Source organism: Sminthopsis crassicaudata, chromosome 6 (assembly GCF_048593235.1).
Source record: "Sminthopsis crassicaudata isolate SCR6 chromosome 6, ASM4859323v1, whole genome shotgun sequence".
Classification (NCBI taxonomy): domain Eukaryota; kingdom Metazoa; phylum Chordata; class Mammalia; order Dasyuromorphia; family Dasyuridae; genus Sminthopsis; species Sminthopsis crassicaudata.
The window spans coordinates 241,819,747-241,891,835 of NC_133622.1; the positions used below are offsets into that span (position 1 = coordinate 241,819,747).

General features: G+C 31.9%; 4 protein-coding genes across 4 annotated transcripts; all 4 read left to right on the top strand.

The window, feature by feature from the left end:
• The first annotated feature begins 6,955 nt into the window (after positions 1-6,955).
• On the top strand, positions 6,956-7,891 carry LOC141547505 (olfactory receptor 10AG1-like). Its single transcript, XM_074275901.1, has one exon. It carries the CDS (start codon positions 6,956-6,958, stop codon positions 7,889-7,891), a length of 936 nt encoding a protein of 311 aa, XP_074132002.1.
• Positions 7,892-23,811: 15,920 nt separating this feature from the next.
• LOC141547506 (olfactory receptor 10AG1-like) lies at positions 23,812-24,788 on the top strand. The gene has a single exon (XM_074275902.1). The coding sequence runs from the start codon at positions 23,853-23,855 to the stop codon at positions 24,786-24,788; it is 936 nt and encodes a 311-aa protein (XP_074132003.1). The 5' UTR covers positions 23,812-23,852.
• Positions 24,789-38,201: 13,413 nt separating this feature from the next.
• Positions 38,202-39,167, top strand: LOC141547057 (olfactory receptor 10AG1-like). The gene has a single exon (XM_074275386.1). It carries the CDS (start codon positions 38,244-38,246, stop codon positions 39,165-39,167), a length of 924 nt encoding a protein of 307 aa, XP_074131487.1. The 5' UTR covers positions 38,202-38,243.
• A 21,387-nt stretch (positions 39,168-60,554) lies between these two features.
• On the top strand, positions 60,555-61,520 carry LOC141547029 (olfactory receptor 10AG1-like). The gene has a single exon (XM_074275323.1). The coding sequence runs from the start codon at positions 60,597-60,599 to the stop codon at positions 61,518-61,520; it is 924 nt and encodes a 307-aa protein (XP_074131424.1). The 5' UTR covers positions 60,555-60,596.
• Positions 61,521-72,089: the final 10,569 nt, after the last annotated feature.

The window sequence follows — 72,089 nt, forward strand, 5'->3', positions numbered from 1 at the left end:
TAGTGACCTTTCAATTATTAGAGAGTTAGGAATTAATAATGACTAGCTTGCCTTATGTCCCCATGGCTCAAGTCCCCAGACTTTTTCACTATGTAACTTTCTCTCGTTTAGTGATGTTCCAAAGATGCTTGGAAGCCCGGACTTTCAGCCAGAGGACAACTCTCATTAAAATTTGGTATTTCATGGGAAAACTCTCCCTAGAGAAGAGAGAAGGTCAGGAATCATTTCCACTTAAACAGAGTGGTGACTTGATCAAATGATTTCAATAGTTTGAAGCAACTTCTCTTAAGATGTCTGATGGAAATCTTTTAATTCCTTTATTAGAGAGCCAGGGTGCGGGTAACATGTGATAATATAGATAAAGATTTTCCTAAATATTTAAGTACCTTATTTTGGTTAGTGATACTTTTCTTATATTATTCGCTATAAATGAATAAAAGGAAGCACCAAAATAACAGAAATAATAATTGTGAATTCACCTAAGAAAGGTAAGTGTGAAACATTTTGCTTGCTCACCTCCAAATTTTCAGATTATGAAGAAGCTAGTAGAAATACTTATCTAGCAAGCTCCTGAAAGTATTAAATATATATAATAATATTCAGGGCTCACCTATTCAGAGAAAAATGCACAAAGAATGAATCCCTGCCCCTACAACTAGAATCTGACCTAGCTATGTATCCAGAGGGAAAAAAAATCAAAACAAAACAAACAAACAAAAAACCAACTAACTAACAAACAAATAAAAAAAGAAAAATTAGAACCTGCACTTCAAAGCTATTTTTAAAAAATCATAGTTCTTTTTCTGTATTGTTTTTTTCTTTTTTTATGAATAACCACAATTTGTTTTTGCCATATCACAGTTATTTTCTTTCATAGTATCATTTATACATTCCTTGACAAAAGAAAACAGTTTAAGAGAAAATTCATTAAATAAATCATATTTAATATTTAATAATTTCTTTTAAATTTAGGATTAATGATTTAATTTAAAATATTTTATTATTCTTCATTATTTTTTAATTAAAAAACTAAGCAGTCATATAGAGAGTATCCATGTGCTGTTGATGCCTTTTTCAATTTTCCACAACCTTTGTTCTCCAGACCTACAATACTAAGAGGGAGAAAATATTTCTCACCTCGTTTCAAGTTGTAAATGTGCTATGGAAATTAATGTAAAATTAACCTGTGTCTTAGTTTTCCTTGCATTCATAGTACTATTATTGTGGCTGTTGTTATACTGCCTGTACCTATTTTCCTTGATGTCATTTAAACTTGTTTTACCCTCCTTTAATTCATCACATTCATTTTCTTTCTTAGACAACATTTCATTAGATCTTAAAGAAAAACATGTGCAATCATTTCTTTGATTGAAATGTCGGGCCTTTTCTAAAGGTTTTATTTTTCCTCTTTCACAAAACAAAAATAGTATTAGTATATCCTCTTTGTGCAACCTTTCTGTCACTGACTTCCATAATGCCATATTATGAGATTGCTGAATCAAAGATTGTGAATAAGTAATTGGCTATATTCTTTAACAATTCCAAGGAGTTTCACAGAATATTTAGATGACAACAACTTCATGAACATTATGGTGATGAGTTTATGTTTTCTAATAAGTTCAAAAGTGATTATGTCTACTTTTAATAAAATTGATCTGTTTTATTTAGCTCTAATTTGTGGTGAAAGATGATCTGACATAATTGTGTGTGTGTGTGCATGTGTGTGTGTGTGAAGGGAGATTTAGGATAGAGGGGGCAAGCAGGCAAAGAAAGATAAGTGACATCAAGGTAAAGAAAATAGAAACAGGAGAACAATATTTTTTAAAGCATGCTTGCTATTCTTCTGGAGAAGAGTAAGGGATGTGATTTATTGAAAAAATAGAAATTTAAAGTATACTCAAGGAAGAATTCTTAGTAGTTTCATATAGTATTTAAGGGAGGTCACTATTAGAATGGCCCACATCTTTCTGTTAAGCTTTGAACTTTGCTAGGTTGTTTCTTTTGTTTGTTTTGTTGTTTTTCCCATGTGATGATTTTATCACAGTCACATAGCTAGAATGGAATGTCTTTTCCCAGTATACAGATTAATGAGGATTTATTCCAAATCGTAATTTAATATATGTTCATTTAATTTTAATATATGTTCATTTAATTAATTTAATTAATCTCTATTTCTCTAAAAGTGGACAGATAATTTGACATTACATAATCACCAGTAGATTTTGTACCAGTAGATTTTACCAATCAATGTCATTCAGCCTAATGAACAAAGATAGTTAACAAACAATACAATCTCTGCTTGCAACAATTTGAAAGTAAATGAATATTTGGCTAGCTATGTGGTACGATGCTGGGACTTCTTCCTGAGTTTAAATGTGTGTCTGAATTTAGAGAAGTCACGAAATTGTCAGTCACCATTTTCTCATCTGTAAAAAAGAATTGGGATAGGGACTGTCAAACTATTCCAATGCCTTTGCCAAGAAACCCTCCTAATGGGTCACAGAAAGTCAGACATGACTAATGACTAACAACAATGAATGTTTGTCAAATTGCTGGATATAATTTTACATCACAGTCTCCTTCCTAGTTGTTAACCAATAGTTGATAAATCTAAGTACTGAAAATATAGAAAGAAAATATTTTGGAACTTTAACAAACAAATTAATTGAAATGGGTGCACTGACACACAGACTATTGGCCACAATTTTCTGTATATGTTTTGTTTCACATAAAATAACTAAAGAAGTTTTAAAAGTTCTACTTAACTATTAAAATTTATGAACAATTTGATTTTTCCACAGCAATTATTTTTTTTTCTCTCAAATCTATGTAAAATTTAAAAAAATTCAAAACATGGAAAGAAATCAAAAGAAATCAAAGCAATTTCTGTATGCGATTATTTTTGTATCATCATATTGTCCCAAAGATATTTATGTGAGGTGTTAGACAGTAAATTGTCATCATTATACTTTGGAAATCATTTTTTCAACTATAAAAATCAGAGAACATTAATGAATTTATTAATATAATTCTTACTTTGGAACTTTGGACAGAATTGCATGTAAAATTATAATGAATAAATGATAGTGATGACAATGATGTGTTTAATTGGTGTAGCAACTTGTACAATTTTTAAATTATTTTGGAAGCACCATTTCCAATAATCTTCATATCAAAGGACAGATGTAAGTGGGAATGCTTTCCCTTTTATAGATGAAAAGATAATTGCATGAAAATTATAATGACAACGCGTTTTACTTATGTAGTTCATGATAGAGTCAGCACTCTAAATGAAATCCAAACATATCTGCCTTTTAGCATAAAATAAGTATTAATTCATGTTTTCCAATATTCAGAAATACAGGCTAAAAGTGAATGATACTAAAAGCTTATGTGATATCACCGTATCTTATGATAAAAGTATCAGCCACATTGATCTGATAGGGATCTCAGAAGTTAACTATATGAATCATTTTATAGCATAGATGAGGAAGCCAAGGAACAATAACATATTATTTGTTCAAGATAATAAATAATAAGCACCAAAGAGAGACTTGAATACTTGCTTTATGAGTATTGATTGAATGTGTGTTATACTATCATGAAAAGACTAAGATGATATATTTGGGGTTCAGAATTGGTCTTTCTTAAATTAAAAGAAATTATATATTTTTGTTTTTTTCTTATTGTTCTTCTTTCAGAAATATGAGTCCTTTGCACCTGCTCATTCCTCCTAGTACTATTACTTCATGATTTGACTTATTTTCTACATGGAATAGATTTACCAGTCATGTCTTAGCTCAAACTAAAACACAATAAATTGTGTGATATAGTAATGTGTATATGTATTTGTATGTATATATGTGTTTGTTCAAATGTAGGTGTATGTATAAATATATACATATTACATAGATAAATATATTAATTTATTTCTGTGCATAATTTAATGTTAAATTCTCATTTTAATAGTTATCACATAAGTAATTAATAGACCAAAAGTTCCAAGAAAATATCAAATGAGAAATTCTTAATAATGTAATGCTATTCATCTATTACCACAGATGTTGAATTTCTAAATATGGTATTTTACATATTAGTCAATAAAATAAATATTTGGGAGTAGGAAATATCCGTGAACTCATATCACAAAGTGATCCACACCTTAAAATACACATTCATTAATCACCTGGTATGCTCAAAGCATCTAGAGATATACAGGGCAAGATGATTGTCTCCTTGAGTGACCTTTCTGCCACTGACTTCCATAATGCCACAGTAGGGAGATTGCTGAATCAAAGATTGTGTGAAGTTAATTGACTACATGCTTGAACAACTCGAAAGAATTTCTCAGAATATTTAAATGATTTAACAATTCCAGAAACATTATGGTGATGGGTTTATATTTTCTTACAAGTTCAAAATTGATTATGTTCAATTTTTTATCATATTAGTTACTCTTTGAAAAAGAAACTAAAGAATATTTATTTGCATTCCTCTTATTTATACCATGTTTTATAATGATTACTGATAATTGACAATTCTACTAAATATGCACACTCTGGTAATAATATTGGATTTTTTATTCATACAAGAATAAAAGTTCTTAATATTATCTATTTTAAATATGAATGTATTTCAGGTATACATGAAAATTTTTGTTTAGTTAATTGTCATTGCACCAACATTTTTGCCAGAGAGATGTTTTGTTTCATACAACTATTATGATCTCTTTCATTTTTATTCTCTTTTATTCCTTATTTATTCTTCATTGAAATTGTTTCTTATTAAGCTCAGCCTATGAGCCTTGAATACAATCTTTGCTAGCACTAATTTGAATGTAAATAATATTTGGGTAATTATGTGGTACAGCATCAGGGCTTCTTTTTAAATATGTGTCTGAACTTAGAGGAGTCACTTAACCCTGTGTGTCAATATTTCTTCATCTGTAAAAAGAATTGGGGCAAGGACTATCAAACCACCACCCCAATATTTTTGCCAAGGAAGAGACCCTAATGGGTCACATAAAGTCAGACATAATTAATGATTAAGCAATAACAATTAATTTTTGGCAAATTGCTAGACATAATTTTACATCTCACCATCATTTGTTAACCAATAGTTGATAAACCTATTTACTGAAAATACAGAAAGAAATTATTCTTGTGACTTCAACAAATAAAGTAAAATTGGTGTATTGACACAGAGAAGATTTCTGGACACAATTTCCTTTATATGTTTTGTTTCATATAAAATAACTAAAGAAGTCTTAAAAGTTCTACTTAACTATTAAAATTTAAGAACAAATTGATTTTTCCATAACAAATATTTTCTCTCAAATCTATATGAAATAAAAGGTTTCAAAATATGGAAATCAATCAAAAGAAATCAGAACAATTTCTGAATGAGATGGATTCTATATCATCACATTGTCCCAAACATGTTTTCTATAAGCTTGCAGAAAATAAGTTGTAATAATAATTCTTTAAAAACCATTTTTATCTATCTATACGTGAAAAATACAAATTAATTAATCACCTGTTATGTTCAAGGAATCTGGAGGTATGCAAGGGAAGACACTTTTTGGCAAAAAAATAAAACCCTTTAATTTCTATTTGAAAATGTTGAGGGTATTCTACTTTTCAAAATACATGTAAAGATAGTTTTCAACATTCACTTTTGCAAAATCTGTGTTTCAGATTTTTCTCCCTATCCCACCTCATTCTTCTTCCCCAAGACAGGAAACAATCTGATATAGTTTTAATGTGGACACTTTTCTAAATATATTTCAATTTTTGCATGCTAGCAAAAAAAAAAAAAGCATCAAAAGGGAGAAAAATAAGAAAGAAGTAAAAAACAAGCAAACAAACTACAGCAATTATAACAAAATGTGAAAATCTATGCTTTGCTCCCTATTTACTCTTCATTGTTCTCTCTCTGGATGTAGATGGTACTTTCATCACAAGTCATCACAGGACTTTTCCTGAATCACCTCATTACTGAAAAGAGCCAAGTCCATCACAGATATTCATCACATTGTCTTGTTGTTACTGTGCACAATGTTCTTTTGGTTCTGATAATTTCACTTAGCAATAGTTCATGTGGATATAGAATGTTACAATCAACCAACATGGGATACATATAAAAAGTAGTAGAAAGCATGTACATTATAGTTAGAAATTCATGGTATAATGCTCACAATGTAGTAATTCAAGGGTGGGATAAACGTCTGTTAGCTAAGGTGATCAGGGAATGGCACACAGAAAAAAAAAAAAAAGTAAAGCTGAAGTAGGCCTTTAGAGAATGAGAAAATTCTGATAATGAGAAATGAATAAAAAACATTTTTTTTTCCAGAAGAAATATAGACATTGCTTAAAAGGGCTAAGAAAACAAAGCACTTAAGCCTAGTACTAGCTGGGGAAATTAATAATGTATTGAAATTCTTATATTTCATGTCTTATATAAAACTATGCCTTTTGTTAGCTGGAGAGAACTGATTTTAAAAATGAAAAAGTTAATTGTAGAATAAGGTGATTGATAACACATATGAAATTTAAGGTGATTTTTAATTTTTTCACTGAATGACATTTTTACATCTATATTTTCAACCAAATATCCAAGAAAGATAGTGAAAGAAGCTTAGCATACTCTCTGATATCACAGGATATATATATATATATATATATATATATATATATATATATATATATATATATATATATATAGTATAGAATGTTAACTAACACTTAGAAGTGACTTTGAAGAAAAGAAGATTAAATTCTAGCTGTAGATTGGGAGACAACAAAAATTATAAAAATTAAAGGTCATATAGGATATCATTAAAACAAGACTGTACGCCCCCTTTCTATATTTCTAAGTTAGAAACTAAGGACTATAAAAAGTAACTTATTTTGCTCAATCTGAATTCATTATTTTCACAGACAGAAGAAAGTGAAACATGGAAAGAAGCAACATTACATTCGTGGTGGAATTCATTCTCCTGGGATTTTCTGACCTTCCCAACCTCCGAAGTTTTCTTTTTGGAATTATCTTACTTATCTATATCAGTATAGTTATAGGAAATGGCCTGCTCATTGTCATAACTAATACTAATCCTGCTCTTCAAACCCCTATGTACTATTTCCTTGGTAACTTTTCCTTCTTGGAAATCTGTTATACATCAGTTACTCTTCCTAGATTGCTAAGAGATATTTGGACTCAGAAAGGAAATATTCCATTCTCATTCTGTGCTTTGCAAATTTTCACCTTTTATAGTATAGGAATTGCAGAGTGCTTACTCCTTGTTGCAATGGCTTATGACAGATATGTAGCCATCTGTAAGCCTCTTTACTATCCTCTCATCATGAATCACAAGAAGTGTGTGCAATTGGTGATCATCTCCTGGATCACTCCAATACCAGCCCAGATAGGACTCACATACCAGATTTTCTCTCTGAACTTTTGTGGTCCTAACAAACTCAATCATATTTTCTGTGATGCTTCACCACTGCTGGAGGCTGCCTGTGAGGACACATATCAGAAAGAAGTCTTGGTTCACCTTAGTGCTCTCTGTTTTATCATGATTCCCTTTCTGTTGATATCCATATCCTATGTCAAAATCATTACCACCATCCTGAAGCTACCATCAACTTCAGGGAAATCCAAAGCCTTTTCTACCTGTTCTTCTCACCTTATAGTTATATTTGTATTCTTTGGGACTACTAGTATTGTGTATTTGCGTCCAAAATCCAGTCAATCCGCTAAATCTGACAAACTCTTTGCTATTTTCTATGCTATTGTGACTCCAGTGTTAAACCCCATAATATATAGCTTGAGGAATAAGGATGTAATTATTGCACTGAGAAAACTCCTTTTAAAACCATGTCATTCATGAACCAAATGGTTATTTATATATACATATATCTACCCATATAATATATATATATATATATATATTTAGTTTTGTTCTCCATTTCTTATACAAACAGAAACACACGCAAATATGTGTAGTATATATATATATATATATATATATATATATATATATATATATATATATATATATATATATATATATATATATAGACACACACACATACATACACACACAACAATAACTGAAAAAGCACTTTTGCTATTTTATAGAAGAGGAAGATATGTGATTTAGGGAAGAGAAATGGAACTTAATGTATATACTCCAGGAAGAATCAAGAGTATTTCCAAATTCAGTGGCCCAAATATTTATGCTGTCTTGAAATTTATTTGTATTCTTACTTGTTTTGTTTGTCTGTGTGTTTTACTATTGTTTTGATTGGTTTTTGTCTTTCCTGTAAAATAATTTTAATCAGTCACATAATTTGAATTCAGTAGCTTTTCCCAATATATACATTGAGACTTAGTTCAAATTTGAACTTTGTTCAAATTGTAATTATAATAAATGTTATAATGTTATTTTAACTTTTGTGAATCAATCAATATTTAACTCTGAGTAGGAAAAGAAGAATTTGGCACCAGATAGCCACCAACAGATATCGTACAAACATTAAGGAGGAAGACCTTTTCCATCTATAGGGTAAAAACAGTATAATCTATGACAGGAAGTGAATATTTGGGTAGCTACAATGTACACTGTCAGGCCTTCTTCCTGAGTTTAAATGTGATCTCAAGCACTTATTATTGTATGATAATGTAGAAATCTCTTAACTCTGTAAGTCTCCATTTGTGCAATTGTAAAATGAATTGGAGAAAGAAATGTCAAACCATTACAATATCTGCAATGAAAGCCCCAAATTACATCACAAAATATAAAGCAAACTATTTTAAGTTTTGAATGAATTGCTTACTTCATCCCCCCCCCCCCCAGGCTGGGGTTAAGTGACTTGCCCAGGGTCACACAGCTAGGAAGTATTAAGTGTCTGAGACCAGATTTGAACTTGGGTCCTCTTAATTCAAGGCTAGTGCTCTATCCATTGTGCCACCTGGCTGCCCCTGCTGATTTCATTTTTAAAACACCCTTTCCACAGCAGATTTCATTGAAACTGATGTTTTCTTGTAGCAACTGACACTTCTTAGATTCACAATTTCATCCAAATTTCCAAGAAATATCATAATTGAATTGTAATATATTCTGTGACACATAGTCAATACATAACCAAAATTCATTGGTTGATTTTTGGCCTTTTGGCCTTAGGACACAGAATATAGAATTTTAATACTTAGAATTGATCTTGAAGTTAGGACATTCAATGCTAACTATAAAAGGGAAGATTCAACACACACACACACACACACACACACACACACATATATATATATATATAAAACTTAAATAAACTAAGATTGATTTAGTAGATCATTTCATAAATGCCCCTTGCCTCGCCTCACTCCTCCATATTTTTTTTGAGGTAGAAACTGATATCTAGGGCAAGAAAGTTATTTTCTGACCTTCACAAAAAACAAAGACTTTTATTTGGAGTTTTTTTAGTCATCCATATGAGTAAATTTATAGGAAATGACCTCCTCATTGTCATAACTGTGCAAATGATGCTCTTCAAGTCCCCAGTACTTTTTTCTTGTAAACTTTTCCTTACTGGAAATCTGTTACCCCTCAGTCACTCTCCCTAAATTGATAAGAGATATTTGGACTCATAACAGAAATATTATATTACTGTCCTGTGCTATACAAGCTTGTTCTTTTTATATTCTAGGAATTGCAGAATGCTTACTTCTGGCTGTGATGGCTTATGATAGATATGTAGCCATCTTTAAGACTCTTAACTGTACTCTCATAATGAATCATAAGATGTGTGTCCAACAAGTGATTGCCTCCAGTAGCACTGGGACACCATCTCAGATAAGACTCACATATCAGATTTTCCCACTCAACTTCTGAGGTTCTACAAAACTCAATGATGTTTTCTCTAATGCTCCAACATACTGGAGATTGTTTGAAAAGAGACATAGCAGAAAGAACTTTCTGTCCATGTAAATATTCTGTTTTTTCATGATTCCCATTCTTTTGATACACATATCTTATGTTAAAATCGTCACCACCATCCTTAAACTACCTGTTGAATTCAGTGAAATGCAAAGCCATTTCTATTTGTTCCTCTGACCTCCTATTTGTATATTTATTCTAGGGATCTATGCAACCCAAATCCCGTCATTCAGCTAGCCTGACAAACTCTTCTCTCCTACCTCTACTACTGTGACTACACTGTTAAATCCAATGAAATATATTGTTTCACTGAAAAACGTCCTTCCAAAATGATGTGACTCATGAATCAAATCTAAAAAGCTTTTCTGTTCATTATTTTCATTAAAGTTTAAAAATAGATTTCTCTTCTTTCATAAGACATCTAGAACATATTTAAGGTTATGCAGAGAAGATGAGAAGATTATATTTTAAAATATGCAACTACTACTTACAATGTCCAATTTATTTTAATAGATCTTGAAAGGGTTGATAAATTGTACCTTATATTCAGGGGTAACTACTAGCAGCAGATATATCTAATGATAACTTATTATATTTTGTCTTCTTGTCCTTAATATATTCAAACTTAATTATTTTACTCACAATTTACTTGTTTAAATATTGACCACTTTAACTGTGTAGGTATGTGTGCATATTCAATTGAAGTAACATTTTTAAGTGCTTACTATATGCCAAGGGTTGTGCTATATGCTGTATACAGTTATTGCCCTTAAAGAGGTTAAAAATAGAGGAAGAAAATATAAAAAGAACCTGAAGTTGGGCTGAGAAGGTGGTATGGGCACCAAGTAATTTTTAGTATTGGGAACATGTTCCAAGGATTCAAAACCAGGCTACTTTTAAGGAAATAAAGGGAAAAAAACCAAGAAAGACAAAGAAAGAGAGAGATAGAGAGAAACAGACAGACAAAGATCAAGAGACAAAGAGACAGGAAGAGGAGTGACAGATTGAGATATATACACAGAGAAAGAGACAAACAGACAGAAAGAGATTATCAGGCAGTGACATAGACAGTGACAGAACAACAGAGACAGAATGCCAGAGACAGAGAGAAAATAATACTCTTTTTGATAAGACACCAAGATTAAGTGCTTATTATTCCAAACTATTTCCAACAATTTCACAAAGGAATAATTAATTTTCTGATAGAAATAGCTAGTCAATCAATAGTCTGTATGGGAACATCATGGCCACATTCTGAAACCCCTACACCAAGAAAAAATATGACAAGTAAAAAAACAAAACAAAGCAAAAACAAACAAACAACAACAACAACAACAACAAAAATTCAAATAGGTGGATCCACAATTGAAATCATACAAGATCTAGCAGCTGCTACATTAAAAGACCTCACCTCTTTGAAAACCATAAATGAAATAGCAAATGAACTAGGTTTTTGGGCAAAAATATCATAAACAAAGAAATTAAGCCTACTCTTAAGGGGAAAAATGGTAATTAAATGAATTTTCAAAGAATTCTACTCTTCTTCATGGATCCGAAAGGTAAATTATTCCTTGATCTTCTAATTTGCTGAGGATGTCACTCTTCATGGCTAAATAGGTTACTCATATTGTTTTTTTTTTCTTGTTTGTGATACCTTTTAGCAAGATGTAATTTCCTTCCTTATCTATTTTAACTGTTTATTTGTCTTGTGCTTTATCTGAGAACATTATTGCTACCTCTGTTAAGTATGTGTGTTTATGTGTGTATAATGAAATTCATGGTGATTCTTTTGTATTTTCGTTATTAGGTGAAGTCATTGTGATTATGCTAAAGCATATTAGATTCTGTTCTAGCCCCCTGAGTGTACTTTTATTAATTCAGGGAAATGTTTTAAAATAATTTATTGAATTGCTCTCCAGCTCCCCCTTTGGATAGTCGATTCCAGGAAGTCCAGAGAGATTGACATTGTTTTTCCTCAATCTATTTTCCCAGTCAGTTGTTTTTCTATTGTGGAGTGCTCCAATTTCTTCCATTTGTTCATTTTTAAAATGTGTTTGATTGATTCTGTCTCATAGAATTCTCAGTTTCTACCTGCCCCATTATAATTTTTAAGGAGATGTTTTCCTTAGTTTTGTATTTCCTTTTCAATTTGGTCAAATTTACTTTTTAAGTAGCTGATTTCTGTTTCCAAACTGTTGCCTCTTTTCTTTTGGAATACCTTTTTTGTCTGGGGCTTCTCCAATGGGAGGTTTTTTGTTTGTTTGTTTGTTTGTTTTTGTTTGTTGTGTGTGTGTGTGTGTGTGTGTGTGTGTTTTGTTTTTTCCATTGTGGTTCTCTTTTGAGTTTGTGTCTTTATCTCTCCTGTTGCCATGATAATGGTTTATGGTAAGATTCTTTGTTGTTGTTGTTGTTGTTTTTAAACCAATACTTTGTCTTTTTTCTTACTTTTAAACACTACTCTGAGCTATGAAGTTGAATTGCCTCAGTGTCCTTGTTTTTGGGGCTACAGACACTGGCTGTTTACATAGTTCTGTATTGATACTGCTCTGAGATCCCAGACTGTCTTATCTGATGTTGCACTTAGGGGAAAGGGTAGGGCAGTGACTGGTTAGTCACTGGCAGTGCTGAAAGCCATAGGGGTCTGACAGTTTAACAGATGCTAAATTGTGGGGCTTATAGTAGTGTCTGGTAAGAGAAGAGGGAAGTGGAATATTTCTCTATTTCCCTGGGGTCATGATGAAAAGTGCCCTTTTTTTTCTACCAAGCAGAAGTTGTTTGCTTGCTAATGATTCTGCTAAAGCATATGGTAATTCTGGGAGCTTGAATCTACCCCTTCCTCTCACTGGGCTGAGGCATGTGGGGAGTTATGAAGGGACTGGGCTCAGATCTTCCAATGGTTTGCTGAGATGGTGTCTCTTAATGATTTCAAAAAGATTTTCATGAACTTTTTTTTATCATTTTCTTTTCTTTTCTTGTTGATTTTTCATCTCAGTTGACCATTTCTTTTATGTGAGGAATGATTTGTTATATTATATTATGTTGTATTTTTGTTTTTATTTTGGTTATATTCCTAATAAACATTTTATAATATGACATTTATCTTCAAATGCTTTTTTGGTAGTGCTTGGTGCTTGTTCTCTCTCTCTCTCTCTCTCTCTTTCTGTGTGTGTGTGTGTGTGTGTGTGTGTGTGTGTGTGTTCTTTTATTTTTACAATTTGGGCTTGCTGAATGCTATTCTCTGCTCCATCCACTACACCATTATATCTTTATGTCAATATTTATCTTTATATTAAAGAACATTTTAATATACTCAATGATGAAAATATGTGTGTTTTATACACACACACACACACACACACACACACACACACACACATAAACAAACAATGCAGAAAAAGACAGGCATAACCATAAAAGACCGTTCAAATACAGAACAGTTGGAAAAATCCATAAGTGTTAAGAATTAATCAGGAATGATAGCAATGGCCCAGAGTTCTTATTTATATCAGAAGAAGCAGATATATGGTATATCAGTTATGCAAATAAAAGAACTGGAAAAGGAAAGAACTAAGGACTCAGTTTTAGGGCAGGGATCTGGCCCAGAGTCCTTTAATCTTACCTTAATTATTTTGCTTGGTGGTTCTGTGCTCATTTAGGACAGACAAGTATGAGAAACATCTACTGCAGTCTGCTGCATTGAGATAGGGTCAAATAAACTGAGGCACATAATTTACTCAAGGTTATGAAATTTTTAAAAAAGTGATAGAACAAGGATTCAAACTCAGAAGTAATGATTGAAAAATGCATGATTTCCCCATGATTATACTCTCTGCCTCAATATAATATGAAGTTACTGATATATTTTCCCAAGATGGGAAGAGTGAGTTCTGGGCAGTCAAACACCAAAAGTTTTCTTTTATAGGTAGATATTAAGGAAAATATTGTGTTTGTTCCATGCTATAAGAGACTGTTTGATTTTAAAATAATTTAATAATTCAAATTTTATAATAATAAATTTGTTTCAAACATTCTATATTTGGTTATTTTATTTTTTCACAATAACAGTGTGATTCAAAATTTCAAAATAATATCATCCAAATTATATGGAATCAAGTTAAGAAAAGAGTAGTGAAGTATCAATTATTAGATAGGAGACAAAAAATGCAAGGTTTCCATAAATTCCCATGCTCAGATCTCTACATTTTTACATTATAAAGCACTAGCTCATTAAATTAAGTTTAGAAGATAGTTAGAAGACTGAACTTTGAGCCAGAAGACCACTTTCATTAAGAGTAAGGTAAGAATCATGGGAAAATTATCCCCAGATGACAGAGAAGAGTGGGAATCATTTCTACTTAAATAATGTGGTGATTTCATCTAAATGATGATTTTTAGAAGCAGTCTATCTTCTCTTTCAAAGTTAAAGGGAATATGGTAGTGGATGATAAAGCTTAAGGGAGCTAAACAATAGTTTAGGGGAAAAGTCTTCAGAGTTTCTGACAGCCAAATTATTCAGATACTTTGTCAATGAAAATACCTGTAATACCTGTATTAGAGAAGTGGTGCGAAGATAAGATGTAATAGAATGTATAATGAGTTTCCCAAACATTAAAGCAACATATTTTTGCTAATCATTAATTTCTAAAATTATTTTCAATAAATGAAGGAAGCACCTGAATATGGTTTAATCTTATCTAACAAAGGTAATTGTGAACTCTTCTGTTGCTTACCTCCAAATTTTCTTTATCATGATGAAACTTACAGATCTACTCATCTAGAAGAGCCCTGAAAGGTTTCAAACTCACAATAATATTCAGGGCTCCCACATATTAAGGGGAAAATGCACAAAGAATGCTTTTACCTCCCCAAAATAAACTCTAACCTATCTTTGCACCAAGACAAAAAAATAAAACAAAAACAAAAGGAAAATAGCCCAATGTATTTCATGGCCCATTCAGATAACTTCAGACAGCTTTTTGTAGTTTTGTGGGTTTTTTTGTTTGTTTTGTTTTGTTTTGTTTTGTTTTGTTTTTAATTTGTGGATAGTCCAAGTATTTTTTTTTTTTGTTAAGCCACAATTGTCTGGTGTATTACCAACACCATATACCTTGTAACAAATAAAACAGTTAAGGAAAAAACAGAATTGCAGTGACCATATTTAATAGCTTCCTTTAAATGTATTTTTAATATTTTATATTAATTTTAAATATTTTATTTTTTACATTACATTACATTACATGTAACAATTGTCATCTTGATTTCAAACATAACAAATCCAATATAGATTATACATGTGCAATTCATAATTTTTCAATTCTCCAAAAAGTTCTCCTGTTAGCATTCTAAGAGGGAGGAAATATGTTTCAGCACTATTCCTGAAGTATATTTGTGACTAAACTTAATCCAAACTCATTTGGGTCTTAGATTTCCTTTCATTCACATTACAGTAGTAATATAAGAATATATGTGAGAATATATATTGTTAATTATTTAAATAGTCCCATTATTTAGATAGTCCCATTTTAGAAAAAAAGAAATAGAACAAGCTATTAATCAACTCCTTAAAAAAATCTCCAGGGCCAGATGGATTTACATCTGAATTTTTTCAAACATTCAGAGAACAATTGATTGCAATACTATATAAACTATTTGAAAAAATGTGGAAAGAAGGGGTTCTATCAAATTATTTTTTGACACAGATATGGTGCTGATACCTAAACCAGGTAGGGTGAAAAAAGAGAAAGAAAATCTTTAACCTTTAATGTAGCTGTGTCTCTACTGAGCTTGTATTCCAAATAAAAGGGAAAAGAATCCACATGTGCAAGCATGTTTGTAGCAGCCTTTTTTGTTGTGGCAAGGAACTGGAAGCTTAGTGGATGACCAATAGTTTGGGAATGGCTGAAGAAGTGATGGTATATAAATGTTATAGAATATTATTGTTCTATAAGAAATGATCAGCAGAATGATTTCAAAGAAGTCTTGAAAGACTTACATGAACTGATGCTAAATGAAATGAGCAGAACCAAGAGACCATTATACACAGCAAAGGCAAGATTATATGATGATCAATTCTGATGAGCTTGGCTCTTTTCAACAGCAATGTGCTTTAGGCCAGTTCCAATGATCTTGTGGTGAAGAGAGCACTCTGCAACCAGAGAGAGAGATGTAGGGACTGAGTCTGGATCACAACACAGTGTTTTCACTTTTTTGTAGCTGTTTGCTTGCATTTGTATTTTTTCTCATTTTTCCCTTTTTGATCTGATTTTTCATATGCAGCACATTAATGTGGAAATATATATAGAAGAATTATACATTTTAAACTTATGGTGGATTGTTTCTTTTCTTTTCGTAATGGGCAGTAGAAAGGGAAGGAGAAAATTGGAACACAAGGTTTTGCAACAATGAAACTGTCTTTGCATATATTTTGTTAAAAAAAACCTATTATTTAAAAAAATAAAAAAATATATTTAAAAAAACTGGAAAAGAGGGAATCAGACCCATAGGTTATTATTGATAATGCAGGGTTCCCTGTGATCATAGTCTCTGCCTCAATCCACTATGAGGTTACTGGATACTTTCTGAAGATATGAAAAGTGTGATATGCCAAAAGTTTTTTTTTTTTTTTTTCCCTTAAGCATATGCTAAAAAATGACTGTTTGTTCCAAGAAACAAGGGACTGGTTGCTTTTCAATAATTGAACAGAAGCACTGCTTATTAACACTTTTATAATAAAAATATAGTTAAAACATCCTCCTGCTTTTTCTATATCATTGTTTTCAAAAGAAAACTATGATTAAAAGAATTCAAAACATTTTCATTCAAACAATGGGAAAACAGAAAATCATCTCTAAGAGTAGTGACCTTTAAATTATTAGAGAGTTAGGAATTAATAATGACTGGGTTGCCATATGTCCCCATGGCTCAAATCCCCAGACTTTTTCACTATGTAACTTTCTCTCATTTAGTGATGTTCCAAAGATGCTTAGAAGCCCGGACTTTCAGCTAGAGGACAACTCTCATTAAAATTTGGTATTTCATGGGAAAACTCTCCCTAGAGAACAGAGAAGGTCAGGAATCAATCATTTCCATTTAAACAGTGTGGTGACTTGATCTTAATGATCACTTTTAAAAGTAATCAGGTTCCTTTTTCAAAATTAGATGGAATTCAGTAGTATATGTTAATTCTAAAGAGTGTAAAATAATAGTAGTGGAAATGTCAGGAGATTCAGGAATTCAAACCTCCCTCTGACACTTAGTCAAATAATTACAATAGTTTGAAGCACCTTCTACTAAAATGTCTGATGGAAATAGTTTTATTCCTTTATTAGAGAGCTGGGGTGTGGGTAATGTGATAATATATGTAAAGATTTTCCTAAATATTTAAGTACCTTAATTTGGTTAATGATATTATTCTTATATTATTGGCTATATATGAATTAAAGGAAGCACCAGAATAACAGAAACAATAATTGTGAACTCACCTAAGAAAGGTAAGTGTGAAACATTTTGCTTGCTCACCTCCAAATTTTCTAATTATGAAGAAACTAATAGAAATATTTATCTAGCAAGTTCCTGAAAGTGTTAAATATATACATGTACATATTATATATTACATATATATATCTATATATCTATATATATATATCTATATAGATATATAGATATATATAGATATATATATCTATATATCTATATAGATATATATATATATATATATAATATTCAGGACTCAACTATTCAGAGAAAAAATGCACAAAGAATGAATCCCTTCCCCTACAACTAGACTCTGACCTATCTATATATCTAGACCAAAAAAAAAAAAAAAAAAAGGAAAACAAACAAAAAAAGCCAAATAGAACCTGCACTCCAAGGCTATTTTTAAAAAAACACAGTTCTTTTTCTGTATTGTTTCTTTTTTTTTTTTATTTTTTATGAATAACCACATTTTTTGCCACATCACAGTTATTTTCTTGTATAGTACCATTTATACATTCCATGACAAAAGAGGTCAAAGAGAAAATTCATTAAATAAATCATATTTAATATTTAATAATTTCTTTTAAATTTAGGATTAATGACTTAATTTAAAACATTTTATTATTCTTCATTACATGTAAATACAATATTTAACATTATTTTTATTTTTAATTAAAACACTAAGCAGTCATATAGAGACTATCCATGTGCTGTTGATGCCTTTTTCAATTTTCCACAACCACTGTTCTCCAGACCTACAATACTAATAGAGAGAAAATATGTCTCAACATCTTTTCAAGTTGTAAATGTGCTATTGAAATTAGTGTGCCTCAACCTGTGTCTTAGTTTTCCTTACATTCACAGTACTATTATTGTGGCTGCTGTTATACTGCCTTACCTATTTTCCTTGATGTCATTTAAACTTGTTTTTCCCTCCTTTAATTCATCACATTCATTTTCTTTCTTAGACAACATTTCATTAGATCTTAAAGAAAAACATGTGCAATCATTTCTTTGATTGAAATGTCGGGCCTTTTCTAAAGGTTTTATTTTTCCTCTTTCACAAAACAAAAATAGTATTAGTATATCCTCTTTCTGCAACCTTTCTGTCACTGACTTCCATAATGCCATATTATGAGATTGCTGAATCAAAATTGGCTATATTCTTTAACGATTTCAAGGCGTTTCACAGAATATTTAGATGACAACAACTTCAGGAACACTATGGTGATGAGTTTAAGTTTTCTGATAAATTCAAAAGTGATTATGTCTACTTTTAATAAAACTGATCTGTTTTATGTAGCTTTACTTTGTGGTGAAAGATGCTCTGACATAATTTGTGTGTGTGTGTGTGTGTGTGTGTGTGTGTGTGTGTGTGTGTGTGAAGGGAGATTTAGCTTAGAGAGGGCAAGCAGGAAAAGGTAAATAAATGACATTAAGGTAAAGAAAATAGAAACAGTAGAACCATATTTTTTTAAATCATGCTTGCTATTCTTCTGAAGAATAAGAGATGTGTTTTATTGAAAAAAAATTGAAATTTAAAGTATACTCAAGAAGGAATTCTTAGTAGTTTCAATAGTATTTAAGGGAGATCACTATTAGAATCTTTCTGCTAAGCTTTGAACTTTGCTAAGTTGTTTTTTTTATTTTTTTGTTTTTCCCATGTGGTGATTTTATTCAAAGTCACATAGCTAGAATGGAAGATCTTTTCCCTATATGCAAATTAATGAGAATTTAGTCCAAATTGTACTTTAATATATGTTCATTTAATTAATTTAATTAATCTATAATTCTCTCCAAGTGAGGAGAGAATTTGACATCACATAATCACCAGTAGATTTTGTACAAATATTTGGCTTACCAATCCATGCTGTTCAGTCTAATGAATGAAGATAGTTAACAAATACTACAATCTATGCTTGCATCAATTTGAAAGTAAATGAATATTTGGCTAGCTATATGGTTCAATGCCGGGACTTCTTCCTGAGTTTAGATGTGTGTCTGAACTTAGAGAAGTCACGTAATTCTGTCAGTCACCATTTCCTCATCTGTAAAAAAGAATTGGGACAGGGACTGTCAAACCACTCCAATGCCTTTGCCAACAAAGCCTCCTAAGGGGTTGCAGAAAGTCAGACATGGCTAATGATTGAATAAGGACAATTAATGTTTGCCAAATTGCGGGATATAATTTCACATCACAGTCTCACTTTTATTTGTTAGCCAATAGTTGATAAATCTATGTACTGAAAATATAGAAAGAAAATATTTTTGAACTTTAACAAACAAATTAATTGAAATGGGTGCACTGACACACAGACTATTGGCCACAATTTTCTGTATATGTTTTCTTTCATTTAAAATAACTAAAGAAGTTTTAAAAGTTCTATTTAACTGTTAAAATTTATGAACAAATTGCTTTTTCCACAGCAAATATTTTTTCTGTCAAATCTATGTGAAATAAAATATTTCAAAACATGGAAATAAATCAAAAGAAATCAAAGCAATTTCTGAATGAGATTATTTTTGTATCATCATATTGTCCCAAAGATATTTTCTGTGAGCTGCTGGACAGTAAATTGTCATCATTATACTTTAGAAATCATTTTTTCAACTATAAAAATCACAGAACATTAATGAATTTATTAATATAATAGTGACTTTGGACAGAATTGCATGTAAAATTATAACAAATAAATAATAGTGATGACAATGATGTGCTTAATTGCTGTGGCATCTTGTACAATTTGTTAAATATTTTGGATGTACCATTTAAAATAATCTTCATAACAAAGGACAGAGGTAAATGGGAATGTTTTCCCTTTTATAGATGAAAAGATAATTGCATGACAGTTAAAATGATAATGCATTTTACTTATGTAGTTTAGGATAGAGTCAGCACTCTAAATGAAATTCAAACATATCTGCTTTTTAGCATAAAAAATAAGTATTAATTCATGTTTTTCAATACCCAGAAGTACATATATGATATTGACATATCCTCTGAGAAAAGTAACATAGACATTGTCCTGAAAGGGATTTCAGAAGTTAACTCCATTAATCATTTTATAGTATAGATGAAGAAGCCAAGGAACAAGGTATTATATTATTTGTTCAAGATAATAAATAATAAGCACCAAAGAGAGACTTGAATACTTGTTTTATGAGTATTGATTGAATGTGTGTTATACTATCACCACCTATCACAATGAAAAGACTAAAACGATATATTTGGGATTCAGAATTGGTCTTTCTTAAATTAAAAGAAATTATATGTTTTTGTTTTTTTCTTATTGTTCTGCTTTCAGAAATATGAGTCCTTTGCACCTGCTGATTACTCCTAGTACTATTACTTAATGATTTAGATTTACCAGTCATGTCTTAGCTCAAACTAAAACACAATAAATTATGTGATATAGTAATGTGTCTATCTCTTTATGTTTGTTCAAATGTAGGTGTATTTATAAATATATGCATATTACATAGATAAATATATTGATTTATTTCTGTGTATAATTTAATGTTAAATTCTCATTTTAATAGTTATCACATAAGTAATTAATACACCAAAAGTTCTAAGAAAATGTTAAATGAGAAATTCTTAATAATGTAATGCTATTCATCTATTACCACAGATGATTGAATTTCTAAATATGGTATTTTATACATTAGTCAATAAAATAAATATTTGGGAGTAGGAAATATCCGTGAACTCATATCACAAAGTGATCCACACCTTAAAATACAGGTTCATTAATCACCTGTTATGCTCACAGCCTCTAGAGAGATACAGGGCAAGATGATTGTCTCCTTGTATGACCTTTCTGTCACTGACTTCCATAATGCCACATTAGGGAGATTGCTGAATCAAAGATTGTGAATAGTTAATCAACTACATGCTTGAATAACTCCAAAGAGTTTCTCAGAATATTTAAATGATTTAACAATTCCAGAAACATTATGGTGATGGGTTTATATTTTCTTACAAGTTCAAAATTGATTAGGTCTAAATTTTTATTCTGTTAGTTACTCTTTGAAAAAGAAACCAAAGAATATTTATTTGCATTCCTCTTATTAATACCATGTTTTATAATGGTTAATAATAATTTACAATTCTACTGAATATGCACACTCTGGTAATAATATTGGATTTTTTATTCATACAAGAATAAAAGTTCTTAATATTATCTATTTTAAATATGAATGTTTTCAGGTATATATGAAATTTATTTAGTTAATTGTTATTGCATCAACATTTTTGCCAATGAGATTTTTCATTTCATACCAATAATATCTTTTTCATTTTTATTCTCTTTTATTCTTTATTTACCCTTTATTGAAATTGTTTCTTATTGAGCCCAGCTTATGGGCCTGGAATACAATCTATAATAGCACCAATTTGAAAGTAAATGAATATTTGGGTAGCTTTGTGGTACAATATCAGGGCTTCTTCTTTAGTTTAAATATTTGTCTGAACTTAGAGGAGTCACTTAACTGTGTGTCAATATTTCTTCATCTGTAAAAATAATTGGGGCAGGACTGTCAAACTACTCCAATATTTTTGCCAAGGAAGCCCCCCAATGGGACATATAAAGTCAGACATAATTAATGATTAAACAATAACAATTAATATTTTGCAAATTACTGGACATAATTTTACATCAGAATCTCACCATAATGTGTTAACCAATAGCTGATAAATCTATTTACTGAAAATACAGAAAGAAATTATCCTTGTGACTTCAACAAATAAACTAAAATTGGTGGACTGACATAGAGAAGATTTCTGGACACAATTTCCTTTATATGTTTTGTTTCATATAAAATAACTAAAGAAGTCTTAAAAGTTCTACTAAACCATTAAAATTTAAGAACAATTTTATTTTTTCCATAGCAAATATTTTCTCTCAAATCTATATGAAATAAAAGATTTCAAAACATGGAAATCAATCAAAAGAAATCAGAACAATTTCTGGATAAAATGGATTTTATATCACCAGATTGTCCAAAACATATTTTCCATAAGCCTGTAGAAAATAAGTTGGAATCATGATTCTTTAAAAACCATTTTACCTATCTATAGGTAAAAAATACAAATTAATTAATCACCTGTTATGCTCAAGGTATCTGGAGATATACAAGGGAAGAGATTTTTCCCAAAAAACTTAAATTTCTATTTTAAAATTTTGAGGGTATTCTACTTTTTAAAATATAAGTAAAGATAATTTTCGGCATTCACCTTTGCAAAATCTTTGTTTCAGATTTTTCTCCCTATCCTACCTCCTTCTTCTTCCCCAAGACAGGAAACAATCTGATATAGTTTTAATGTGGACACTTTTCTAAAAATATTTCAATTTTTGCATGCTAGCAAAAAAAAGGGAGAAAAATGAGAAAGGAAAAAAAGCAAACAAACTACAGCAATAATAACAAAATATGAAAATCTATGCTTTGCTCCCTATATACTCTTCATTGTTCTCTCCCTGGATGTAGATGGTACTTTCATCACAAGTCTAATGGAATTATCCTGAATCATCTCATTACTGAAAAGAGCCAAGTCCATCACAGATGATCATCATATAGTTTAGTTGTTACTGTGCACAATGTTCTCTTGGTTCTGCTAATTTCACTTAGCAATAGTTCATGTGGATATAGAATGTTACAATCAACCAACATGGGATACATATAAAAAGTAGTAGAAAGCATGTACATTATAGTTAGAAATTCATGGTATAATTCTCACAATGTAGTAACTCAAGGGTGGGATAAATGCCTGTTAGCTTAGATGATCAGGGAATGGCACACAGAAAAAAAAGTAAAGCTGAGGTAGGCCTTTAGAGAATGGGAAAATTCTGATAATGAGAAATGAATAAAAAAAACATTTTTTTTCCAGAAGAAATATAGACATTGCTTAAAAGGGCTAAGAAAACAAAGCACTTAAGCCTAGTACTGGCTGGGGAAATTAATAATGTATTCAAATTCTTATATTTCATGTCTTATATAAAACTATGCCTTTTGTTATCTGGAGAGGACTCCCTTTAAAAATGAAAAAGTTAATTGTAGAAACAGATGATTGATAACACATATGAAATTTAAGTTGATTTTTAATTTTTTTACTGAATGACATTTTTTACATCCATATTTTTATCCAAATATCCAAGTAAGCTAGTGAAAGAAACTTAGATACTCTCTGATATCATAGGACACATAGAAAGTATAGAATGTTAACACTTAGAAGTGACTTTGAAAAAAAGAACCTTAAATGCTAGCTATAGATTGGGAGACAAGAAAAAATTATAAAAATTAAAGGTCATTTAGGATATCATTAAAACAAGACCCTCTATATGACCCCTTTCTATATTTCTAAGTTAGAAACTAAGGACTATGAAAAGTAAGTTATTTTGCTCATTTTGAATTCAATATTTTCACAGACAGAAGAAAGTGAAACATGGAAAGAAGCAACATTACATTCGTGGTGGAATTCATTCTCCTGGGATTTTCTGACCTTCCCAACCTCCGAAGTTTTCTTTTTGGAATTATCTTACTTATCTATATCAGTATAGTTATAGGAAATGGCCTGCTCATTGTTATAACTAAGACGAATCCTGCTCTTCAAACCCCTATGTACTATTTCCTTGGCAACTTTTCCTTCTTGGAAATCTGTTACACATCAGTCACTCTCCCTAGAATACTAAGAGATATTTGGACTCAAAAAGGAAATATTCCATTCTCATTCTGTGCTTTACAAATTTGCACCCTTTATAGTCTAGGAATTGCAGAGTGCTTACTCCTTGTTGCAATGGCTTATGACAGATATGTAGCCATCTGTAAGCCTCTTTACTATCCTCTCATCATGAATCACAAGAAGTGTGTGCAATTGGTGATCATCTCCTGGATCACTCCAATACCAGCCCAGATAGGACTCACATACCAGATTTTCTCTCTGAACTTTTGTGGTCCTAACAAACTCAATCATATTTTCTGTGATGCTTCACCACTGCTGGAGGCTGCCTGTGAGGACACATATCAGAAAGAAGTCTTGGTTCACCTTAGTGCTCTCTGTTTTATCATGATTCCCTTTCTGTTGATATCCATATCCTATGTCAAAATCATTACCACCATCCTGAAGCTACCATCAACTTCAGGGAAATCCAAAGCCTTTTCTACCTGTTCTTCTCACCTTATAGTTGTATTTGTATTCTTTGGGACTACTAGTATTGTGTATTTGCGTCCAAAATCCAGTCAATCCGCTAAATCCGACAAACTCTTTGCTATTTTCTATACTATTGTGACTCCAGTGTTAAACCCTATAATATATAGCTTGAGGAATAAGGATGTAATTGTTGCATTGAGAAAACTCCTTCCAAAACCATGTCATTCATGAACCAAATGGTTATTTATATATACATGTATACATATATCTATGCTTATACATATAAACATATACATAGTTTTGTTCTCCATTTATCATACAAATAGAAACACACACATACAGACACACACACAGAGACACACACACATACACACACACATATATATACATATATTTATACAACAATAACTGAAAAAGGCACTTTTGTTATTCTTTTGTAGAAGAGGAAGATATGTGATTTATTGAAGAGAAATGGCAGTTAATGTATATACTCTAGGAAGAATCAGAAGTGTTTTTATGTTACATTTAAGAACTGCCACTATTTTCGTGGCCCAAATATTTATGCTGTCATGAAATTTATTTGTATTCTTACTTATTTTGTTTGTCTGTGTGTTTTACTATTGTTTTGATTAGTTTTTGCCTTTCCCATGAAATAATTTTAATGTCACATAATTTGAATGCAATAGCTTTTCCCAATATATACATTAATGAGACAGTTCAAATTTGAACTTAGTTCAAATTGTAATTGTAACAAATGATCTTTTAACATTTGTAAATCAATCAATATTTCTCTATGAGTAGGGGAAAAAAAAAATAATTCGGCACCAAATAGCCACCAACAGATATTGTACAAACATTATGGTGGAAGAGCTTTTACATCTATACTGATTGTCCTAGGATAACAACAGTATCATCTATGACAGGAAGTGAATATTTGGGTAGCTACAATGAACAATGTCAGGCCTTCTTCCTGAGTTTAAATATGATCTCAAGCACTTATTATTAGTGTGATATTGTAGAAAACACTTAACCCTGTACGTCTCCATTTGTGCATCTGTAAAATGAATTGGAGAAAGAAATGTCAAATAACTACAATATATTTGCCATGAAAGCCCCAAATTACATCACAAAATATAAAGCAAACTATTTTAAGTTTTGAATAAATTGTTTAATTCATTTTTAGAACACCCTTTCCCTTAGTGTGTAATGCATTTTGTCTTTTTTTTTTATTCTTCCACATGTTCTATCACAAATTTACCACAGCAGATATCATTGTATGTGGTTTTCTTATAACAACTGACATTTCTTAGATCCACAATTTCATCCAAATTTCTAAAAATTATAATAATAGAATTGTAATATATTGTGTGACACATATTTTATACATAACCAAAATTCTTTGGTTGATTTTGGCCTTTTGGCCTTATGACACAGAATATAGAATTTTAATACTTAGAAGTGATCTTCAAGACAGGACATTCAATGTTAAGTATAAAAGGGAAGATTCAATATATATATATATACATATATATATATATATATATATAACTTAAATAAACTAAGATTGATTTAGTAGACTACTTCACAAATACCCTTTGCCTCGCCTCACTCCTCCATATTTTTTGAGGTAGAAATTGATGCCTAGGGCAAACTTGTGAAAGTTATATTCTGACCTTCACAAAAACCAAAGGCATTTATTTGGAGTTTTTTAGTCATCCATATGAGTAAATTTATAGGAAATGACCTCCTCATTGTCATAACTGTGCAAATGATGCTCTTCAAGTCCCCAGTACTTTTTCTTGTAAACTTTTCCTTACTGGAAATCTGTTACCCATCAGTCACTCTCCCTAAATTGCTAAGAGATATTTGGACTCATAACAGAAATATTATATTACTGTCCTGTGCTATACAAGCTTGTTCTTTTTATATTCTAGGAATTGCAGAATGCTTACTTCTGGCTGTGATGGCTTATGATAGATATGTAGCCATCTTTAAGACTCTTAACTGTACTCTCATAATGAATCATAAGATGTGTGTCCAACAAATGATTGCCTCCTGTAGCACTGGGACACCATCTCAGATAAGACTCACATATCAGATTTTCTCACTCAACTTCTGAGGTTCTACAAAACTCAATGATGTTTTCTCTAATGCTCCAACATACTGGAGATTGTTTGAAAAGAGACATAGCAGAAAGAACTTTCTGTCCATGTAAATATTCTGTTTTTTCATGATTCCCATTCTTTTGATACACATATCTTATGTTAAAATCGTCACCACCATCCTTAAACTACCTGTTGAATTTGGTGAAATCTAAAGCCATTTCTACTTGTTCCTCTGACCTCATATTTGTATATTTATTCCAACCCAAATCCCGTCATTCAGCTAGTCTGACAAACTCTTCTCTCCTACCTCTACTACTGTGACTACACTGTTAACTCCAATGAAATATATTGTTTCACTGAAAAACGTCCTTCCAAAATGATGTGATTCATGAATCAAATCTAAAAAGCTTTCCTGTTCATTATTTTGATTAAAATTTAAAAATAAATTTCTCTTATTTTATAAGACATCTAGAACATATTTAAGGTTATGCAGAGAAGATGAGAAGATTATATTTTAAAATATGCAACAACTGCTTACAATGTCCAATTTATTTTAATAGATCTTGAAAGGATTGATAAAGTGTACCTTATATTCAGGGGTAATTACTAGCAGCAGAGATATCTAGTGATACTTTACTATGTTTTGTCCTCTTGTCCTTAATATATTCAAATTTAATTATTTTACTAACAATTTACTTGTTTAAATATTGACCACTTTAACTGTGTAGGTATGTGTGCATATTCAGTAACATTTTTAAGTGCCTACTATACAAAAAAATAAAACAAAAACAAAAGGAAAACAGCCCAATGTATTCCATGGCCCATCTAGATAACTTCAGACTACTTTTTGCAGCTTTTTTTTTTTAATTTAATTTATGGATAGCCCGAGTAGTTTTTTTTTTTTTTTTTTTGCTAAGCCACAATTATCTAGTGTATTACCAACACCATATCCCTTGTGACAAATAAAACAGTTAAAGAAAAAACAGAACTGTAATGACCATATTTGATAACTTCCTTTAAATGTATTAATATTTTATATTAATTTTAAATGACATTTTATTTTTTACATTACATGTAAAGACAATATGTAACCTTTGTCATTTTGATTTCAAACATAACAAATCCAATATAGATTATATATGTGCAGTTGATAATTTTTCAATTCTCCACAACCAAAGTTCTCTTGTTAGCATTCTAAGAGGGAGGAAATAGGTTTCAGCACCATTCCTGGAGTGCATTTGTGACTAAAGTTAATCCACACTCATTTGGGTTTTAGATTTCCTTTCTTTCACATTACGTAGTAATATGAGAATATATTATATATGTGAGAATATATATTGTAAATTATTTAAATAGTCCCATTATTTAGATAGTCCCATTTTTGAAAAAGGAAATAGAACAAACTATTAATCAACTTCCTAAAAAAAAAAATCTCCAGGGCCAGATGGATTTACATCTGAATTTTTCCAAACATTCAAAGAACAATTAATTACAATAATATATAAACTATTTGAAAAAAATGTGGAGAGAAGGGGTTCTATCAAATTCTTTTTATGATACAGATATAGTGCTAATAGTTAAACCAGGTAGGGTGAAAACAGAGAAAGAAAATTATAGACCACTCTCCCTAATGAATATTGGTACAAAAATCTTTTAAAATCTTAGTAACAAGATTACAGAAAGTCATCCCCAGGATAATACATTAACACCAAGTTGAATTTAAACCAGGAATGCAGGGCTGATACAACATTAGAAAAACTATCAGTAAAACCAACTATATCAATAAACCAAACTAACAAAAATCATATGATTATCTCGATAGTTGCAGAAAAAGCATTTGATAAAATCCAACACCCATTCCTATTAAAAACAATAGAGTATAGGAATAAATGTATTTTCCTTAAAATGATCAGTAGCATCTGTTTAAAACTATCAGCAAGCATCATATGTAATGGGGAGAAGCTGTAACCATTCACAATAAAATAAGGAGTGAAACAAGGCTTCCCACTATCACTATTACTATTCAATATTGTATTAAAATGTTAGCTTTGGCAATAGAAGAAGAAAAAGAGATTAAAGCAATGAGACTAGGTCATGAGGAAACCAAATTATCACTCTTTGAAGATGATATAATGGTTTACTCAAAGAACTCTAGAGAATCAAATAAAAAAAAAAAAACTAATAGAAATAAGTCGCAACTTTAGCAAAGTTGCAGGATACAAAATAAATTCAAATAAATCATCAGCATGTTTATACATCACTAACAAAATCGAACAGCAAGAAATAAAAAGCAAAAGAAAAAATTCCATTTAAAATAACTATCAAAAGTATAAAATATCTGGGAATCTATCCACCAACGGAAAGTCAGGAACTATATGAGCAAAACTATAAAACACTTTGAACAGAAATAAAGTGAGATCTAAACAAGTGAGAAAATATCAAATGCTCTTGGATAGGTTGAGTGAATATAACAAAGATTATAATACTACCTAAACTAATCTCTTTAGTTAGTGCTATACCAATCAAACTCCTAAGAAACTATTTTACTGACCTAGAAAAAGAACAACAAAATTCATCTGGAAGAAGAAAAGGTCAAGAATTTCAAGCAAATTAATGAAAAAAAGCAAATGAAGGTGGCCTACCTGTATCAGATCTAAAACTATAATATAAAGCAGTGGGCATCAAAACTATTTGGTAATGGCTAAGAAATAGACTAGTTGATCAATGGAAAATGTTAGGTTCACATGACAAAATAGTCAAAGACTATAGTAATTTGGTAATTGACAAATGCAAAGACCCCAGTTTTTGAGATGAGAATTTACTATTTGATGAAAACTGCTGGGTAAATTAGAAATTAGTATGGCAGAAACTAGGCATTGACCAACACCATACATTACATTAAGATAAGGTCAAAATGGGTTCATGACCTAGACATAAAGCATGATATTATAAACAAATTAGAAGAGCATATTATAGTTTCATAGGATAGTTTATCTCTCAGATCTGTGAAAGAGGAAGGGATATGTGACCAAAGAGGAACTAGAGATCATTATTGATCACAAAATAGGTAATTTTGATTATATTAAGTTAAAAAGTTTTTGTGCAAACAAAACTAATGCATACAAGATTAGAAGGTAAGCAATAAACTGGGAAATCATTTTTACATTCAGTTTTGGGTAAAGGCCTCATTTCTAAAATATATAAACAATGACTTAAATTTGTAAGAATACAAGCCATTCTCCAATTGATAAATGTTCAAAGATATGAACAGATAATTTCCTGATGATGAAATTGAAACTAATTTGTAGCCATATGAAAAGGTGCTCCAAATCACTATTGATCAGAGAAATGAAAATTCAGATACCTCTGAGATACCACTACATACTTGTCAGACTGGCTAAGATGACAGGAAGAGATAATGATAAATGTTGAAGGGGATATGGGAACACTGGAACACTGAAACCTTGTTGGTAGAATTGTAAACAAATCCAACCATTCTGGAGAACAATTTGGAACTATGCTCAAAAAGTTATCAAACTGTGCATACCCTTTGACCCAGAAGTATTTCTACTGGGCTTATATCCCAAAGAGATCTAACAGGAGGGAAAGGGACCCATATGTGCAAAAATGTTTATGCCAGCCCTTTTTATAGTGGCTAGAAATTGGAAAATGAATAGATGCCCATCAATTGATAAATGGCTGAGTAAATTATGGTATATGAATGTTAAGGAATTTTATTATTCTATAAGTAATGTGGAGAGCCCTAGAGAGACTTGCACGAACTGATGCTAAGTGAAATGAGCAGAACCAGGATATCAATATACACAGCAACAGCAAGATCTATACAATGATCAATTCTGATGGACATGGTTCTCTTCATCAATGAGATGATTCAAACCAGTTCCAATTTTTCAGTGATAAACAGAGCCATATACACTCAGGGAGATGATTGTGGGAACTGACTGTGGAGCACAGTATAGTATCTTCATTTTTTTTCTGCTATTTGTTTGCTTGCATTTTGTTTTCTTTCCCACTTTTTTCCCTTCTTTACCCAATTATTCCTGTGCAGCAAGATAACTGCAGATAGATAGATAGATAGATAGATAGATAGATAGATAGATAGATAGATAGATATTGGATTTAACATATATTTAACATTTAACATGTATTATATTACCTTCCATCAAGGAGAAGGGGTAGGAAGAAGCAGGGAAAAATCTGGAACAGAAAATTTTGCAAGGGTTAATAAAAAATTAATCATGCGTATATTTTAGATAAAAAAGCTTTACTAACATTTTAAAAAAGAACTTGAAATTTGTTTGATTGGTCCTTATTGCTTCAAACAGTGATTAGCTTTTATCTAGCTTTTATCTATTAGAACTTTTCCCCCCTCTGTTTTGTACTTCCTTTTCCATTTTGCCAATTGTGTTATTTAAAGATTATTTTCCTTAGTAGATTTTTGCATATCCTTTTCTATTTTGCCAAATCTACTTTTTAAGGAATTATTTTCTTTTCTCAAGTTGCTGACTTTTTTAAAATCCCACTTTTTTGGGAACTTTGTCAATAGGTGTTTTTCATTGTTTTTCATTGTTGTCCTCTTTTGTTTTTGTTTTGATCTTGATCTCACCTCTGACCATAATAACTTTATTTTTACATGGTACTACACTAATGTTGTCCTAAAGATCAGGACCCTTTTATGTCATACTACATTTAGAGAATAGGGTGGAATAGTGGATGGTAATCCTAAAATCCAATGGGATCTGACAATTTACCCTGTGCTACACCATATGTTCCTATGTTCCCTGCCCTGATGCTTGCTCCCTCCAGCTTTTTTTTTTTTTTTTTTTCTGTAAGGTAGAAACTGAGGTTTAGAGAAAGCAAGTTATGTGCTGGTTTTTAATTCAATATTTCCACTGCCAGAAGAAATTGACAAAAGGAAGAGAAGTTATATTTCACTTTTTATTAAATACATTCATCTGAGATTTTCTGAACTTTCAAAACTCCAACTACTTCTGTTTGGAATTCTCTTAGGCATCTTAAAGAGCAGACTTATAGTAAATAATCTCCTTATTGTCCTAAGACAAATCCTGCACTTTAAACTCCCATGTATTATTTCCTTTGAAATTTTTCCTTCTTGAAAATCTGTTATATATCATCACTCTCCCTAGAATGCTGATGGGCTTTTTGACTCAAAAAGACTCAGAAATAACATTTTATTCCTATCTTGTGCTATGCAAATTTGCTCCATTTATATTCTAGGAATTGCAAAGCGCTTACTCCTGGCTGTGATGGCTTATGACAGATATGTAGCTATTTGCAAGCCTGTTTACTATTCTTTCATCATGAATAACAAAGTGTATGTCCAATTGGTCATTGCTTCCTGAATCACTGGAAAACCAGATCAGATAAGACTAACATACCAGATTTTCTCTCTCAACTTCTGAAGTTTAACCAAACTTTATCATTTGCTCCAACATAACTGGAAGTTGCCTGTGAAGATACAGCAGAAAGAACTTTTTGTAGTCTGTATTTTTGTCATAAGTCTCCTTCAATTGATACTCATGGCCCATGTCAAACCATCACTACCATTCTGAAGCTGTCATCAACTTCAGGGAAATCCACAGCCTTTCTGCATGTTCTTCTATCTTCATGGATGTAAGTTTGTTCTATGGGTCTGGTGGTATTATGTATATGTTATCCAAATTTTTATTATTTTCTTGTTTATTATACCATTTAGCTAAATGTAGTTTGTATTTATTTCTTTATCTCTCCTATCATCATTATAATTATTTTTGGTCAGATTCTTTTTTGTTTGTGGTTTTTGCCCATACTTTGAACTTTTTTCTTTACTTTAAAATTTAAGCACTGTTCCAAGAATTAAAGAGGCCCTGTCTCAGGTTTCTTGTTTTGAAGAATGCAGCCCCTAACTGTTTACCTGGTGCTGCACTCATTGAAAAAATAAAACAATACCCAAGAGAAGTCTTAAAAGAAATTTTTAAAAGCATAATGTAAAAAATAATACTTGAAAAAGTTTTGATTGTAGGCTAGATAGTAGATACATAATGGATGAGAAAAATGAGTCCACTGGTTGAATAAAGAAAGAAGAGGAAGAATAAGGTCAATTATTTCACATGAAGAGGCACAAAAACTTCTATTATACTGGAAGGAAGGATGGGATGATTAGTGATGGGCATAATTTGAATCTTACTCTCAACAGTATCTTACCCCCTCCCTTGTTTAAATGATATTGGATAAAAGAAGAAATAATATGCACAAGCACTTAAAATAGAAATCTTCATTGCCTCACATAAAAGCAAGACTTGAAGAATGTAACTAATAAGAGTGGATGTGAAGTTTTTATGGTGTATGCTATTACCCCAAATTTATCTTATATCCAGAACCTCTTGTCTATGTTTATTTCTTCTGAATGTTCTTTTAGTGTTATAATTTCTAAGAATTAAAAGCTCCATCTTCCTATTTGGAGATGTAGTCAGTTCAGATCCATTGATTTTTTTTATGTTTTCCTTTGCTTTTTTAAAATTTCTTTTAAGACTTCTCTTAGGTATTGTTTTTGAAGATCAAATGCTTTGTTCAATTCTAGTGTGCTCCTTTGGATAACTTGATATATTTCTATTTCCTTGAATGTTCGTATTGCCCATGAAGTCTTATTCTTAATTTTAACAAGTGGTGATTCTTGGCTGTGGTCTGACTTTTTTTGCCTTCTGGAATAATAAGTTCTGTTATCTCTTAACCTTTAAAATATAGTTGCAATGTCTTTGGAAATTTTGATTTTGACACTGCATTATTTGTATTCTTTCTGTCGAATAGTTTGCAATATTTTTCTCTTGACTTCATAATTCTGATATTTATAATGTTTGTTGCAGGTTTTAGCTTGGGATAGATTTCCTGAATTGATCTGCGAATTATTCTTTAAATGTTATTTTGCCCTCTGATTCATGGGCCGCAGGGCAGTTTTCCTTGATATTTTCTTGCTTCCCTTTTTGCTTATGCCTGTTAGGGATTTCAGAGATTCTGAGAATTTCTCTTTTGGATCTATTTTCTAGCTCATTTGTTTTCTCTTGAGGTATTTTACATTTTCTTCCATTTCTTCTTTTCAATTCATTTTATTGATAATTTTTACTTCATAATCATTAGCTTCAATCTTCCCAATTATAACATTGAAGAAGTTTTTTTTTTTTTTTTTTTTTTTTTTTTTTTTTTCAGTTTTCTATTTATTTTTCCATTTGTCCAATTGTATTGATTAAGGAGTTTTTTCCCTTAGTCGATTTTTGTAGTTTTTTCAGTTTGGCCAAGTTTATTTTTTAAGCAGTTGTTTTCTTGTTCCAAGATTTCAAGTCTATCTCTCTCTTTTTTAATTCCATTTTTGTTCAGGCTTTCCCCATAGGTGTTTCTTGATCTCCCCTATCACCATTATAATTATTTCGGGGTTTTGGTCAGATTCTTTTTTGTTGGTTTTTGCCCATGCTTTGAATTTTTTTCTTTACTTTAAAATTTAAGCACTGTTCCAAGAATTAAAGAGGCCCTGTCTCAGGTTTCTTGTTTTGGGGGATGCAGCCCCTAACTGTTTACCTGGTGCTACACTCATTGAAAAAATAATCATTTAAACAAGGTGGGGTAAGATCAACAGAAAGTAGTGACTTTCCATTTATTAGATACTTAGGAATCAAGAAACCAGGGTTGCCATAAGTTCCCATGGCTCAAATCCCCAGATTTTTTCACTACATAACAATGCCTCATTAAGTGCAGCTTAGAGGAAAAGACTTTGAGCTAGAAGATGACTCTCATTAAAATGTGGTAAGAACCATGGGGATATGTCCCCAAAGGACATAAAAGGGCAGGCATCATTTCTACTTATACAGTGCAGCGATTTAATCTAAATGATTATTTTTGAAAGAGCCTACTCCTCTTTCAAAGTAAGATGGAATATTATAATAGATGATAACACTTAAAGAGCAAATGACAGCTTAGTGGCAAGGTCTTCAGATTCCTGAATTCAAATCACCCTCTGACACTAAATCAATTTATTCATGCTGTCTAAGACAGTTTCCTAATATATTAAATGGAAATAGCTGTTTTACCCATGTTAGAGAGCTGATGTGAAGAAAAGATATGATAATATATGTGAAGAGTTTCCCAAAAATTAAAGAAACTTATTTTGCTAATTATTAATTTCTCATATTTTTCAATATAGGAATTGAAGTGCCTGAATATGGTTTAATCTCATCCAATAATGGTAAGTATTAATCATTTTGCTTAATCATCTTCAAAGTCTATGATTATGAAGAATTTTGTAGACCTACTGATCTAAAAGCTTCTTGAAAGTTTTAAAGTATGCAATAGTATTCAGGGGTCACATATTCAGAAGAAAAATGCCCAAAGAATGAATTTCATTTTGCCCACAAAAAAGTCTGATCTATCTATGAGCCAAAAGAAAAATTAAAACAAAAACAAAAGCATATTAGCACCATGTTCTTCATGACTAGCTAAATAGCACCAGAGTGATTTTTCTGCAGTTATTTTTATTTTTCTTTCTTAATACCCATCCTTTTTTTCTTCACCACAGTAATTACCTAATTTTAATACTGCTTTAATATCCCTTGTTAACAAAGGAAATGGTTTCATTTTCATTTTAATGTGATATTTTATTTTTTCCATTCTACATATAAATAATTTAATATTTTTGTTCAATTTTGATTTCAAATATAAGCAATCTATAAACATTACAAATATTCAATTGACATTTTTTATTTCTCCATAACCATATTTCTTCCAATATACAATGCAGATCAGCCTTAAAAATGAAAGTAAGGACTAAACAATACTATCTATGCTTGCACAGATTTGAAATTAAATGAATAATTGAGTAGCTATGTGGTACAATGTCAAGCCTTCTTCCTGAATTTAAAAGTGGCTCAAACACTAATTTTCATTTGATCAATTGCATAAATCAATTGGTCTCCTTTATCAACTGTAAAAAGAACTGAAGAAAGAAATACCCCATCAATCCATTCTCTTTGGCAAGAAAGCCCCCATATGAGAAACAAAAAGTCAGGCATGACTTTAACAATGAACAGCAACAATGAATATTTGGAAATTTGGTGGACAAAATTTTATATATGAATCTCAGATTTCCTCATTGGCTGGTAGATGAGAATTATTTACACTGAAAATGCAGAATGAAATTGTTCTTGGGGTTTCACCAAATTAACTGAAATTGGTATTCTGTGACAGACAAGATTATTGCTCACAATTTCTTATATTTTAATTTATAAAAAAAGTAGCTAAAGAACTCTTAAAACAGTTTTAAGTGCTTAATTGTTAAAAGTTAAGAACAAATTAATTTTCTATACCAAATACCCTTCTTCTCAAAACTATGTGAAATAAAAGATTTCAAAATATGAAATCCAATCCAAAGAAATGAGACCAATTTTTGCATTGTATGGGTTGTGTCATCAAATTGGCCAAAACATCTGTTTTGTGAACCTGTAGCCAATAAGTTATAAAGCAATTTTCCCCCTATACAATTATCCACAAGTCATTAAAGACTTAAGATTATCAGTAAGATTTTGACTAGGATAAAGCAGAATTTTATGTAAAATTACAATGAAGGAATAATTAATGGTAATGACAATGATGTTTTGAATAGAAGTATGCCAACTTTTACATTTTTTTAAATCTTCTGGATGCATCTTTTTAAATAATGTTCATAACAAAGGCAGGTGAAAATGGAAAAAAAAGTTTTCCCTTTTATATGTTAAAAAGTTAATGTATGAAAATTATAATAATATAATGCAATTTAGCAATTTTATTTATGATAGAGTTAGAACTCTAACTGAAAGGCAATTTTCTAATATAAAACTGAGTATTGCCTCCTCAGGAAAAAAAAAAAAAAGAGGTTGAAGGGGAATGATGTTAAAAGCTTAAATGATATTGATATATTCCTGGGTCAACAAATCACACACACTAAGCTAAAATGGATCTCAGAATGTAGCTACTCTAATCCTTTTATTATATATATGAGGAAAACAATGCAGAATAAATTTAAATCACATATTCAAGACAACAGATAATAATCACCAGAAAACAGATTTGAAGACTGTTTTTTTGATCACAGATGAAATGTGTTTTATAGAATTCACAGTAACACACTGAAAAACCTGAGATTGCTAGAGAGACAGCATGTTTTGATTCAGAATATACCTTTATTAAATTAAAAGAAGTTGTAATTTTTATTCTGTTTTGTTTTAACAAATGTAAATCACCTGTATGTGTCCAATGCTTCAAAAACCTACTACTACTATTTACTTAACTCATACATGGAATAGATTCACCATGCTCATGTCTTAGCTCAGGATAAACTTAATATAATTCAATATAGTAATGTGTATGTATCTATATATGCACATTTGTACATGTGTGTATGATGTTGAAAAAAAAAACAGATAAAAAAAAAAAGAAAAAGAAAAGCAAACAAACAACAATAACAAAAGGTGACAATACTATGCTTTTAACCACATTCAGCCTGTAGAAATCTCTCTGGATGTACATGACACTTTTCATCACCAGTCTATTGAGTTGCCTTTAATCACTCATTTTTGAAAAGAGCCAAGTCCATCACAGTTGATCATAATCTTTTTGCTACTGTATATTGGGTTCTCTCAGTTCTGCAGATTTCACTTAGCTCCAATTCACTTAAAGATTTAGAATCTTGGAACTTATGTGAGATACACATGTGAAAAGATCCCTGAATGTAGCAGAAGGAACATATGTGCTAATTAACAAATTCAAGGTTTAATTCTCATGATCTAGTAAGTCTAGAAGGGGAGAAATGCCTGCTAGCTAAGGAGAACAGGTAATGAAATACAGACAAAAAAGTGACACTGACATAGGTCATGAAAGAATGAGGACATTGTGATAATGAGATATAATTAGGAAAATACTTTTCCAGATGAAGAAAATCATGGATTGAGTGAATTAAAAGGGCTAACATAACATCACAGTTACAACCTATACTAACTTGGGCAATTAAAGAGCTATTCAATTTCTTTTACTTTATGTGTTATTTAAAAGCTATGACTTTTGGTATCAGGTGAAAAATACCTTTGAAAAGAAAAAATAACTGTGGAATGGTGTTACTGATGGTGTATATGACATTTACTGTCACTTTAAAGTTATTTTGCATGATATTGCTTAGATTCATAATTTCACCCAAATATCTCAGATAGTCATAGAATTTAGAATATTGTCTTATTCATAGTAAAAACTTAACCTAAACTAAATGCATTAGTTAATTTTGGCCTTAAGACAAATTATATAAAAGATTAACACTTAGAAGTGACCTTGGAAAACAAAATATTCCATACTATCTTTAGAAGGGATGATACAACCAAAAAAAAGTGTGAATGCTAAGAGATATATGGGATCATTTAGTCAACTACCACTGTCTATCCCTAACTTTTATTTTCCTAATGTAGAAACTAAGGCTTAGAGGAAAAAAAATATATATATATATTTACAGGTTCTGAATTAAATATTTCCATAGCCAGAAGAAATTGACAAAATGGAAAGAAGTAATGTTACATTTGTGGTGGAATTCATTCTTCTGGGATTTTCTGACATTCCCAAACTGCGAAATCTCTTATTTGGAATTTTTTTAATCATCTATATGAGTATACTTGTAGGAAATGGCCTGCTCATTATTATAATTAAGACAAATCCTGCTCTTCAGACTCCTATGTACTTTTTCCTTGGAAACTTTTCCTTCTTGGAAATCTGTTACACATCAGTCACTCTCCCTAGAATATTAAGAGATATTTGGACTCAGAAAGGAAACATTCCATTTCTGTCATGTGCTATACAAATTGGCTCCCTTTATGTTCTAGGAATTGCAGAATGCTTACTCTTGGCTGTGATGGCTTATGATAGATATGTAGCCATCTGTAAGCCTCTTTACTATCCTGTCATCATGAATCATAAGTTATGTGTCCAACTGGTGATTGCCTCCTGGATCACTGGGATGCCAGCTCAGATAGGTGTCACATATTATATTTTCTCTCTGAACTTTTGTGGTTCTAACAAACTCAATCATATTTTCTGTGATGCTCCACCATTACTGAAGGTTGCTTGTGGGGACACATCTCAGAAAGAGCTTTCTATTCATATTAATACTCTGATTTTTATTATGCTTCCCTTCTTGTTTATACTCATATCCTATATCAAAATCATCACCACTATTCTGAAACTGCCATTGACTTCAGGGAAATCCAAAGCCTTTTCTACTTGTTCTTCTCACCTTATAGCTGTATGTTTATTTTTTGGGACCGGTAGTATTGTGTATTTGCGTCCCAAATCCAGTCATTCAGCCAAATCTGACAAAGTTTTCTCTCTTTTCTATACTACTGTGATTCCACTGTTAAACCCCTTGATATATAGCCTGAGGAATAAGGATGTAATTGCTGCACTGAGAAAGATCCTTCCAAAATGATGTAATTCATTAATGAAATGGTCAAATCTAAGAAAATAAAATATATAAAGTTATCCTCTCCATTGTTACATTAGCCATAAAAAGTAGATTTCTGTTTTTTCATCCAATATCTACAACACGATGAAAACAAAATAGAGAAAATTATACTTAAAAATGTCCACCATCTTCCTACAATGTGTACTTTATTTTACTAGACCCTCAATGGATTGATGAAACTGTCTTTATTTCATACAGAGACCACTATTAATAGAAACATCAATTGAAAAGTTATCATATTTCATCTTATTGCCCGAAAAGCTTTCAAATTTACTTCTTTTAATCACATTTACCTCTCTAAATAGTGACAATTTTAACTATGTATATGTATGTGTGTTTAATTCTATTAATTTAAAAAAAACCCTACAAAGTGCCAAGAAATATATTAAGTTCTGGGGATGCAAATAAGAAGATACATGGTCCCTTCCCTCAAGCAGTTTAAAATTTAATGAAGGAATTAAACATAAAATCAACCTGGAACTGGGATGGGAAATTGAGGTATTCCTCAAGGGCTACCTGGTGCTGGGAGAATGATGCTCCATGGAATCAAAACAAAGCAGAACTGCTCTTAGTGAAATTAAATGGGAAGGGAGAGTAAAAAACAGACACACAGATAGACAAAGATATAGGGAGACAGGAACAGAGAGAAGGATACAGAGACAGAGAGAGAGAAAGAAAGAGAAAGACTATAAAGGGAATCAGAAAGAGAGAGAGAGAGAGAGAGAGAGAGAGAGAGAGAGAGAGAGAGAGAGAGAGAGAGAGAGAGAGAGAGAGAGAGAAAGAGAGAGAGAGAGAGAGACTTCCAGAGACTTAGAGTGAGAGATAGGGCTGAAGAAAGAAGCAGGGAAAGAGCGAGAAATAGGCAAAGGGAAAGGAAGAAAAATTAAGAGACAACGAGAGAGACAGAAAGAGAAAGGGAGAAATACAGAAACAAAAAAAAATAGAGACAGAAAAACAAAGACAGAGGCAGAAAGACATATTTAGAAAGAAACAGAGACAAAAATACAGACACAGAGACAGAGACACAGAAACAGAGAGACAAGGAGAGATAAACAGAGACAGAAAGACAGAAACACAGAGACAGAAACAGACACAGAGAGACCGAGACACAGAAAACAGAGAGACAGATACAGAGACAAGGAGAAATAAACAGAGACAGAAAGAAAGACATAGAAACACAGAGACCCACAGAGAGACAGAGATGGAGACATCAAATGGGAAAGAAAGTGAGACAGAGAGATAGTGACAGAGAGAGACAATAAAACAGAGACAGAGAAAGAGATACAGAAAGAGATGGAAACATAGAGACAAATTGACAGAAAGAAAACCAATGCAGAGGAGGAAACAGAGAGACAGCATGGGGATTTTAAAACAGAAAAAAGGAGACAGAATGACAAGGACAAAAATAAAGACAGAGGGAAGCACAGACACATAGAAAGAGACAGAGACAGAGACACAGAGAGAGACACTGAGAGACCAAGAAACAGAGAGAGGAGGGCATACAGAGACAGAGACATAAGGAGAGACAGAGAAGCACACATATAGAGGCAGAGATAGAGACAGAGAAAGAGACAACAACAGAGATAGAGATAGAAACAGCAAATGAGATAGAGAGACAGAAAGAGAGAGGAAGACAAGAGAGTGAAACAGAGCCAGAAAAACAGGGAGAAAAAGTTAGACAAAAAGAGACAGCGAGATAAACAAGTAGACAGACAAACTCACACATAGAGAGTTGCAAAAAGGGTCAGAGATAAAGATCAAGACAGACACAGAGACAAAGACAGAGAAAGGGAGACAGAAGCAGAGATAAGGAGACAGGGAGAGATAGGGAACAGGGAAAAAGAAAAAAAGGAAGAGAGACAGAAAGACAGCGACAGGGAGACAGACAGAGACAGAGACAGAAATAGGGAGGCAGGGAGAAGGAGAGCCAGACAGAAACAGAAAGAAAGAGAGAGAACAAGAAAAAGAGAGAGGACACAAAAAAGACAGTGATAGAGACAGAGACAGAAACTCAAAGACACAGAGACAGATCCAGAAATAAAGAGTCAGAGACAGATGCAGAGAAAGGAGAGGGACAAGAGACAGGGAGGTACAAAAAGACAGAGACAGCGAGACAGAAACAGAGAGAGACAAAAACAGAGAAAGAGACAGAGACAGAAAAAGAGTGACACAGAGACCCAGACAGAAAAAGAGACAGAAAGAGACAGAGAAACAGAAACAGATAGAGGCAGAGATAAAAATATAGAAAAAGCACAGAGAGACAGAGACAGATAATTGTGAAGATTCAAATGATACCCATTGCCTGCCTTCCCATCTTTCCCTCAAATGTAATAGGGTTTTCATGTCTCCATATGAATTAATTTACCACATTCTCTCTCTTTCTTCTTTTCAAATCCAGAGTATTAATTTTCTCATCTCTTATTTAAATTGTATAGCATTTTCTCTAATTCAGCTTTTACCCCTACTCTCTGTCTATGCATAGTCCTTCTAGGTATATCATTAGTGATATCCTTTTTTTAAGGATTACAAGTCTCATATTCCCATTTAGTAATGTAAACAGTTTCATTGAATTCTCTCTCTCTGTGTGTGTGTGTGTGTGTGTGTGTGTGTGTGTAATTTTTTTTTCCTTTTCCTTTTTAGACTTCTCTTGAGTATTGATATTAGGGATAAAATGTTTGTTCAATTCTAGTCTCCTTATGAAAGCTTAAAAAGCTTAAAATCTTTCTATTTCATTATTTCATTGGATGATCATTTTTCCCATGAAGTCTTATATTTAATTTTATCAAGAAGTGATTCTTGATTGTAATTTTAGCTCCTTGCCTTCTGGAATGTCATGCTCCATGAACTCCAGGCATTTAATGCTGCAGGTGCAAAGTCCTTAGTATCCAGATTGTGACTATCCAATGTATGTATTATTTGTGTCTGACTCCTTGAAATATTTTTCCTTTGATTTCATAGTTGTAAATTTTGATTATAATGTTCCTTAGAGTTTTTATTTTGGCATCTCTTTCCTTAAGTGATCCATGAATTCTTTCAATGTTCTTTTGCTCTCTTTTTCCAGTATTTCAGGGCAGTTTTCCTTGATAATTTATTGAAAGTTGCTCTCCAGATTCTCTCTTTGATTACATATTCTATAAAGTCCCACAGATTCCAAGAATGCTTCTTCTGGATTTATTAGCTAAGCCATTTTTTTTTTTTTTTCTATTAGGTATTAAACATTTTCTCCATGCTTTTGAATTTGGAATGTGTTTGATTGTTTCTTATTGCTTCCAAGAGTAATTAGCATTTATCCATCCAATTAGAACTTTTGTGGACATTTTTCCTCAGTTTTGTACTTCTTTTTTCATTTGGTCAACTGTATCTTTTAAAGAATTGCTTTCCTCAGTGGATTTTTGCACATCCTTTTCCATTTTGCTTTCATTTGCCAAGTATACTTTTAAGTACTTGTTTTCGTTTTCCAAGCTGTTGATTTTTTTTCTAATCCCATTTTTGTTTGGAGTTTTGTCAATAGTTCTTTTTTCATTGTTGTTCTCTTTTGAGTTTCTTTCTCTATCTCCCCTCTCACAATAATAACTTTTTTTTTTCATATGGTGCTGCATTGATGTTATCCAGAAGACTAGGAGACTCTTATGTGGTACTATACTTAGGGAATGGGGTGAGGCAGTGGCTGGTGATACTAAAGTCCATTGGGATCTGTCAACTTAACCTGTGCTAACATGGAGTACTTGTAATGAGTCTGGTATGTGTTGAGGCTGGTAGATAATTTCTACCTTTCCTGGGGTTATGCTTAAACATATGGTAGCCTGGTCTAACATGTGCAGGTTTCCCTTTGTTCAGTGCTGTGAGGAATTACATAGTCATTTTCTGACTGCCTATTCCCCTGGCTATGCTGAGTCTGTGGTGTGTATAAAGTTTCTTCATTTTGTCTATACAGCACTAGGGCTCAGGACATCCCAATGGCTTACTTAGATGAGGTCTCTTAATAATTTCAAGTATATTTTCATTAATTTTCTTATCATTTTCTTTTCTTCCTGTAAATTTTTTTCATTTCAATGGGCCTTTTTTAAAATTTGAGAAACAATTTATAAAATTGACTTATTGTGTGATTATCCTATGTTTTTATTTTGGTCATAATTTTATAAACATTTCTCAATATAGTTTTCTCAATATAAATTATATTCTAATTTTTTTTGGTGGTGTTTGTTGTCTCTTTCTCTTTCTCTCCCTTTCTGATGTTTGTGTGTGTATGTGTGTGTGTGTGTGTGTGTGCACATTTTATTGTATTTTTGCAAATCACCCTTCCTGAATGCTGCCCCCTGCTCTATCCACTTTATTATTATATCATTATGCCACTATGCAGGAAGGCAGATTTGATTCAATATTAGGAAAAACATTAGCATAATTGGCTACATCAGTAACCAAATTTACACAAATCATATCTCCAAAGATATAGAAAAAACATTTCACATAATCCAACACCCATCAAAGGGAATAAGAATAAATGGAGTTTTCCTTAAAATGGTCAATAGCATCTCATTAGAGTCATCAGCAAGAATCAGAAGTAATGGTGATAAACTAGAACCATTCCCAATAAAATCAGGGGTGAAACAAGGTTGCCCACTTTCATCATTGCTATTCAACATTGTATTAGAAATGTTAGCTTTGGGAATAAGAGAAGAAAAGATATTAAAGGAATTGGAATAGGTAAGGAAAAAATCATATTATTACTCTTTGCAGATAATATGAGGACACATTTAGAGAATCGCAGAGAATCAAATGCAAAACTAGAAATAATTCACTAGTTCAGCAAAGTTGCAGGACACACAATAAATCCACATAAATTATATATATATATATATATATTACCCACAAAGCCCAGCTGCAAGAGATACAAAGAGAATTTTCATTTAAAATTATTGTAGATATTATAATATATTTAGGAGTGTACCTGCCAAGGGAAAGTGAAGAACTATTGAACAAAATTACAAAATACTTTCCACACAAATAAAGTCTGATCTAATCTCATGGGTAGGCCAAGCTAATATAAAAATGACCATACTATCTAAATTAATCTACTTATTCAGTGTCATACTAATCAATTTTCCAAGAAATTACTTCACAGAACTAGAATAAATAATAAAAAAAATCATATGGAAGGATAAAAGTCAAGAATTGAAAGGGAATTAATCAAACAAAATGCAAATGAGGGCGGCCTAGCTGCACCAGATCTAAAATTATATTATAAAGCAGAAGTCATCCAAACCATTTATTAATGTCTACGAAATAGAGTAGTCAATCAGTAGAATAGGTTAGGTTCATAGGACAAAATAATCAATGACAATAGTAATGTAGTGTTTGACAAACCCAAAGAGCCAAACTTTTGGGTTAAAAACTCATGAATTAACAAAAACTGCTGGTAAAATTGGAAAATAGTGTGGCAGAAACTAGACCATAAACACACACCTAACACCCTACATCAAGATAGCATTGAAATGGGTTCATGATTACATAGACTGATATTATAAGCAAATGAGAAGAACATAGGATAGGTTACCTTTCAAATTTGTGGAGAAGGAAGGAATCTGTGGCTAAAGAAGAACTGGAATTCATTGTTGAATGCAAAATAGATAATTTTGATTGTATTAAGTTAAAATTTTTTTGTACAAAAAATACAGAAAAAAATTTAAGGGAAGCAATAAACTGGGGAAAATGTTTACATTGAAGAGTCTGATAAAAGTGTAAATTCTAAAATATATAGAGAATTGACTCAAATTCATAAGAATTCAAGCCATTCTCCTGTTGATAAATGGTCAAAGGATATGAATAGACAATCTTCAGATTAAGAAATTAAAGCCATTTCTAGTCACCTGAAGAGGTGCTCTGAATCATTATTAATCAGAGAAATGAAAATTGAGACAGCTCTGAGATACCACTACACACTTCTCAGATTGGCTAAGATGACAGGAAAAGATAATGACGAATATTGGTAGGATGTGGGAAAACTGGGATACATACATTGCTGGTGGAGTTGTGAACTTATCCAACCATTCTGGGGAGCAATTTGAGTCTATGCCCAAAGGGCTATCAAACTGTACATGCCCTTTGATCCAGCAGTGTTTCTACTGGAGGTTGTATCCCAAAGAGATCTTAAGTGAGGGAAAGGGACCCACATGAGCAAAATTGTTTGTGGCAGCCCTTTCTGTAGTGGCAAGAAATTGGAAACTGAATGGATGCCCATCAGTTGGAGAATGGCTCGTTACCTCCCAGCTGCTTACCTCAGCAGGGGTCAACTGGTTTCTCATCTTCACCAGGTCTTCAGACATCTCAGCTCTGATTATCTCAATCAGAGAACTAACTCTTTAGAGGTTCCATCACAGAATACCCAAGTCACTCAAGTATGCAGCAACAGGTCTTTATTCTAACTCTTTACATAGAATTCCCTAAAGTTCCCTCTAGCCTTCTTTTTGGAGTTCCCATCTTTTTTTCCTTGGAGTTCCCTAGAGTTCCCTCCCCTGCCTTCTGCAAACCCCTTTTTATAGTCTCCCGGTCACATGACTGAGAGTGCAGGAGTTTGAGCATGGTCAGCAAGAGCAAGGAGGCTTTTCCTCGTTAATGAGGCTTACTCAGTACCTTCAATGCCCAGTCTTTAGGGTCAGGCAGAATAAGCTTCTGAGTGCCTCTTATACTCTGCCCTTGAGATCTGCCCCTGACCCTAACAACTCCCTTTTCTTGTTTAGCAGGGACCACTTAGGGGAATCACAGTACTTTTCAAATGAGTTATTGTGTCCTTTATAAGTTGTATTACATTTTTAAAGATCTTTGATACAATTAAGATCATGTCCAAACACTGCTAGCCAGGTGGTATATGGATAATCATTACAAGTGTAGGACATCTATAAGTTGTAATAGAGGAATTAATAATCCCTAAATCATAATGAGGCACATCCCAAGGTTTTTGTCCAGAAGATGTGCCTATACAATTCAACTCATGTGGCATAGAGTATAATGATATATTAAGGCTCATAGGCTGTTCAAGATCATGTATCATATGAAGACCTGAAGAAAAATTTTGAGGTTTCAAAGCTATACAAAATTCATCCCCTTTCCCTATACAAATCAGAGGAGTAGTTACGATGAAATAATAATTAGATACAATAGTTTCTTGAATACTAGTGGCAGGCAACAGAGGACCTCTCAGAAGTTGAGACGCATTGTCCATCACCCCAAAATGTGGAATAGGTTCTCCCCATATTACAAGATGTAATACAGGATCAGCAGCAACATCTTGAGCATTTGTTTGCACTGTCCAGTTCTGCATTGGAACCCCAACTATTCCTGGAATCTTAGAACTCAGCTCAAGAAGTGTAAATGCAAGCAGTAGTTGTGCCATATTCCCATTATTCTTTCTTTTCAGTGCTCTACTTCTCTTTCCTCTGGTTCTCCTCTGCCTTCTTTTCTTCTTTTTCTGCATCTCCTCCCACTGTCCTGATTCTCCTGGTCGGCACCCATTGTTCCTCTCCGGTACCATCTGCAATGATAAGAACAAACCCGGACCCCAAATCCTAACCATCCCTGGACCTGCCCATGTTCCATCTTCTCTCTTCCATAGAACTTTTTTACCCCCTTTATACTGATCTTTCTCTTTATCCTTATCTTTCTGTAAGTGTGTAGGCCATTGTTTCTCATAAGTGTGCCAAAATCGAATTGCAGGTGTTAAATCATCATCTGCAAATTGCATATAATTATATGTAAACACTGCTTTATCCAATGCACTCTGAGTAAGGCACCCTTTTGGCCTTCCCCACAACACTCCCTTTTCTTGTTTAACAAGGAGTGTTGCAAAGGACCTATTGGCTTGTTCAACAATGACTTCATTAGGATTGTATGGAATACCTATCACATGAGAAATGTTAAATTCAGAGCAGAAAGACTGAAAAGCTTTAGAAGTATAAAAAGGACCATTATCTGTTTTTATTTGTTGGGGGACCCCAATTACTGCAAAACAATGATACAAATGTGCCAGAACATGTTTTAAGGCTTCTCCAGGTTGAAGAGTAGCTAATAAGAATTTTGAATGAGGATCAAGTTACATGGATGTACTGAGTTTTCCAATGTGTAAAATCCATTTGCCAAATATCATTGGGTCCATCACCTCTTGGATTGTGAGTTGGATCAGGTTTTTGTGGGGTAAAGGGAATACACTTTAAACATCTTTTAACTATCTCTGCTACCTGTTGTTTGGAGATACCATAGAGTCTCCTTAAAGATCTAGCTGACAAATGAAGATTATCATGTGCTATTTGAGCAGCCTCTACTTCACTGAGTATATAAAAGTTGTATAGTGCAGCGTCAGCCATCCTATTACCTTCAAATATTGGACCTTTACCATCTGTATGTGAAAGTACATGCATAATGTATATAGGTGATTTCAAAGCAAGTAATGTTTGTTGCATTTGGTAAAGTAATTGAATAATAGTAGATTGGCAGAAATTAATGATAGAATTAGGCATATTTTTTATCATAAGGCATGCATATTGACTATCTGTTATTAAATTAAAAGGTGTTACATTTTGCAAGACAAATAAAATGGCATAAAGTTCATTCTTTTGAGTGGAATCATGTTGAGTAGACAATATCTTTAAAGTGTTGGTATATAAAAGCTTAATCTATGATCCTTAGTGACATCAGTAAAAATATTTGGTCCTTTAACAAGAATCTCACTAATCACAGAATGTTGAACATCTATAGAAAGTTGTTTATAAAACTGAACAGCCTTAGGTGAATTAACATGTGTAAGCAAAAACAAAAAGGCAATAAAGATTCCCACTCATCTGTTTCAATCAAATGGGCAAATTGAAAATATGACATTGATAAATGAATAACTGGAGGTTTACCTGTTAACAGTTAAGACTCCACTCTGAACTACTTCTGAAAGAAACTGATATAAAGCTTGATATTTATGTATCAAAATCTTTAAAGACTTTTGAGGATAAATCCATTCTATAACATCTGTATCTTGAAAAAAGACACCAAAGAAAGGAGAATCTCACAATATTGTAAATTTCATGGGGACTGAAGGATCCCATCTTACAGTACAAATACCCATATTTTCCATAATTTGCCAAAAATAGCTTGTCTTGTTCTTCAGTCCAATCTCTAGGAGAATTTAATTCAGAGTGATGAGGGAAATTGAGGTAGGAGACCCTAAAAAGTCACTTTGACTTTCCACATTATCCTGACCCAGAAGTCAGCTAACCCCACCTCTGTTAAGTACCACTAATTTACCTTTCTATAAAGTTCAGCTGATACTACCCAAGTTTTCTATAGAGCTGAACTAAAGCTAAGTACTCCTACTTAACTTTCAATAGAAGTGAATGTTAAGTACCACCACTTAAGCTCTATATAATTTGAACTATCATTAATCAAACTTTCTATAGCCTTACTGAAGCCTATTCAAACCCAAAAGCTCTGTATTGTCTCAAATCATATATACAAGGGTGGGAAGAATGGGCATGTGGGCAGAATATGGACAGAACTCTAATTCCATCAGAGAGTTCTGCTCCACAGAGATCTTTGAATGATTTAAAATAAACTTTTACTTTTACTTTTAATTTAGTAAATTATTTTACTTCACCCATGCCTTGTCTGATCAAAAGCCTGGAAATCCCCAACAAGAGGGGCCTTTAAGTATATCATAAAGAGGATGCATCAATGAAGGAGGAATAGGGACAGTTGTCCTTATCCATTGAATAGTCCCTATCAGTTTTTGGAAGTCATTTAAAGTTTTATATCCTTCTATTTGTATCTTAGGTGGTTCTCAAGTTACATAACTTTCCTTAAGAATGTGTCCCAGATACTAAAATGGAGGTTTAGTCTGTATTTAGCTAATTGCCCAGTCATTAAATGAAAGAGTGTGTGTTTGTTTTTCTGTAGGAGCTGCTAACAAGATATCATCTATGTAATGTAATATCATGTACTTTGGGTATTGTTTTCTAATTGGATTTATGATTATATCAATATACCATTGACATAATGTTGGAATATTAGTCATACCTTGAGGAAGGACTTTCCATTGAAACCTCTGAGCAAGTTGTAAATTAACTGAAAGCACGGAAAAGGCAAACTTTTCTCTATCAGCCAAATGTAAAGGGATGGAATAAAAGCAATCTTTAATATCTATAATTATAATATGGTACTTCACTGGTATCATGTTGGGTGAGGGTATTCCTGGCTGTAGAGCTCCCATTGGTTGCATAATGTTATTAATAGCCCTTAGGTCTGTCAAAATTCTCCATGTGCCATTTTTCTTTTTTATTACAAATATAGGTGAATTGTAAGGGCTAAAGGAAGGTTCTATATGCCCTTTATCTAATTGTTCCTTGATCATTTCCTTTAATGCAACTAACTTTATTGAGGTCAGGGGCCATTGTTCCACCTAAATAGGTTTTGAGTCCAACCATGTTATTTTTGGTACTGCTAGCTTAACAATGACCCCTAATAGTTTGTTTGTAGGGTGATTCCCATTTCAAACATTATATCCCAGCCCCAAAAGGAAGCTGATAATCCTGAAATTACCAGGGGTTGGAATGTCCCTTGTTAATCATCTACTTCCCACTTTTTTTTTTTTTTTTTTTTTTTTGGCGGCTTATAAAATCACCTCCGCTACTTTGTGTTTCCTCCATTAGATGGAGCTGTGACATAGACAGATACCTTTGACTGATTTACTTTTTTTTTTTTTTTCCTTAAGTGCTTGCATCCATCCCCACAGCCTCCTGCGCCAACAAGCCCCTTCGCCTCCAGCACTATTTTTTCTTGTCTATTTTTTTCATTTCCTCAATATAACCACCTGGCCTTCAGTCTCTCCATTCACTTAAAGATGAATACAAAGGCTGTCACAAGGGGAGCATCCTATATTCCTGAGGGTCTAAAAACTTTCTGTCACTAAAATCCTCTGTTATTGAATCACCTGTTACTTGCTTAGCTTAACTTTCATTTTCCTTGGGCCTGACAATGGCAACTAACAACATCTGTCCCATGTCTATCCTTCTCTGGCTTCTCACTAAAATGTGAGGCTGTGGGGCTTCCTAACAAGGATATTCTTATCCTAACAAGGATAATGTTCCTATTTGGGTGCCAGTCGTTAACTCCCAGCTGCTTACCTCAGAGGGGGTCAACTAGTTTCTCATCTTCACCAAGTCTTCGGACATCTCTGCTCTGATTACCTCAATCAGAGAGCTACCTCTTTAGAGGTTCCACCACAGAACACCTGAGTCACTCAGGTATGCAGCAACAGATCTTTATTCTATCTCTTTACATAGAATCCCCTAAAGTTCCCTCTAGCCTTCCTTCTGGAATACCCATCTTTCTTCCTCAGAGTTCCCTTGAGTTCCCTCCCCTGTCTTCTGCAACCCCCTTTTTATAGTCCCCAGGTCACATGACTGAAAGTGCAGGAGTTTGAACATGATCAGCAAGAGCAAGGAGGCTTTTCCTCGTTAATGAGGCTTACTCAGTACCTTCAATGCCCAGTCTTTAGGCTCAGGCAGAATAAGCTCCTGAGTGCCTCTTCTACTTTGCCCTTGAGATCTGCCCCTGACCCTAATGATGGCTGAATAAATTATGATATATGAATGCTATGGAATATTATTGTTCTGTAAGAAATGATTATCAGAATGACTTCAGAGAGGCCTGGAGAAACTTACATGAACTGATGCTAAGCAGAATGACTAGAACCAGGATATCATTGTACAGGACACCAATAATATTAAAAAAATAATTACTTCTTGCATATCTTTGATAATGAGAAGATCCAATTCAGTTCCAGTTGATCAATGATGAACAGAATCAGCTACACCCAGGGAAAGAACACTGGGAATTGAATGTGAACTACTTGCATTTTTTTTTTCTTCCCAGATTATTTTTACCTTCTGAATCCGATTTTTCTTGTGCATCAAGAGAACTGTATGGATCTGTACACATATATTGTATTTAAGATATACTTTAACATGTTAAATTTGTATGAGACTGCCTGCCATCTAGTCGAGGGGGCGGAGAAAGGGAAGGGAAAAGTTGGAACAGAAGTGAGTGCAAGGGATGATGCTGAAAAATTAGTCATGCAAGTGTTCTGTCAATAAAACACTGTAATAAAAATTTAATTTCAAACATTACTTCTGTTGAACACAGTTCTTTTCAACAACAAGACCAGTTCTAATGACCTTGAGATGAAGAGAGTCATCTATATCCAGAGAGGGGACTGTATGAACTGCATATGAATCACAACATAGTATTTTCACTCTTTTTGTTGTTGTTTCTTTGCATTTTATTTTCTTCATCATTTTTTTTCTTGATTGATTTGATTTTTCTTGTGCAGCAAGATAATCATATAAATATATATGCATATCTTGGATTTAACATATATTTTATGATGTTTTACATATATTGGATTACTTGTCATTTAAGGGAAGGAATGAGGGTGTGGGGAAAATTGGAATATAAAATTGTTCAAGGGTTAATGTTGAAAAATTATCTATGTATATATTTTAAAAATTAAAAGCTTTAAAAAACAAAAAAATGGCATGTCAGAGGAGATGCAGAAGTACTTTGTTGAGTACTTGGTACCCACTCAAGCCTGGAGAAGTATCACATAGAGAAGGACACAGCAGTCTATATCAAGAAGGAGTTTGACCAGATGTATAATCCCAGTTGGCATTATAGGGAGAAACTTTGGCAACTAAGTGATCCACAAGACAATACTACATCCACTTCTACATGAGCCAGGTCATCATTCTCTTGTTCAAATCTCTTAAAAGCAGGAGCTTTGCCTTCTGCCCCAACCAGCTTAATCACAAGGATTGCAGCCTGAACTCCAAATACTAGAGACTGAACTATCTTCAGCATTGCCATGGGAATACTTCAAACTTTGAGTCTTTATTGTGTTGTTGTAGAGGCATCCTATGTACTAGTTTATTTTGGTTAGAAAACCGCAAAACAAGACAAAAATATTTCCCAATTTCTTCTTAATTTCATTTAGGTGTGCTCATAAGTCTATTTTTGACACATTTATTATGCTTAATGCTTAGTGGATCTGTTGCAAAAAAAAAAAAAAAAAAAAAAAAAAAGTCCTAACCTGTATTGAGAGAAGGCATTTCCTCACTGGGGAATTCCCCATACAAATGAAATCACAGGTCCAATTTCTCTTCCTTATTTCACCTACAGATGCAGTCCTTTGCTTACTCATGTTTCTTCATGATACTTCAGTTAGGATTTTGGAAATTCACATGCTCTGAGCAGGATTATATTGAATTATCATTACCTGTGATCATATTAACTTTCCAAATAGAATGTAAGTTCCTGGGAAAAAAAGAAATAGTAATCCTTTATACCCCTTCCCATTTCCTCAAAATTTTGGAAGTACTACTCCATGATTTTACTTATTTTCTACCTGGAATAAAGGTAACAAGCTCATATCTTAGCTCAAATTAAAACTGAATGTAACTCAATACATTTATGTGTGTATGTCCTTGCTTGTGCACATATATATTTCCATGTTTGTGTATATATACATATATATATATATATGTATATATATATATATATATATATACACATATATATATATATGTATATATACACAAACATGTTTAATTAAATGTTTAATTCTATGTTTAACAGATATTATTTTGGGAATGAATAGACCAAGAATTCAGACTAAAATTATGAATAAGAAAAAAATACAATAAATGTAATGCTATTAATTTGTCTCCACAGAAGACTTATTCTCTAAAATATCACATGGTATTTTAGACATTCAGTAAAAGAAAAAAAAAAGGATTTATAAAATATCTCTAAACTAATAGCATAACTATGATCTACTCCTTTGAATACTTATTCACTAATGATCTTTTGTGTTCAAGATATATGGAGACATACAAGAAAAAAATCATTGTTGTCAAAAGATTTACAATCTCAGAAACAGCATGGTATTCATAAATGAAAAGATTCAAGAAGGTAGCAGAAGGCATATATATATATACATACACACACATACATATTCTCATCTCTAAAAATTTTTAACTGGTAGAACTGTCTGCTACATACTGTCTCATTATCTTAGTTATCAGGCAATGTCATATAGAGAAAAGAGTGAATTGAGACAGGCTTTAAGAGAATTTGAGATTATGACAATGTGAGATGAGTAGGAAATTTTTTTCAGCCAGGAAAAATTCAACAACAAAGCTTAAAAGGTATATAAATGCTAGCTATATAAGGGAAAGTTAAACAAAAAATAGAAAGATTAAGAACGATATAGTATATCAATTCACCAACATCATAATTCCCCATGCCCTCTTTTCCCTTCCCACCAGCTCTTTTTTTTTCCCCTAAGGTATAAAATGAGGTCTAGAGAAAGAAACTTATTTGCTCATTCTGAATTCAATATTTTCCCAGCCAGAAGAAACTGACAAAAGTGAAAGAAGTAATATTTCACTTGTGGTGGAATTCATTCTCCTGGGATTTTCTGAACATTCCAAGCACTACCTGCTTCTTTTTGGAATTCTCTTAGTTATCTATATGAATAGACTTATAGGAAATAGCATCCTTATTCTCATAACTAAGATGAAGCCTGCTCTTTAAACCGACATTTACTTTTTTCCTTGAAATTTTTTCCTTCTTGGAAATTTGTTACACACCAATCACTCTCCCTAGAATGATACAAGATATTTGGACTCAGAAGGGAAACATCCTATTCTTGTCCCGTGTTTCTCTAATTTGCTTTCTTTTATATTATAGGAGTTGCAAAGTACTTAATCCTGGCTGTGATGGCTTCTGACATATATGTGGCCATTTGTAAACCTTTTAACTATCTTCTCATCATGAATCACAAGATGTGTGTCCAACTGGTGACTGCTTTCTGCATCACTGGGGTACCAGCTCAGATAGGTGTCACATATCAGGTTTTCTCTCTGAACTCTTGTGATTCTAACAAATTCAAGAAATTTTTCTGTGATGCTCCACCATTACTAGAGTTTGCCTTTGTGTATACATATCAAAATTATCTCTCTGTACTCAGTTTTTTGTCATGATTCCATTTATGTTGATATTCATATAGTATGTCAAAATCATCACCACATCCTAAAGCTGGCATCAACTTGAGGGAAATCCAAAGCTTTTATTTTTCTAATTGCTTGTAAATTTATTCTATGGGTCCATTTTATGGGAGAGTACATCCTGTTCATATCCACACTTACAATATTTCACTCTGTATTTCACTAGTTCCTTATTTTCCTCATGTTAGTCTTGTCTCTCCTTTCACATTGATCCTACTGGAGAGATTTTGATTCTATCTATGACCTAGCCCAGTTTGTATTATCTTCTGTTACTTCCCCTTTCATTTAATTATTTTCTTCAATTCTTCCTTTTCTGTCAGGTAACATATATTTCTTGTGTATATTATTTTTTTTCTTTGAGCTAATATTGATGAGAGTTAAGATTCAAATGATGCCCATCATTAAGCATCTCATCTATCTCTCTGCTGTCATAGATTTTTCATGCCTCTTCATGGGAAATGATTGGCCTTATTCTACCTCTTCTTTCTTTTTACAGCTAGTGGACTAATTTTTCTTAACCATTATTTATGTTTTATGTAATTCTCTCAAATTAATCTTTTATCCATAAGCCCTGTCTATGTTTATTCCTTCTAAGTGTTTCATTAATGTTGATATTTTTAATAATTAAAAATAACATCTCCCATATATGGAGATAGAGACAGTTCAACTTCCCTGAATCATTTATGTTTTCTTTCTTTTTTTTTTTTTCCTTCTTTTAAGACTTCGTTTGGGTATTGATATTGGAGATCAAATGCTTTGTTCTAATGTGCTCCTTATGAAAGATTATACATATACATACATATGTATGTATGTTATGTATATGTATATATGTATGTATATGCATATATATACATGCATATATATATACATGTATATATGTGTATATATATACATATATACATGTATATATATATATATATATATATTTTATATATATATATATATACACACACACATATACTATTTTCCCAATGAAGTCTTACTTTTAATCTTACCAGAAGGTGATTCTTGATTGTAGTCCTACTTCCTTTGCCGTCTGAAAAAAATAAGTTCTATGAACACATATCCTTTAATGTTGCAGCTACAAAGTCCTTTATACATTTGAATTTTAACACTTTGATATTTGTATTGTTTCTGTTAAGTCAATTGTAATATGTTTTTTTATTTTGACTTCATAGTTCTGATATTTAACTATAAAGTTCTTTGGAGTTTTTATCTTGGAATCTCTTTCCTGAGGTGATCTGTGAATTCTTTCAATGTTTATTTGCCCTCTATTTCAAGGACTCAGAGTAGTTTTCCTTGATATTTTTTAGAGAGGTGCTAGAAAATGCATCCTTTTTAAAAAATTATGCCTCTTAGGGACTTCAGAGATTCTGTCTTCTGGATCTATTTTCCAGCTCAGCTGTTATCTTATTGAGGTATTTCACATTTTCTTCCATTTCTTAATGCTTTTCAATCTGTTTTATCGAGTGCTATTGCTTCATAGATCTATTGGCTTCAACCTGCCCAATAATAACATTGAAGAAGTTGTTTCCTCTGTCTTTTATCTCTTTTTTCCATTTGTTCAATTGTACTAATTAAGGAATTGTATTCCTTAATGGATTTTTGTGTCTTTTTTCTGTTTTGTCAAATCTATTTTTAAGCATTTGTTTTCTTGTTCCAAGATTTCATTTCTATAACTCTTTATAATTCTCTTATTTGGGGGGGCTTTGCCCATAGATGTTTTGATATTACTGTCCTCTTTTAAATTTGTGTCTTGATCTCCCCTATCACCATAATACATTTTTATGGTCAGATTCTTTTTTGTTGTAATTTTTACCCATTCTTTGAAGCTTTTTCCTTACTTGAAAATTTAAGCACTGTTTCCAGTTTAAAGAGACCCTATATCAGGCTTCTTGTTCTGGGAGATGCAGCCCCTTACTGTTGACATGATGCTGCACTCATTCAAAATGTTATTATTTAAATAATGGGATAAAAGAGCAATAGAAAGTAGTGACCTTTAAATTATTAAATAGTGAGGTATCAAGACAGCCAGGATTGCGATAAATTCTCATGACCCAAGTCCCCAGATTTTTCTAGCAAATGGCCTCATTAAGTGAAGTTTAGAAGACTGGACTTTGATCCAAATGATCATTCTCATTAAAATTTGGTGAGAATCATGGGAAAATGTCCCCAGAGTACATAAAGGGGCAGGCATCATTTCTACTTAAACAGTGTGGTGATTTGATCTAAATAAATATATTTTTTTAAAAGACTGGTTCCCTTTTCAAAGTTAGGTGGAATATTTTAGTATATAATAATTCTTAAAGAAGCAAATAAATAGCTTAGTGGCAAGTTGTCCAGATCTCTGAATTCAAATCACCCTCTTATACTTAGTCAATGTATTCAGACACTGCAAGATAAAATCTCCTAATATATCAAATGGAATTACCTGTACTAATCATATTAGAGAGCTGTTGTGAAGAAAAGATGTGATGATATATGTAAAGAACTTGCCAAACATTAAAGAACCTAATTTTTCTAATTATTAATTTTTTTCAATATAGGAATTGAAACACTTGAATATGGTTTAATTTCATCTAATAAAGGTAAGTGTGACTCTTTTGCTTAATCACATTAAATTTCTCTGATTATGAAGAATTTTGTAGACCCACTCATCTAGAAGCTTCCTGAAAGTTTTAAAATATACAGTTATATTCAGGGCTCATTTATTCAGGGGAAAGTGCCCAAAGAATGAATTTTCTCTTTCTCACAATAAGCTCCAACCTATCTATGTACTAAATGAAAGAAAAAAACTTATTAGCATCATGTTCTCCATGGCCAGCTAAATAACATCAGAGTGATTTTTTTTTCAGTTGCTTTTTTTTCCCCTTAATATCCCTCCTTTTTTTTTCCCTACATCACAGTAAGTACATAGTTTAGAACCATGTTTATATCCTTTGTAACAAAGGAAATAATTTCATTTTTTATTTAATATGATAATTTATTTATCTACATTTCACTAAAAATAATTTAACATTCTTTTTTTTCAATTTTGATCTTAAATATAAACAATCAAATAAACCTTATAAACATGAAATTGATAACTTTGTTAATTCTTCATAACCATCATTCTCCTGACTTATGACGCAGATCAGCCTAAAAGTTAAAGGTAGGGACCAAACAGTATAATCTATGCTTCCACCAATTTGATAATAAACAAAGATTTAGTTATGTGGTATAATGCTAGGTGTACTTCTTGAGTTTAAATGTGGTCTCAAACATTAATTATCAGTGTGATCAATTATTTAACCCAGTCTGTTTTCATTTTTTCAACTGTTAAAAGAATTAAAGAAGAATCATTCTCTGTCTTTGCCAAAAAAACTCCCAAATGGGTCTCAAAAACTCATGCATGACTATAACAACAGAAGAGCAACAATAAATATTTGGAAATTTGGTGGGCTCAATTTTATATGAGAATCTCAGATTTACTTATTAGTTGATAGATGAGAGATCTTCATGCTGAAAATACAGAATGAAATTATTCTAGGGACTCCAACAAATTACCTGAAATTAGTTTCCTGCAACAGGCAAAATTATTGCTCACAATTTCCCATGTATATTGTAATTAATTAAGAAAAATAGCTTAAGAACTCAAAACCATTTTAATTGATTAATGTTAAAAGTTAATTTGTCATACCATGTGAAGTGAAAGATATGAAAATATGAAATTCAATCCAAAGTAATCATTCAAGTTTGTGTTTTGGATGAGTTATGTGCTATCAAATTGTCTAAAAGATATGTTCAGTGAGTCTATAGCTGATAAATTGGCAATGTAATATTTTAAAAAGCAATTTTTGCCCTGTTACAATTGTCTACAGGACATCAATGACTTATGATTATCAATACTATTATTACTATGTTAGGATAGAATTCCATGTAAAATTATGATGAAGAAATAATGGTAATGAAATGATGCCTTGAATTAAAGTGTGCCAAGTTTTATAATTTTTAAAGTGTTTTAGATGCACTATTTAAGTTAATGTTCCTAACAAAAGACAGGTGAAAATTGGATTTTTTTTCCATTCTGTATGTTAAAAATCTAATTTATAAAAATTACAATAACTTAATACAATCTACTTATTTTGCTTATGATAGATTCAGGACTCTAAGTGAAAGGCAATCATCTGCATCACAGTTTAAAAATGAGTATTGTCTCTTCTTACCTAAATTCAGAAAAAGAGGTTTAAGGTAGATGATATTAAAATCTTAAATGATATTGAAATATCCATGGGTCATTGTAGCATAGACATTGAGCTAAAAAGGATTTCAAAAGATAATTATTTTAATTCTATTTTTTTTTGTATAAATGGGGAAACCAAGGCAAAAATAAATTTAAATCACTTATTCAGGGCAGCAGATAATAAGCACCAGAAGCGAGATTTGAATACATGTTTTTTGGGTTTTTTTTGATTACAGATTAAATGTGTTTCATAGTATTTCCAATAACACATTGAAAACTCTAACATAGCTGGAGTGATAGAATGTTTAGGTAAAGAATCTACCTTTATTGTATTTGGCAATTCCTTTAACCCCCACTATTACTATATGATTTTATATAATTCATACATTGAATAGATTCACCAGGCTCCTATCTGAGCTCAGGCTACAACTTAATATAACGCAATATAGTAATGTGTATATGTATCAGAATATTCATATTTTTATGTGTGTGTATATACACAAAGACAAAAAGTTTATGCTAAAATATGAAATGAGAAGTATAATGAATTTAATGCTGTTTATCTGTTATCACAGTTGTCCAAATCAATGACAGGGTATTTTAAACATTAGTCAGTAAAAGAAATATTTGGGAGTAGGATTTATTACTGAATTCATATAATGGTGATCCTTGCCTTGAAGTAAATGTTCATTAATAAGTTGTTATGTTCAAGATATATGAAGATATAATAGACAAGATATTTGTTGTCAAAAAACCTCAGATTCTTTATAAAGAGTTTAATTTTTTACCTCATTTTTTTAAAATTTTACCTTATTTTTTCCAAATACATGCAAAAATTGTTCTTCACATTCCTCTTTCTAAAATCATGGGTTCTAGAAATTTCTCCCTATCTTCCTTCCTTCCCTTCCTCAATATAGAAAACAATCTGATTAAGGTTAAATGTATGGATTTTTTCTAAACATATTCCTGTATTCATAATGTTGAGGGGGGAAATCAGATCAAATAATAAAAAGAAAAATGGAAGCAAATAACAATAATAAAATGTGAAAATATTAAGTTTTTATCTATATTCAGTCTCTCTAGAAATCTCTCTGGATGTAAATGGCAATTTCCATCACAAGAATATTGTATTTGCCTTTAATCACTCATTGTTGAAAAGAGTTAAGTCCATCACCATTAATCACCACATAATTGTTTGACTACTGTGTATAGGGTTCTCTTGGTTCTGCAAATTTCACATAGCACCAATTCATGTAAAGACTTTGAATCATGGAACCTATATGGCATACAAATGTGAAAAGATTTCTTAGTGTAGCCAAAGGAACATATATGTTAGTTAACAAATTCAAGGTATAATTCTCATTATCTTGTTAGTCAAGGAAGGGAAAAATATCTGCTAGCTAAGGTGATCAGGGAATGCCATACAGACAAAACAGTGATTCTGAGATAGGTCTTCAGAGTATGGGGCCATGCTGATAATACGAGGTAATTAGGGGAAAAAAAATTCCAGAGAGGAATAAAATCATGAATTAATCATGAATTAAAATGGCTAACACAACATGACAATTATGACCTGTACTAATTATGGAAATTAATCTATTACATTTCTTCTATTTTATATATTATTTAAAAGTTATAACTTTTGGTATCAGGAGAAAAGTGGCTTAGAAAAGAAAAATATTAACAGTCATTTTGTATGATATTGCTTAGATTCATCGTTTCACCCAAATATCTAGGGAAGATTGTCATAGAAGTAAGAACATTATCTAATTCAAAATAAAAACTTAACCTAAGCTAAATTCATTGGTTAATTTTGGCCGTAGGACAAATAATATGTAAACTTAATATTTAGAAGGGACCTTGGAGAATAGAATATTAAATACTAGCTACAGAAAGAAAGATCTAGTTAAAAAAAATGTGAAAGCTAAACAGACATATAGAATCATATAATCAACAACCACTGTCCCTGACCACCTTTTATTTTCCTAATCTAGAAACAAAGGTCTAGAGAAACAAAATTATTTACTGGTTCTGAATTCAATATTTCCATAGCCAGAAGAAATTGACAAAATGGAAAGAAGGAATGTTACGTTTGTGGTGGAATTCATTCTCCTGGGATTTTCTGATCTTCCCAACCTCCGAAGTTTTCTTTTTGGAATATTCTTAGTCATCTATTTGTGTATACTTATAGGAAATGGCCTGCTCATTACACTGACTAAGTTGAATCCTGCTCTTCAAACCCCCATGTACTTTTTCCTTGGAAACTTTTCCTTCTTGGAAATCTGTTACACATCAGTCACTATCCCTAGAATGCTAAGAGATATTTGGACTCAGAAGGGCAATATCCCATTCCTATCTTGTGCTATGCAAATTTGCTTCCTTTATATTTTAGGAATTGCAGAGTGCTTACTCCTGGCTATGATGGCTTATGACAGATATGTAGCCATCTGTAAGCCTCTTTACTATCCTCTTGTCATGAATCATAAGACATGTGTCCAATTGGTGCTCGCCTCCTGGATCACAGCGACGCCAGCCCAGATAGGACTCACGTGCCAGATTTTCTCTATGAACTTTTGTGGTTCTAACAAACTCAATCATATTTTCTGTGATGCTCCACCATTACTGGAGGTTGCTTGTGGGGACACATCTCAGAAAGAACTTTTGATCTTTCTTAATACTGTCTTTTTTGTCATGGTTCCTTTTTTTTTTACACTCATATCCTATGTCAAAATCATCACCACCATCCTAAAGCTACCATCAACTTCTGGTAAATCCAAAGCCTTTTCTACTTGTTCTTCTCACCTCATGGTTGTATGTTTATTCTATGGGTCTGGTAGTATTGTGTATTTGCGTCCCAAATCCAGTCATTCACCCAAATCTGACAAAATCTTCTCTCTTTTCTATACTACTGTGACTCCACTGTTAAATCCCATGATATATAGCCTGAGGAATAAGGATGTAATTGCTGCACTGAGAAAACTTCTTCCAAAATGATGTGATTCATTAATCAAATGGTCAAATCAAAAAAATATATACTTTTCCTCTCCATTTGTCACATTGGTCATAAAAAATAGATTTGTATTCTTTCATCAAACATCTACAACATGCCAAAAGTAAGGTAGAGATGATTATATTTAAAGACACCCACCATCTTCCAACAATGTCTAGTGTATTTTAACAGAACTTCACTGTGTTGATAAAACTGTCTTTTCTCTCATACATTAGCCACTATCAACAGGTACATCAAGTGAAAACTTATATATTTAGTCCTATTGTCCTTAAATCATTCAAACTTACTCCTTTTCATCCCAATTTTCTTTTTTAAATATTATCTATTTTAAGTAAGTATATATATGTGCATTTTTAATTCAATTTATATTTTTAAATGCTTAATGAGTGCCAAGAAGTATGGTAAGTTCTGGGGATGCAAATAAGAAGAAATACAGTCCCTTCCTTCAAGTGGTTTAAAATCTAATGAGGGAAATAAACATAGACCAAGGGCTACCTAGTGCTGGGAGAATAATGCTCCATGGAATCATAACAAAACAGAACTACTCTTGAAGAAAATATAGGGAAAGAGAGAATAAGAAACAGAAACAGAGACAGAGGCAGAGAGACAGAAAGGCAGAGACAGAGAAACAGAGATACACAGAGAGAGAAAGAGGAGAGACAGAGAAACAGAGACACACAGAGAGACAAAAATGAGGTACAGAGAGACAGAAAAACAATAAGACAAACACACAGAGATCTAGAGAAAGAGAAAGAGATGAAAAAAGAGAGATAGACACAGAGAGACACACTCAGAGAGACAGACAAAGAACCAGAGGCAAAGGCAGAGACAAAAAGAAAGTGGAAAGGGAGACAGAGAGAAAGAATAAAACAGACAGAGAAAGAGAGACAGAGGAAAGAACACAGAGAGACTGAGACAGGGAAAGAGAGACAGAGACAAGAGGGAGATACACAGAGAGAGAGTGACATATTCAGAGACGGGGACACAAAGTGAGACAGAAAGGCAGTGGCAGAGAGACAGAGTAAGATAGAGACAGAGAAAAAGACATGTAGAAAGAAAGAGAAAGAAAGGCAAACCAACAGTTATAGAGAAACAAAGAAGAAGATAGAGAGATAGTATCAGAATTGTCAGTCAGAGAGAAAGAGAAAGAGAGAGAGACAGAGAGAGACAGAGAGAGAGAGAGAGAGAGACAGAGAGAGAGAGAGACAGAGAGAGAGAGAGAGAGAGAGAGAGAGAGAGACAGAGACAGAGAGAGACAGAGAGAGAGAGAGAGAGAGAGAGAGAGAGAGACAGAGAGAGACAGAGAGAGAGAGAGAGAGAGAGAGAGAGAGAGAGAGAGAGAGAGAGAGAGAGAGAGAGAGAGAGAGAGAGTCACAGAGAAGGAGGAAGGCATGGGGAGAGACATAGAGGGAGACAGACACCAAAAGACAGAGAGAGGAGGACAGAGGCAGAGAGATAGAGACACACACACACACGCACATAGACAGAGAGACATTCAGAGAAAAAGACAGAAACAGACTAGTGAGGCAGAGAGACAGAGACAAAGAAAAAGACAGAGAGAGGGTGTCTGAGCCAGAGAAATAAGGAGACAGAGAAAGACAGAGAAACAGAGACAGAAAAAGACAAACAGAGAGAGGGAAGAGAGAGAAAGAAACAAAGAGAGAATGGGAGAAGAAACAAAGATAGAAATATAGGTAGAGATAGGGGAGAGGGAGAAAGAGAGGAAGAGGAAGAGAGAGTCAAAGTAACAGAGACACAGAGACAAGGAGATAGACAAAGATAGAGACAGAAATAGAGGGACATTGATAGAGAAAGAGAGACAAGGAGACAGAAAGAGAAATAAAGAGGTAGATAATGAGATGAGAGAGAGAGAGAGAGAGAGAGAGAGAGAGAGAGAAAGAGAGAGAGAGAGAGAGAGAGAGAGAGAGAGAGAGAGAGAAAGAGAGAACAGAATTAGAAATAGACACATGCAAAGAGAAACAGACAGAGAAAAAGAAAGTGGAACAGAAACAGAGTGAGGCAATGACAAAGACAGAGAGAAGGAAGCAGACAAATATAGATAGGGAGGGAAGAAGAGAGACAGAGATAGACAATACTTATGAGAGTAAGATTCAAAAGATACCCATTGCCTGCCCTCCCATCTTTCCCTCCAATGTAATAGTTTTTTCATGTCTCTTCTTATGAAATACTTTACCCAATTCTACCTCTTCCTCCTTTCCACAGAGTATTCCTTTTTCTCATCTCTTATTTGTATTTTATGCTATTTCCTCTAATTCAGCTTTACCCATACCATCTGTCTATGTTTATTTCTTCTAGATATACTAGTAGTAGTATCATTTTTTTAAAGATTGCAAGTTTCCTCTTCCCATTTAGTAATGTAAACAGTAACATTAAATTCTTTATATTTTCTTTTTCTTTTTCCTTTTTTTAGACTTCTCTTGCATATTTATATCAGGAATAAAATGTTTGTTTAATTCTAGTCTTCTCCTTATGAAAGCTTGAAACCATTCTATTTCATTGGAAGATTTTTTTTTTCCACATGAAGTCCTATACTTATTTTTCCCAGGAGGTTATAGTCTTAGCTCTTTTGCCTTATAGACTATCATGTTCCATGACCTTCAATCATTTAATACTGTAGCTGCAAAATCCTCAGTACCTTGGTTGTGACTCACCAGTATTTGTATTTTTTGTCTGGCTCCTTAAAGTACTTTTCCTTTGATTTTATAGTTCTTAGTTTTGACTAAAATGTTTCTTAATCTTTTATTTGGGGATCTCTTCCCTGAGATGATCCAGGAATTCTTTCAATGCTCTTTTGCCCTCTGGTTCCAAGACATTAGGACAATTTTATTTTATTTATTTTATTTTTTTGGGATAATTTTTTGAAAGTTGCTCTTCAGATTCTTTCTTTGATTATGTCTTCTATGTAGTCCAAAGATTCCAAGATGGTGTCTCCTGGATTTATGGTGCAAGTCTTTTTTTTTTTTTTTCTATTAAGTATTATACATTTTCTTAGACTTCTTTATTATTTTAAATTAGGAATTTGTTTCTGATTGCCTCAAAAAGACATTTGCTTTTACCCATGCAATTGGGACTTTTATGGACTTTTTTCTCTTCAGTTTTATACATCCTTTTCCATTTGGCCAATTGTACTCTTTAAAAAATTGTTTTACTCAGTGGATTTTTGCATATCCTTTTCTATTTGGCCAAGTATATTTTTAAGCAGTTCTTATCTTTTCCCAAGTTGTTGACTTTTTTAATCCCAATGTTGTTTGGGGTTTTCCTAATAGGTGTTTTACATTGTTTTACTCTTTTGAGTTTCTGTCTGGACCTCCCCTGTCACCATAATAAAAAGTGTCCTTTTTCAAGTGTCTTTTTTATTGTTTTCTTTTTTTTTTTAATTTTCAAAACATATATAAGGATAATTTTTCAACACGGATCCTTGCAAAACTTTGTAACACCTTTTTTTCTTTTATTTCTTTCTTTTTTTTTTTTAATGTTTTAATTTTTTTTTTTTTTTTTTTTTTTTTTACATGATGCTGCACTGATGTTGCACTGAAGACCAGGAACCTCTTATGTTATTTTACATTTAGGAAATGGGGTGGGGTAATAGCTGGTGATTCTGAAATCCATTGGGATGTGACAACTTACCCTGTGTTAACCAGGGGTCCTTGTAGTGAGTCTGGCATGTGGTGAGGCTGGTGGAGTGTTTCTACCTTTCCCTGGAGTCATGCTTAGTCCTCTTCTAATATGTGCATGTTACTCAGTGCTTAGGGCTGTATTGAACCACATGATGGTTTTTTGAACTAGAATCTCCTCTAGCTATGCTGAAGCTGTGGTATGTATGGAGTATTCTCATGTTGGCATTTGCCTGTTCCACCCCACTGGGGCTCAGAATATTCCAATTGCTTACTTAGGTGGGTTCTGTTAATAAATTCAAATATATTTTCATAAACTTATCATTTTATTTTCTTCCTGTTATTGTTTTTTTTTTTAATTTCAGTGGACCATCTTTATTTTAGAAATAGTTTATAATATTGCATATTTTTTGTGTGATTAACCTAAAGGTTCATAGACATTTTCTTAATATAACAATCATCTTCTAATTTTTTTTTGGTGGTGTTCTCTTTATCTCTTTCTCTCTTTCTCTGTGTGTCTGTGTGTGTCTGTGTGCATGCTTTATTTTATTTTCACAATTCACCCTTTCTGAGTGCTGCCCTGCTTTATCCACTTTACCGTTTTAGCATTATACAATTATACCTGTATGTCATCATTTATTCATGCTTAGGAATATTTTAATGGACCTAGCAAATAATAAAGATATATATAAACATACATATGTATGTAATAAATATATAAATATATGTATATACACATTGATATGTGTGTATTCATCATATCAATATCCAGAAGTTCTTAAGAACATCAGACTAGAAAGATACATGGAATATATTATACAAATAGAAGAACTGGATAGGGTAGAAGCATAGCATACAGTTTTAAGGCATGTTATCTGGCTTGGGGTTTTTCCATCTAATCACAATTATTTTAGTTTGTAATTCTGTGCTCATTCAACTCCTCTATTTAGGGGAGACCACTATAAGCAACATCTACACCAATCTGCTGCATTCAGATAGGATCAAATTAAGTGAGACTAATAGCCTGATAAAATTATTCAATAAAAAGTCAAAGAATAGGGCTTCAAACCCAGAGTTAATTATGGATAATCTAGTGTTCCTTGTATAGTCTATGCCTCACTGCACCATGAGATTACTGATATACCTTCCCAAATACTGAACAGTGAGTGCTAGATAGGAAAAGACCAAAAAAATTATTTTATAGGGAGATGTTAAGGAAAATAACATTTGTTCCAGGACATAAGGAGTTAGGTGTTTTTTAAAAATAATTGAATGGAAGCATTGATTGCTATTAATTTTGTAATAGTAAATGTAGCTAAAGCATCCTCCTTTTTATCTATTTTTCATAATAAATCTATAAGTCAAAGAAGTTAAGACATTTCTACTCAAACAATGGGGAAACAAATTAAGAGAATAATACTGATATTTCAATTATTCTGTGGTTAGTAATTAAGAAAGCCATATGTCCCCAGGACTCAAATCTACAGATTTTCCAATATATAACACTGTCTTATTAAATGATATTTAGAAGAGTGAACTTTGAGCCAAAGGAACACTCTCATTAAAATGTGGTAAGAATCATGGATAACTGTCCCTAGAGAACATAGAAGGGCAAGTATCATTTCTACTTAAAAAGTGTGATGATTTGTTCTGAATAATCATTTTTTAGAAAGACTCTGGTTCCCCTTTAAGTTAGATAGAATATGACAGTAGATAATAATGCTTAAGGGAGTAAAAGAATAGCTTCCTCAATAAATCATGGGATACCTGAATTCAAACCTCTCTCTGACACTTAGTCAAGTTATTCAAATAGTTTGAGGTACTCTGCTAATATGTCAAATGAAAATACTTTTAATACCTATATTATAGAGCTGGGAGGAGGAAAAGATGTGATAATATATATATATATATATATGTATATATATATATATATAGATATATAGATATATAGATATAGATATATAGATATATAAAGAGCTCCCTAAATATTAAAGCACCTTATTTTTGCTGTTCATTAATTTCTCATATTTTCCATATATGAATTAAAGAAATGCCTGAATATGATTTAATCTCATCTTTAAAAGGTAAGTGTGAATACTTTTGCCTGCTCATCTCCAAATTCTTTGATTATAAAGAATTTTGTAGACCTGCTTATCTAGAAGTTTACTAAAAGTTTTTAAAATACACAATAAATTTCAGGGGAAAATGCCAAAGAAAGAATGTTTTGCCACCTCCCCCCTTAAAATGAGCTCTGATTTATTTATGGACTGAGAAACCCCTCAAAAGGCAAAAGCGAAATACTACCATGTATTCTATGGCAATATAAATAAAATCAGAATGCTTTTTAAGTATTTGCTTCTTTTTTTATTTATTAATGCTCCCCTTTTTTTTGACTACCTCAAAGTTATAGCCTAGTATATTCCTGTATCCCTTGTAACAAAGAGAAGAGAAGGAATCATCAAAAATCATATTTAATAGTGTATTTTATTTTAATTTATATTTTTCATTAAAATGATATTTTATTTTTCATTACAATTATATTTTATCTTTCCACATATAAATACAATATATAACACTCTTTGTTTTTAAATTTTCAATTCAAATATTAACAACATACAATGTTATATATGAGCAATAAATAACTTTTTAAATTGTCCAAATCATAATTCTCCTGACCTAAAATGCTAAGAGGAAGGAAATATGTTTCAGATTCTTTTCAATGAGCAAATTTGGCTGTGAAATTAATTTGAACTCACCTCCAAGTTTCATTTTGCATTATTTCATTTGCATTATTATGGCTAGTATTATATTAACTGTATTTTTTCCCCTAAAGTCATTTAAAACTTGCTTTTCCCTAATTCGTTATATCTTCATATTCAATTCTCTTATTAAACGTTATTCGATTAATCAATATAATAAAACATGTTCAGTCATTGCTGGATTAAAATCTACTCTATCTTATTTTTTTTCTTTAACAAAACAAAAATAATATCACTGTTTTGTCTTTGTGTGATCTGTTTCTAAGTTCCTTTAAGCCATTTTAATAAGGTAGCTTAGTCAAAGATGATTAATTGATTATATGCTTGCATAATTCCAAGAAGTTTCTCAGAATATATGTGCATATATATATATATATATATATACATACATACATACATACATACATATATATATATGTGTATGTGTGTGTGTGTGTGTGTGTGTGTGACAACAACTCCAGTAACATTATGGTAATTGTTTGTATATTCTCCAAGATCAAAAATTGATTGTTTTCCTTTTATCATATTAGCTATTTTGTGATTTCTGAAATCCACAAATTTCTTTTCTCTTATTAGAAACATCTTATTGAAATGTTTAATGGTAATTTACAATTCTTGTTTTATATATACAATCTGGCTATGTTATTTGATTTCTTATTTATACAAGAATAATTGATCTTCGTATTGGCTATCTATGACAATTTCAAATGTGTTTTGAATATCAAAGATTTCAGGCATATATTGAACTTATTTTTTTCAACTGTCATTGTAGCAACACTTTATTATCAGTGATTTTTTTAAATTATATAACTAAAGTGATCTCTTTTGTTTGTGTTTTGTTTTATCCCTTATTTTGTTAGTCATGTTGACCCTTATTGGGCTATGACTGTTGGCATGGGAGGCAGGAGAACTTGGGATCCAATCCTTCTGATATTTGATAGTCCTAGGAACTTTCTCAAGTCACTTAAGCTCTGTGACCCTTTTACTTCCTCTATACAAAAGAGATCATAATCACTCACACCTCAGAGTTATTTGTTCATTGAGTAAGATGGAGTATCTAAAATCCTTGACAAATCATGAAACAAAAAATAATAATGACTTTATGGGTTATATAAGCATAGATCTGTAATGGCCTTTTTTATTTCATTTACCTTTAAAATCGATTTAATCTAGGATGATAATAACATACATATTTAGATGCTACTTCAATATGATCAATTGCAATTATAAAGTAAAATCTGAAAATGCAGGCAAGTAAAAATATAAAATAAAATATCCATAAAATACCATAAAATATCTCCTGGAGATAGAAAATAATACTCTTTTGTTGGTGATTATAAATTTAAATCATATTGTTAGAAAAACAATCAGTTATTTCAGATACTTCATTTTTGCAAGTCGACAGAACACTAATTAGTACACTGACACTGAAACATGCATGTCTCTTCTTTACATAGAAATAAAAAGTAATGAATGAGGTATGTATTTTCTGAAGTGGCAAATTCCTGATTTGTTTTACTTAGATTTATTTTGTTGTTAGGTGAGTGTTGGAAGGGAAAACAAAGCGTCAGAACAAGTGAAAATAAGTGACATCAATGTAAAGAAAAAATATATAACAGATGCAAAAAAGAATATTTTTGCTATTCTTCTACAGAAGAGGAAGAAATGTGTGATAGTGAAAAGAATTAGAATTTGCTATATATTTCCAAGAAGGAATAGAGGTTTGCTCTTACATTTAAGGGAGATCACCATTGAATTGTCCCAAATATATATTCCAAGTATTGGACTGTATAAGTTTACGTGTTTTGTTTATTGTTTTGTTGTTTGTGTATTTGTTTTGTTTTGTTTTTGCCTTTCCAATGAGGTGATTTTTTTTCAAAGTCAAAAAGCTAGAATGGAGTAGTTTTTCCCAGTATATGGATTAATGAAAATTTAGTATAAATAATAATTGTTACTTAGGTTTCTTTAAAGTTGGTAAATTAATCTATATTTCTATATGAGTGGGAAGGGAGAACATTTGGCTCTAGGTAATCTCCAACAGATATTGAACACATATTTTATTTAAGGAGCATTTTTCTTAAGGATAATAAATGAGTATTTGGGAAGTTATGTGGCACAATGTCAGGCCTTTTTCTTGAGTTTAAATCTGACCTCAAACATTTATTCTCAATGTGACCTTAACGTTTTATCAATTACTTAATCCTACGTATCTCCATTTCCTGAACTGCAAAATGAATTGAAGAAGGAAATGTCAAATTACTCCAATTTCTGCCACCAAAACCCAAAAGGGGTCAAGAAGTCAGAAATGACTGTATGACTAAACAGCAACAATGAGCATTTGGCAATTTGGTGAACAGAAATTTATATCTCATTCTCACATTTACTCATTAGCAAAAAGATGAGAAATCTGTATCCTGAAAATAGAGGTTGAAATTATTCTTGGGAATTCAATAAATAAACTAAATTAAATTGATGACTTTCAGAGACTAGATTAATGCCCAATTTCCAGTATCTACTTTAATTTATAAAAACCCTAAAATACTCATACAACACTTTTAACTGCTTAAGTGTGAAAAATTAAGAACAAATTGATTTTTCCATACCAAATAATCTTCCTCTTAAACTTACATGAAATAAAAAAATAAAAAAAAAATACAAACCAATGAAAAGAAATCAGATAAATTTTTGAATGGAATGAATTGTGTGTCATCAAATTGTCCTAAATTCTTCTGATAGCCTAAAGACAATATGTTAACATCTTAATACTTTAAAAACCATTCTTTCACCTATACAATTATCCACAGATCATTTATGAATTAGTTTTGTAAATAGGATGTGACTCAGATAGGACAGAATTCCATGTAAATTGATAATGAACAATAATTATGATGGCAATTAAAGTATGCAAGCTTTTACAATTTTAAAATATTTTGAATATATAATTTCAATTGTTCACAACAAAATGCAAGTAGAAGTGATAATTTATTTTATCTTTTATAGACAAGAAAGCTATTGCATTAGAATTATAATAATTTAATCCAGTTTACTTGCTTTATGATGGAGTCATCACTCTAAATAAATTCAAATCATATCGGTATTCTAACATAAAACTGAGTATTGCTTCATCTTTTCTAAGATTCATAATTAGAAGTTGAAAAGGGGTGATACTAAAGACTTAAATGATATTGACACAATTTCAGGTCAGATAGTCATAGACATTGATCTAGGCAGTACAAAATAAAGCGCCAGGAGTACAGATTGAATGTGTTTCATGCCGTTCTAGGCTACTACATTGAACAAACTAAGATGGTTACAGAGATAGTATATTTGAGCTTCAGAATAATTATTTATCAAATTAAAAGACTTTTTTGTTCTAATTATTCTGCTTTAAAAAATCTCTTCCATACCTTCCCTTCAAATCATAATAAAACTACAACATGATTTTATTTATTTACTTATTTCCTACATGGGATATTTACCAAGTTTATATCTTAGTTCAAGCTTAGCTCAACACATAATGTGTATATGTATCTCTCTGTGTATGAGTATGCATGTGTGTGTGAAGACAGGCACAAACATATGTGAATATGTGTATGTTTTACATATGTATTTATACATACATATACAAGAATGCCTTTGTTAATATGTTTCTGTGCATAATTTAATGTTTAATAATTTTTTTTATAAATTTGTTTAATAAAAATGACATTGGGAACAAATAGACCAAAAGTTCACACTAAAATTTCAAATGAAAAAGACTTAATGAATTTATTGCTACATCTGTTATCACAGAGAATTAAATTTCTAAGTATGGTCTTTTAAACTTTAGCCAAGAAAAGAAGTATTTAGTAGTAGAAGGCCCTGAATTCATATCATAATGATGATCCACACTTTCAAATATATATTTTTTAATGAAATGTTATTTTCAACTTATATGGAGATATAGAAGAAAAAAAACTCTTGTCAAAAGACTTAGAATCATTTTTAAAATTTAAATGTTTTAATAACATTTTATTTTCCTACACCCATGCAAATACAATTCTCAACATTTACTTTCACAAAAATTTGTTTCATATTTTTCTCCCTCTCCTTCCCCCTCCCTATTCTAAAAGCAAGCAATCTGATACATGTTAAATGTGTGTAATTCTACTAATTACTT

What these genes read in the sequence shown, in the direction of transcription:
- LOC141547029 (XM_074275323.1), top strand. Translation starts at nt 60,597, where the DNA reads ATGGAAAGAAGGAATGTTACGTTTGTGGTGGAATTCATTCTCCTGGGA.
- LOC141547057 (XM_074275386.1), top strand. Translation starts at nt 38,244, where the DNA reads ATGGAAAGAAGTAATGTTACATTTGTGGTGGAATTCATTCTTCTGGGA.
- LOC141547505 (XM_074275901.1), top strand. Translation starts at nt 6,956, where the DNA reads ATGGAAAGAAGCAACATTACATTCGTGGTGGAATTCATTCTCCTGGGA.
- LOC141547506 (XM_074275902.1), top strand. Translation starts at nt 23,853, where the DNA reads ATGGAAAGAAGCAACATTACATTCGTGGTGGAATTCATTCTCCTGGGA.